Here is a 60948-nt window from a genome sequence, read left to right as displayed (position 1 = left end):
TTAACTTTCGGTTTCATTTTCGAAAGTATACAGCATTTCATAGTGGTTGTAAGTTCTATAAATATATATTCAAATCACTGGCATATGTAAATAAAGAGATTGTTTTTTTTTTGTTCAATTCTAATCAATGAATGAGGATATAATAAGGTATGTATTTTAATCCTGGTATGTATGACGAGTTTATTGATTATATCTTATGTAATTTAACTGATTATATTTTGTAATTTACACAATTTAAAATGCTGATTGGTCTCCGAAAATACATCGATCAATAAATAATCACCAAGCATAACACGTATTTTGTTATTATCATGTGACAATATGGTCATATTTCAGCAATGCGTTCTTGATGAATATTTACATTTCTTGCTACATTCTCGTTTCGTAAACAAATGACAATGCCTTGTCAGTCAGAAGGGAAAATAACTTGAAACTAGTTATTGGAAGCCTTTGACCACCAGAGTGTTACTGGCCAATGATTTTGTATCGTTATTCCTACGATATGAGGGCAATAAGAAATACAAACAATAGTTTAGGCACACAAGTATAATTCCAAACAGTTACATCATGTACGTGTACAACGTCATCAGTGTCAGTGCTAATCTATGGAGCGCATCATAAACATATACATATCGTTACAGATTTTGAGGGAAAATTGGAGTAAATGAACGTATCTATAAATAGGTTAATCTAGATAAACCCCCAAAGGTAAGGTCGAGACATTTTCTTGATTTCGTTCTTGCAAAATAACTTGATTAAAAGAAGAATAAAAGTTGAAGTTGTAATATCTAATTTTAAGTCAGTTGGCGATTGCGATTGAGTTGTCTTATCATCATTTTTGTATTACCAAATTGCAAACGGTAACATGGTTAATATGGGATTATCTCGGTACTTGTTATGATGAAGATTATAGGCTTTTTTTGAAATTGAACGTGGACTATTGTTGCTTGTCATCGATTATTCGCACGACAATATAGTTCCTTACTTGGATCAATCTTAATACCAAATTTTTATGTGATTAAATACCAAAAAGCAAAATAGATACAATGCTAAGGTATATAATTATGCTGTAATAAACTAATTTATTTCATCTAAATGTAGGACTTCGTGGACATAATGTACATTGCATAATGTATGTCACATTATGTTAATAAGGTGGCATGAGTTAACTGGAGTTAAATGGTTTACATTTTTTGGGGGTGTAACCGCAGGTACCCCTGAAATGAAAGAATCAAAAACAAAATCTCTTGGCAAATTAACCTAATTAAGGTCACCCCAAAAAAAACCATATATAAACCATTCAACTCAAGTTAACTCAGGTTACCCACACAAGTACATTACATAAGCAATACAACGTCTATAAAGTCTTACAATTAAAATGACGAAATCAATTTATTACAGCATAATCATACACGTTATGATTGTATCTTTTATTTTTCCAAGGATCTGTCACAGTGTAAATAAAAAGTAGAATAGTGCATTTTTAGTTTATTTTATTTTCAGATCATATTATTACAACGCATTGGTAACACTATTTTCCTCAGATCCTGCATTAGCGGACCTTTCTTCCACCTGATTGTTGCTTTAGGAAATGGTGTCAAACCGGGGTCAGCTTTCCGACTGATTTTGAAAGGTAACACTGCCTTTCATTATTACATTAATATATAATGTAACTGTGTATCGAATAGTAGTTAGTTCAAGTAAATGAGAAAATTGTATTGATTGTCGCTGGGAACAGTGTTGTCGTCAATATTTTCACCTTCATCATTTTTGTTATAAATTCTATTAAAGTAGATAGATAGGCCAACTCATATCACTATAATTAAATTCTATATACGCATATCAATGTTATAAATTCTATAATACTCATACCAATGTTATAAATTCTATAAATGTTATACATTCTATAAAATACTTTTTAACATCGGCATGCAGAGAAACGATTTATAATATTTTAATTATAATAGGCTCTTTTTGTGTGATTTTTTATTTGTATTTATAAATTTCATAAGCATGCGAATATGTTTTGTTAATCACATATGGAATATAAACAGAACAAGAGTCTTGAAGTTGATAATGTAGCTTCTTGTTTATGTCAAATATATATATTAAAAGAACAAGAATATATTTTTGTTTCCAAAACATGATGAAAGTTAGAGTAGATAGATTCGCCAAAAAGTTATTAACTGGTTTAAACATGAATAACTCTAGTTCAAAAAGGACAAAAAAATCTTTATAGGGAAGGCACCTAGAATTTGGCTCGATAGGATTAGCGGGTATAAAAGTTTTAGTATTAGAACGAATAGAAATGCAGCTAAAATAGTTATAAATTGTGAATCGAGCAGTGAATTATATTCGTAGGAAATTCATATTATAATTTGGAACGACCAACAGATCTGTTTTTTTATTTTTATCAAAATGAATAAGTCATATACAAATGTACTTTGGGCATAGCTTAGATCGTGATTCTATTGACTGTTCCTTTCGTTGAAGTATAAGATAGTTTAGGCAGCATTGACGAGGATATTTGATAACATCACGGTATGACATCTGGGTCAGCAAAATATTTTTTCAATATCAGTTGGAAAAATCATTCCTTGATGCTGTATTCATTTTCCATGGTTAAAATTCTTTTGACGCATGTTTATTCTATTATTTGCTCTCGAAGATATAAAAGAATAACGTCTTTTTCCTAAATTCCAATTTAATTGGACTATTTAGTTATGTTACTTTCTTATGTTTGGGTAAGTTTAAGTTGTCCTTACGTAGTATGAGCCCATCACATTCTTGTCCAACTGTCAGAAGTCAGGAACCTAGATAGTGATAATTTTACATAAAGTCACATTTTCATGTGTTCGTTTTGGAATTTCTATGTTTGTTTGTATATATTTGGTAGTCTGTAAAATATTAATTTTAAAATTGTCTCTATTCGGGTGATTAAGAGCTAAGCTGCTTGTGTATATATAATGTATCGACGTTTCTTTTATTCATAAACACAATTTGAAAATGAATTAATACATTGTATGTTCTTTTCCAGTTAAAACTCAGGATGACTGAGGAAAACAGGAATGTGAACTATAGCGTCTACTTTGATACACCAGAGGAAACCATTGATTTCCACTCTATAGTTCCTTTAACTTTACCAAAAGAAAAAGAATTCCATATTTTCATAGCGTACAATAGTGTTGAACCAGATCGTATTTTTGCGATGAAGATCGACAGAATGCTACGAAAACAAGGTTTTAAATGCTGCCTCCACGAAAGAGACTTCATTCCTGGAGATTTGATTGTAAATAATATTATCCGAAATATTGAACGATCGGTTAAAGTTGTGTTTTTGGTATCAGAAGGGTTCCTAGCTAGTGCTTGGTGCCAGTTTGAGTTCAACATTTCAGAGACTTTATACATACAAGAAAGATGCTACCAGCCAATCATCTTAAAGCTTGATGATTGTGACCTTCCTGTTACAATGACACGATATTCTTACTTTACTGTAGTCAGTCCTCCTGACAAATGGATTGGTCGATTAGCAAGAGCTATCAATGACCAAACAGGTAAACGATTTTATTATGAATGTCAGATTAAAAAAACTGAACGAAGACCAGAAACATTGCTTCTTATAGGAATGTACAAAAGAATATCTTTAAAAACAATCAATGATATAATAACATCCGTTATCGGATCTAAATGATACCACATTTATATAATAAGAGCTTGCTTACTTGTTTAACAGAACCCTCGGTCTTCGGTGATGTTTTTTGTTTAGGGTTTGGTTGAGTTTCGTTTTCTTTTTAAGAGTCTCATTTTAAATTTTGCATCTTCTCCTTCTTTTGCTTTGTTTTTTTTTAATTTCTTACTTAAATCAAGACAAAAGCACAAATTAACATCGTTTTTGTGTGTTAATAACATTTTTATATAAATAAGGCCGTTAGTTTTTTCGTTTGAATTGTTTAAAATTGTCATTTCGGGGCCTTTTATAGCTGACTATGCAGTATGGGCTTTGCTCATTGCTGATGGGCGTACAGTGACCTATAGTTGTTAATGTCTGTCTCAGTTTGGTCTCTTGTGGACAGTTGTCTCATTGGCAATCATACCACATCTTCTTTTTTTTATTATTAAATTAATTGTTTGATAAATGAATTAGTTGATAATTCACCTGGAAACTCAACACCCCCAACGACAATTACTGGATAATCATATGTCTGTTCTATGTTCTGTTGGAATTTCAACCAAAGATGAAAAACAGGATCGTCCATTACTGTATTGGATACCTAAACTACATAAATGTCCTAACAAGCAACGGTATTGTGCTACGTTAGGACGTTGCCCGGGTTACAAATGACCTATTCTGCTACACGGAACACTGTTGCATTTGATTTGTGTGACTGTTTCCTTTGAGTTTAGTATTTTGGTGATTTAAATTTTAGCGACAACTTAGTCGATGTCCTAGAAGCAACTTTACTGCTGGAAGAATATTCTCCGAGGGCATAATTAACTTGGTATCTTAATTCATGATGAATACAAATAATACAGAGAAAAAAAACAGAAGGTACCTAGGTCCTTTTTTGTTACACGGGACATATGCATTTAATTTGTGTGAATTTTTCCTCGAAGTTCAATATTTTTTGTAAATTGACGTTTTGCTGGGTCTTTCAAGTTCTCCACGTTACCTCTTTCTAAATTATTACCATCAATTATATCAGCAAGTTAACCTGGGCTTCAAAATTATTGTGAAACTACTTATTCTAGAGGTGCCTGGTGTGAATCAGATGTGGATAGTAAATTAATCCTAACTCTTAGAGTACATACAATCTAAGATTCTTTCATTTTGCAATATTATTGTGGACTAAGTCCCCTATTACAGTACACAATCATAATTTGATTATCTTGCTTAAAACATTTATCCAATGAACCCGCCTTCCAACCAACATGACCGACACGGCTTAAAATAGAACATAGGGGTAAAATGAAGTTTTCGTCTCATATTTCTGAATCTAAAGTATGTACAGCAAATCTGACAACAAGTAAAAATGATCATCATCTATCTGCCCTGAAATTTTCAAACGAATCAGACCCATTTTTGGGTTGCTGTCCCTGATTCATAGTAAGACAAATAACTTATCTTCCCTGAGCCCCTGTCGACTTGACAAACAAGATCATTTTAAATTGAAACTAGTATTATATCTGTTTGTTTTGTTCACGCATAGTTGTCAATATAATGATATTTCATGCAACTGTCATACAAGTGAGAGGTTACGCGAACTATAAAACCACTGTACCAAGTTAGTAATATGACATTTATTATCCATTCGTTTGATGTGTTTAAGCATTTGATTAAGGAATTTTCTTTTTGAATTTTCCTCGGATTTCAGTATTTTTGTGATTTTAATTTTTAACATTCGGTTGATGTGTTTCAGCTGTTGATTTTTGCCAATTATTGTTTAATTTTTTTGGTGTGTCCTCGTATTGGTATGTACTATATTTGTATAATACTGACCAATTTGAAATGTTTACCGATAAATTTAAACAAAAATTATTATATTTTTGGTTCTTTGTGTTGCTGAGTTGTTATTTCATTGACATCCACTTAGATATATTTTAGACAAAAAGTATCATGCGATTTATAATAACTATGATATTACATATACTGCTGATTTTTATTGTATGTGTCTAACAGGATTAAAATAAACATACTAAGAATGATTATTTCTGATTTTTGTTTGTCTTTTTTATTGTCTTAAACATCATTATCCACCCAACGGTACATTCCTTATCATGAATCAGTTCTGAGAACACTTTGATACTTCTTTCATAAAATAACTCTTTATCACTAGCTTATCATTTTTTTTTATTTTTCAGGGTCGAACAACTATTTCCTGGATTTTAGTATAAACGAGATCGAGCACTTTAGACAATTGGTTGAAACAGGAAAGGAGAAACGACATTATGTACGAGTTGTTGTTGTCGGAGAACAGGGGGCTGGTAAAAGTTGTTTGGTCCATAGGCTGTTAGATAAAGACATAAAAGATGTTGTATCAACGGATTGCATGGATATACAGGTTAATGCTTGTGGAATTGATTTGGATACAGCAGAGTGGTGTTTCATTAAAGGTATTTACTCCTTTATATATCCTTATATTTTTGTCGAGCCTTCGACTACAGTCGAAAAAGCGAGACGTAGCGATCCTACATTCCGTCGGCGTCGTCGGCTTCGTTCGTGGCAGCGTCCACAAATATTCACTCTGTGGTTAAAGTTTTTGAAAAATTTTTTGAACTATCCTTGATTTCTACCAAACTTAGACAGAAGCTTGTTGATGATCATGTACTAAACTTGGACTGACTGATCTAGAAGGAAATGTTGTTAAAATTTTGTACCTATTTATTTGTATTTTACTTATAAATGACCTTAGTTTTCTTCCTGTTAATATTACATAAATTCTGCAGTTTAAGTTTTTAAAACATTTATTAGATTCATAAACTATCCTGGATTTTTACCAAACTTGGACAGAAGTTTCTTAAAAACAAAAAATACTATTGAGAGGAATATTTTTATTTATTTTTTCCCCTCATTTTTGTTGAGCCTGCGATTTATAGCAAAAGTAGGCGAGACACTGGGTTCTGCGGAACCGTTACAAATTTATAATAAGTGAAATCGTTTATCGTATTAATATACGTGTTGGGTTAGCTGCTTATCCTTCTAGAGGTCCTGAAATCATCCCAATATTTTGATGGGGTTCATGTTGCTCAGTCTTTAGTTTTCTATGCTGTGTGTTGTTTACTATTATTTGACTGTTTGCCTTTTTCTTCTTTTTTTAGCCATGGTGTTGTCTATATTTTCGACTAATGACTTTGCATGTCCCTCTAGTATCATTTGTCATTTTTGCCGAAGAAGAAACTTGGAAAAATGATAATGAAGCGGTGGTCGTCAACTCCTTGTATTATGCTTCATGTGACAGACGGTTGAAGACTTAGTTGATTAATATCTTACAAATATGTGTTACGGCCAGAAATCGCCTTTAAATTGTAGCCAACAAAAGACACAAATCAATAGTAAAATTTAACAATATTTATTATACAAAAGTTTACAAGAAGTATTACACAAATATTACTGTCAACTTAACTGTCAAAATATGAGTCCAATCTTTTATCTTTATCTGTATCCGGATATCTTTCGGAATCCAATCTGAATATTACGTTCACTACTACGGTCACAATCCAGTATGATGTTGTTTGTAGAATTAAAGTGTCAATCCAAATGCGGTGAATACTAATGTCTATCGATGTCTAAGTCCAAGCTCAAGAGTAAGAGTGAGAGTTTAACTTTAGTGTCTGTATATATATATATAGTTGTCATGGAAGATTCTAGAAAAGTCTATAATGGAACATCCTAGAAAGTTACAACAGAAGTTTCTAGTAAAATGTAGAAGTTTATATAACTCATCTTTTATTAGGATTATTCTAGAAAGTTCCAATCATTCTGTAATTGTTCCAGTGATTTCTGAACTGCACAGTTCTAAGATTATTCTGTAAACAACTATCAGGCCACACAACAGTGAATCTTAGCTATATAACGAAGAAAATATTAGAGGACATACTTCAAAACACTTAGAATTTCATACCCTAACTGCACGAATTTCGTAAAATCTTTAGGAATTTTATTTCCTCAAAATAGGCCTTTTTAATCTATTGTGATTCGAACATCACTAGTGAGATTTTTGAAGATGAAACACGCTTCTTGCTTGCACAATTTTAAACCGTATCTTTGATAATTTTATTATGTAGTTAAATTTGTAATATTGTTTTTCAGAAGATTATTTCAGTGGAATAACACGTCTTGGACAAAAGCTTAAAAATGTTCAGCCTAACATTAATCCTGAGGAAGTATTGTACAGAAGAGAAGAAACATCAAACACAGATACTAATGCTTTCTGTAAACAAACACGAGCAGATACATCAGACATTATGAAATCTTCTGCAGAAGCAATATCAAGAACTGGAAATGATTTGCATTGGAAAGAGAGTCTTTCGCAGGTCAATGCTGTTCAGTCTTGCAACAGACATCTGGCTTGCGTTTCTTTTTGGGATTTCGCCGGACATACTGAGTATTATCCAACACATCAACTATTCCTGTCACGTACATGCATCGTTTTGCTCGTAACAGATATAACAAAGACAATAGGGGATATCTCAAGAAGGAATTTGAGTGGGCAGTTGATGGATGTATTGGAACAGCCAATGGAAAATGTTGCAGGTATGCAGTTAGTAAATATACAAATACAAGTCAATACTGATTTATTGAACCTTTGAATCCTTTTGTACAAAAACGTCTTTAGAATTCCATTTTTGTGACTTTCATTTGTTCACACGTGTATCTTATATGAAACATAAAATCTAAGCTATAAAGAGCCTGACATGAATGCTATGATAAATTGTTCTCTATACAAGGCTGTATGCTTTGGACATGATATTCCTCGACGAAGACTTAAAAGCAGTTGTATACAACAGTGCAAAAAGTGACATTTCTTTGATTCCGAATTTTCTATTTTATTCGCGCAAAATTATAAAAGAATCTGTACAATAAGAGACGAAATATGTATCCAACTGTCAAAAGGACTTTTTAATCAATCGGTATTCTGTATGAAGGCGGCAGCGATTATATTACCAAATTCCAGGGGTGATCTAAGTTGCTTCGAAAAGGTAAGCAGTTCCTGCTTCACATGTAGCCACCTCCGTACGGACCAGCTGATGAGGCTAATTAATTATACGACCGCAAACATTTTTGGGGGTTTGTATAATGCCATAATATCGTCGTTGTCGTCATCGTCGTCGTCGACTTGCGGAAGTTTAAGTGGATGGATTTCTATGAAAGGAGTAGGTCCAGTAAGACCCCTTTTTGGCCCCAAAATATAGCAGTTTTACAAAATTGTTAAAATGTGAAGTTTTAGTTATTCATCTGAAAGACGAATGCATCTGCTACGTATATATGGGCTGTTTTTGACAATACACTTCCCATATATCGGGTACTAGCATCATTAAGTTATGCTAAATTGCTGAAATCTTCACATTTTTTGCATTTTAATTAACTTTTAGACGGTTTCCGACTTAAATGAAAGTGGCCGCATTTGTGTTCATTCATAATATTGAAATATAAGTTGTATTTGCTGATAATACATAACATATATAAAGGTTAAAGATGAGCACGGATGCGGCCACTTTCATTTTTGACAAAAAGCATCTGAAAAGTGACATTTTTTGGCATATTTGATAGATTTTTCATATTTAAGTTGATTAGGTGCGTTTTAAATAACTCAATCAGTTAAAATCTTTCACATAAATTAATTGAATCAACTGAAATAGACACTTGAGTGTTTAAAAAGTGTCCAAAATCTTTCGTCAGATGAACCTTAAATTTGAGGCCAAAATCGGTCTTTACCGGACCTTCTCCTTATACAAGAAGGTGAAATAACACCAAAAATACTCGAGATTGATTATAGAGGTTATGGTACCTGTCAGTTAGGAATAAGGGGCTCAAAAGGGGCCAAAAACAAGCATTTTTGTAGTTTCTGGACAATAACGTATGTATTAGTATATGGATCTCTCACACATTGTACCACAAGGTTCCATTCTATAAAACGAAAGCTGGGATTCCGTTTGGGGGTATTTTCTCCAAGGAGGTTGGGACCCAAAAGTTGGGGGGAGGGGTCCAATTCTTTTAGGTGCTTTATATTTTATTTCAAAATTTTCAAAATTTCAAATCTTTTTCAAAGTTTCAGTAAGAAATCTTTAAAATCACAGTATTGCGCAATAGATTTTTAATATATTTGACCAAATTTATTTTGTGTCAGAAATCTACATATAAAATGGAAGATGTTGCATGACTGCCATTGCGACAACTCTCTACAAGAGACCAAATTATGCAGAAATTCACATCTTTCGGTCAAAATTGTATCACAATTCATATTCAAACGGTATTAAGCTTGCATATTGTGTCTTAATTTGCCCAAACTGTTAAGGGTTTATAAATCTCTGCAGTCGTATAAGCCTGCGCTCAGCGAAGCATTTTATTAAGTCTTATTCGGGGTCAATTACCGGAAAACATAGTTACCATCAGATTTTGTTCATGTTCCTTTATAAATCTAACAGATGAGAACAGTGCTGTCAAAGTTTCGTGAGTATCAGAGAAACAATGTTTTTATGTACAAAACTAGCTCAGAACAATCTTATGTCATATCAAGTATATATTTATTATGTAGAAGTGTTATCTGCCTGAAAACGTTTCAAGGGTATTTTCATCCCATTAAATTCATTTCATGTTAGAAAAGAATTTACTTGGTTCAATTCGTTTATCAAAGTTGACAGAACGAATATTTTTTTTACAGATCTTGGTACATGAAATTCATAAAAGAGGGACTAAAGATACCAAAGGGACAGTCAAACTCATAAATCGAAAAGAAACTGACAACGCCATGTCTAAAAATGAAAAAGACAAACAGACAAACAGACAAACAATAGTATATATGACACAACATAGAAAACTAAAGAATAAACAACATGAACCCCACCAAAACCTAGGGGTGATCTCAGGTGCTCCGGAAGGGTAAGCAGATCCTGCTCCACATGTGGCACCCGTCGTGTTGCTTATATGATAACAAATCTGGTAAATAGTCTAATTCGGTAGGTCACATTCATGAAAGGGAAGGGGATTGTAGTTACGACGTAAGGAATATATCCAATATCATTTGTGAAACGGTTATTCCATAACGGTCAACCAACTCGTGATGGCGTCCGTAAAATTTACGAAGGGATGATTTCAACTTCACCATTTGGAACTCTTGGTTTAATAGGTTTCTTGTAAGCAGCAGCCCTCTATCAAGAAAATCATGATAGGAAATGCAAGCACGGGAATATCGTATCAATTGGGAGATATATACCCCGTATGCAGGTGCTGCTGGAATGTTGCTACTTAGAAATGGAAAGTTCTCAATAGGAAAGCTGACATCATCTCTTTTGTTGTAAAGTTTCGTTTTCAACCGACCCTCATTGTCAATTTCTAGATGTAAGTTAAGATATTAGGCCGACTTAACTGTATCTGTTGTATCCTATATCTCTAGTTCGATGGGATAGATGCGTTCCACATAGTCACCAAATTTTGAATTATTTAGTGAAAGAACATCATCTATATTTCATAACGTTCATACCCGGATTTGTTTTTTTCTATCGATTTATGAATTTCGAACAGCGGTATACTACTGTTGCCTTTATTTATTCATCAATGATATTGTAGATGATAAAGGCGAATTTTTGTCTCATGACGATTTTAACAAAAAATATAACATGAATGATACTTTTGTAGACATTCTATCTATTAAATTTGCTATACCATGTGACTGAAAAGATTTGATATTACAACAACCCATGTCACCTAACAGCAACCTATCTGGATTCGTTTTTGAGCATGAGAATGAAACAATGCCTATCAGGAAATTATTTACTAAAGATGTATATTCACTTTTTATCGATCGGGGAAGTGTTTCGCCTAATTCACAACAAAGGTGGGAAGAAAGTTTTAATATAGAAATAAGTGACGAAAAGAGGAACAATATTTATTCACTAGCTTTTAAATGTTCTATAGAAAGCAAACTACAAGCTTTCTAATATAATATTAGTTAAATAGTGCGCTAGTGACCTAATGCGGTATATATGGGGTCAGTAAATTCCATATGGGGTGGGAGCGAAAAAGGGATGTAACACCACTACTAACCGTGTATGAAATAAGCCCCGCCTCCGTACTAACTTATATGGTACATAAAGGGACGCTACACCACTACTAACCGTGTAAGAGATAAGCCCCCTCTCCCTAACCTAATATGAAATATACACGAGGGCGCTTTTAACCAATCACATTCCTAGAAATGTATAGAGTGTAAGATAAAAAATGTTGCACAGAATATATATATATATGTTAGCGGCAATAAGTGAAATTAGGCATTAAGCTTAAATCCTAGGCAATAAGCTAACGCCTAGGCATTAAGTCTAATGCCTAAATGATGTTAGGCATTAGTCTTAAATCCTAGGATTTAAGCTTAAATCCTGAAAAATGTGTCCAGGCATTAAGCTTAATGCCTAAAGTATAAATGCGAGTAAATAAAAGACATTTATTCAATTAAATAAAAATGATACATTTGTTACATAATAAAATTACGAGAACTGAAGTTTAAAATGTCATCTACTGGAAATAAAATCACAGATAAAATATGTTTTTATATTAAAACTCATCAAATATTACTTATAAAACATGAAAACTTAATACAAATGTGTGTTAAAATCATTTGTTATCACAAGTTGTTGAACTGTGGCACCGACTATTGCACTTTCTCCCGTTTTTCTTGCATTTGCACCGGTTACTTAAACATTTAGTTTTACAAGAACATTTGAAAAATCCTTGACCTCCGGATAATGACTGATGGGTTGCTGCCTCACGTACACTTAAAGTTGTTTCACAATTAATTTCCTCTTCCAGAATTAAATTTTGTTTACATATTCCCATCTCATTTGTTCCAAATGTTCCTAGAAGTTGTCCAAATCTTGTAGCCACAACAGCATTGCCCTTATCATTGACCTGAAAAAATAAACAGATAAAATTCTTTTGCAGGCAGTTTGATTATTTTCATTAAAATATCGATAAAGAATTATTTCTGAGAGTAGAATTAATTAGGTATTTGCATTTTGCGAATTGTGAAATGAATTCGTGTTGCATATGGTGATTTTCAACTGTCTTTGTGGCATTAATCCGCATCTGATTTTCGTCAGGTGCAGATTCTGGATTTTTCATAAAGTGGGGGAGGGGCCTGGTCCCATAACCCCCTTCCTACATTAATATAAACATATTTACTTTTACTGGTTTTCTTTCTGTTTAGTATTTAATAAACATGACATATTAAATGATGCAGTCAAACTTTTGATTAAATATCTTACCTCAATGACTCGGCCGAGTAAATTTCTACTGTCACCCTTCCCTCTATCAAACATAGGTATTGGTACGGCAACTGTTTGCCCAACTTCTGCCGTCCCTAGTTCCTTTTTGCTCCTGGCTATCATAGTGTTTGCCTGCTTCAGTTGACTGTCCATGGCTCCAGAACGATGTCGAACTCTGTTGGTATCAATTTTACAATTTGGACATACCACCTTTGAACCGTATCCCTCTTCACTTACAGTAGTACCACATATAACATGAATGTGTTTGTCACATTTAATACACATATGAGTTCCAGATGTATCCTTTTCACACACATAGCACTGTAAGACATCCTGAAAAATAGTTTCCATAAATAATAAGGTAAAAAAAAAATCATTTGGTGTGGTCATACATCAGTTTTTAAAATTTAATTACAGTTTTGTGGTAATAAAGTGTTTTTGTTCATATAAGATAAGACCTATAGGTAACCATACGGCCTTCAACAAAAACTCATAGTAAGCAGACTCTTTTTTTCTTAAGCTCCGAATATCATTCCTGTGGTTTATTTGTTATATATTACATGGAAGTACTTTAGTTCAAGCTCCCGCCAGGATTAAAGAGTCGGTTTTTTTTTAATATTTTTGAGACTATTTTCAACTTACCTTTTGTGTTTCATCAGTGATTGGAGTAGAAGGTTCCACATTTGGTTCTGCAATAGATTCTGGTATATCAGAGGCATCGACAATGTTTTCTGTTTTATTTTCAGTTACAGGTTGATCATTTACAGACTCTGTCTGGAGCTTAAGAAAGTCCTCTTCCTTTTCTAAGGTCATCAATATTTCTTTCGGAATTTTGGTTTCTGATGTTAATCCAATTGTTGCACATTTACCAAATTAGGCTTCATAGGGGGACCGTCCTATACCTTTGTTTAGAGCTGAATTCTTTTGAATCTGGACGAACTTGATACCAATTGACCACTTTGTTGATTCATTGTCCCTCAGCCATGCAGTTAGCATGTCATGGATATCTCCATTTGATCGCTCAATGCTACCCTGTGATTGAGGATGTCTCGGTTTCCCATGAACGATAACAAGTTCTGGCCACATTAATTTTAACTCGGATATGACCAAAGCTGTGAATTCCCGACCATTGTCACTTTGCAGTATATGGGGCGCACCAAAAATTGTAAAAATATCAATTAGATTAAAAGCCACCTCTGATGCACATTTTGAGGTAAGGGCTTTAATGTTACAAAATTTTGTAAGGTGGTCTTGAAATACCATAATAAATTTAAAGTTTCCATCTGGGTTTGATTGAAAATCCATCAAATCAACTTGTCCTCTACTGTTAAAGTCTTTAGATAACATGGGTTTCACTACTACTCCTTTCCCTATATGTTTTTTTTTCATATTGCAATTTTCACAAAGTGACAGAAATAATTCAATTGCATCACGTGAAATGTTAGCATATCCATTATTTAGTTGTTTTATCATGCGATCTCTGCCGCCATGACCTGTTTCTTTATGTGCCTTTTCCAAAATACCTCTAGTTCCTCTAGGAAGACATAAATTTTGAAATTTCCCTCGTCATTCTCGCTGACTTTAGTTATCAACCTCTCAAAACCACCAATGTTAAAAATGTCATACCTTCTTAAATTGTAGTAATCTTTTGTCAATTTCTTTTCTGATGATTCCAAAAGTTTAATCTTTGCCAAAAGATCATGGTACTTTACTCTAGGGTATATGCTCCTTGTTTTCCCCGATTCGAATTTAGACCTCAAAGATTCAAGGAATTTTTCCTCAATAGACATGGTGTCACTTAATGCCAATAATCCAGATAAAGAAGTGAAAAAGACAAGATGGCCTGAGGGCATTTAAGAAATATTTTAACAAAGAAAATTTACTTATCCAATGAAATGGTATGAGCAAAAATTCATATCTTAATTTTGTCTACTTTTGACCAGTTCAAACCAGCTTGACCAGTGAAGTGTAAACATTTTCAAATAATTATTATAAGGATTATATAGAATCTCCCCTTTTTTATGGGATACAATCACTTTTTTAAATCTTGTTTATTTTTTATACTTCCACAAAAAAGTATGAGTTAATTCTGTTTTAAATAAGAAAAGTACTAAAATTTGAAGATTTGTCAGATAAACGTATATTAATATTAGGAATATAATTAAGAAAATACTTTATTTCAAGAAAAATCACTAAACATGCTAAAAACACCTAAATTCTAAAATTTCACTTATTGCCTAAAATCATGTTCGGCAATAGGATGAATAATCATCACCAAATTTCAGGTAATAAGCTTAATGCCTGGAATTTCAGGCAATAACTTAATGCTTAGGCGTTTACTTAGCTTATTGCCTAGGATTTAAGCTTAATGCCTAATTTCACTTATTGCCGCTAACATATATATAGTCTCACATAATTATCTCCTTGAAAAATATAAACTGTCCTTAACTAATGAATGTGCCAGTTATAAAAGAATATAAACTATAGAGCCTAATTTTTTTGAATGTACAGAAATAAAACAATTTTGGGGAGAATTTTCTTATTGGTGGTATTTAGTTTTTGGAGTAAAAATATTTTAAATAAAGACAGTGACATTTTTGGTGTATTGAATTCTGATAACATTGTTGTAAATTATTGTATTCTACAGGCAAAGTATTACATCAATCATGTAAAGATTACACAATTAGACAGACTGTTAATATATGTGCAAGATTTTCTTCAATTTTTTAAAAGAAGTCTGGAGATATTAGAATATTTATATATTTCTAAAGACAAATACGAGTCATTTGTTGACAGATGGGGGAATTTATGGAAGTTATGTAATTAAATTTATTTTTGATATGATCATATGTATTTAACGTATTCCGAAGTATCTTCAGACGTATCATATACTGAGTATTAACATCATTTACTTGTAAATTTTTACTATGTCGTAAAATATCAAAAGTATATCAATGCCATAAATATCATGTCATTCACTTATTATTGTAAAAATGTATGTATGCACTGTAGTTTGAACACCAAAAAGATTAATAAAAAATAAAAAATAAAAGTATACATCAAAGGTTCTTATAATTGAAACTAAATCAGCAAATTAAAGAGAGTATCATTCGGACGTTGATATATAATGTGTCTTTACAAACAAAATTAAATATTTGGGTCTTCCAAGTGCTTCACTAGACCTCATTCTTAATCAAATTATCAACATAAATATTATCAAGAATTAAGCCTGAGCTTCATAGTTCTTGTGAAACTACCTATTGTAGAGGTGGTGTTAATTAGATGTAGATATTGAAGATCTTTTAGAGTAAAAATATAAAATCTAAGACTCTAATAATAGTATCAATACATTGACTTTTCAACACTTTTCACAAGCATTCCCCATTTTAAACTAAACGACAAATTGAAAGAGTGGGTCTTTGTTCTTAAACATGAACGTTGATACTACTACCTTATCTTAGGAAGGGATGAATCATACTTTGTAAAAAGGACTCTGATTCAAACAAAAAACTACCTGAAACTGAATATATCAAAAATGCTCGATTTCTTGACAATATATTTGTTATGTTCGGAGGACGTGTTTTCGACAAATAGTCGGCTCTTCCGTTGTAAGCAACTGTCCTATTCTTTTTGTCGACTTGTTCCATTTTTAATATGAGACTAAATTCATGCAAGAACTTCTTAGAAAGGAAGAAAAGACGTAAGCAGTATCCTTTAACTTAACTTTCTGCTATATCGATGAGGTTTTAATAATTAAAAATTTGGTGACTATGTTGAAGGCATCTATCCCATTGAACCAGAGATAAAGGATACACCAGATACAATTAAGTCTGCCTCATATCCGGACTAACATTTTGAAATTGACAATGAAAACGAAACTTTACAAAAAGGAAAGATAATTTAAGCTTCACTATTGTGAACTTTCCATTTCTATGTAGTAACATCCCAGCAACGGCTGTAAACGAGGTATTCTATATTATTATTTACAATATTTATATAGCACATTATCTTATTAAAATTAAGCGCTTAACATAAAGCACTAAATGCAGTTAAAAGAAGTGTTAGACATTAAAACAATCAATGCAATAAGAATGAAATAAAATTTTGAATACGTATAAAAAGGACATAATTATACTATAACGAACAGAACAAAGATAAAAAGTCACTGTCAGTATAAAAAAGTTAAATATAATCACTGAAAGCGAGTCTTAAATGATCGGTTTTCAATTTATTTTTAAAAGTTCAATTGACTATTCATGTCTTATATGGCTAGGAAGTGTGTTCCAGAGGCTCGCAGTAACTTTATCGAAACGTTTTCCTGTGTAGATTTTAGTGCGTACACGAGGATGTATTAGTCGCATTGCATTTTCTAAGAGAAGTTGATGGTCGAGAGGCGCTAATGGGTTCCTCAAAAGAGACAGGCGCTAGGCAATTTATGACTTTGAAAGTTTACAAAAGCAGGGTTTTTTTGTATTCGGTACTGCTCCGGGATACAATAAAGAGACTCAAGAACTGATGTTATATGATGGTGCTCTTGGTACGTGAAACGTGCCTAGCTGTCGTATTCTGTATTTTTTGTAACTTGTTGACTAAGCTAGCATTTACATTATATAGCAGAGGGTTTCCGTAGTTTAGACGGACGTGACATGCGAACAGACTAAAGTTTTACAGGAATCACCGGTGATATAATGCCGAATTCGACCAATGTGGCGAATTTGGAAGAATCACGACTGTAACGTCATTGCACTCCTTTACATGCTCAATGTCCTATCAAAATACAAACCAAGGTTTTTAATAACAGCTGCGTCGTTAACTATTGATCCATCAAATGACAGATGACAATAATTCCTTCACACATGTTTTGGTGGACATATCAGTTCTGTTTTGTCTTGGTTCAGTTCCAGCACGTTTAAGCGCGTTCCATTTACTTGTGTCAGCTAAACATGTCACTTAACTTGAAGATATGTTGTCCCAATTATCAAGTGGTTTGATAACTATATAGACTTGAGTGTCATCAGCATATCGATGATAGCTTAAGTTATGACGCCGACATCTTTCACTGATCGGTTTTGCAAAAATACAATAAAATAGGGGTCCTAATACCGAACCTTGCGGAATGCCATATTTAATGTTTATTACATCTAACAATTGCAATACGTTGACTATCAAGATATGAAATCATCGACAAGAGAGCTAAGAGTCAGGATGGGATGGTCGATAGTGTCGAATGCAGCGGATAGATCGAACATAACAAAAACTGCACAACAGTTATTATCAAGTGCCAATACTATATCATGGTAAATCTCTTAGTAGAGCCGTTTGTGTTGAATGACAAGCACGATATGCTGACTGCATGTTGTCGCTAAGGGATTTTGCCTCAAGATGCTGTTCGAACCGAGTTTCACTCACCTTTTTCAAGATCTTTCACGTAAAAGGCAAGTTCGAAACGGTACGATAGTTTTTTTAACTCATCAACGTCAAGACCGGGGTTTTCATCAAAGATCTTAAAACTTCTCCCATGTAAAATGCTAATACATGCAGTTCTGCCATTGAAGTGTTTGTGTATCTTGGTTATGATATGTAGTAAGCTATCGCGGCATGATTTTAAGACAGTAGGAAAAAGCTTGAGTTCGCATGACTTTACCGGAACCTATCTTGATTGTCTTCCGACCTTCTTCAGTTGACGCTCGTGAAAGCGAAGTAATTTTTCTTTTAATGAGTTGTTCGAATTACTCAAGTTGTTCCGAATTGTGATTATTTTCCCAACGACGAATTCAACAAATCTTTTGGATAGTGCATGTTTGTTCTGATGTGATGGACCTACAGTTTCTGCTTTATGTCCAATGAGATTGTTCGTAAGTTTATGCAGCTGTTTCTAAGATTTTTTTAGAAAAATACATTTCAAGAGAGATATGTTGATTGTAAACTTTTGTCCCTTTTAAATCTGCTGGTGCACCTATAAATTTTGTTGAAGCATTTGTCTCTCAGCTTTTCGGGGCTCTCTTTGTGCAGCATGCAATTCATCGCTATATATCACTGCGTGTTAGGTCCTAGCAATCATTATTGGTTTGTTATGGAGCATCTTTATCGATGATAGTTTGAATTTCAAAGTTATATACTTTCACAAGTTCATATGATGATCCCTCCGGATAACATAGAACGGCGGAATTATTCAAGCCAGTGATGCGATATTTGACTACTTTATCGCTATATATCCGAAATGCCACTGTTTTTTTACTTTATCTACCTGTTGGTGCAAAATATCTGGCTTGTGTTTGCTATCGTGTTATCCTTAATAGAGGGTTTCTGATAAAAGAGGGACGAAAGATACCAAAGGGACAGTCAAACTCATAAATCTAAAACAAACTGACAACGCCATGGCTAAAAATGAAAAAGACAAATAGAAAATCAATAGTACACATGACACAACATAGAAAACTAAAGAATAAACAACACGAATCCCACCAAAAACTAACAGTGACGCTCTTAAACCAAGAGAGTTCAAATTAATGATTTTTTTATTTTCTTAGATGAACATTGATATGTTGTTTTTGTTGTAGCCCTAACCCTAACTTTGTTTCTTTTTCATACAAATTTTCTCCAGACTTTTGTATGCTATGCTTCTGTATTTTTTTTTTAAACTTACTACTTGACCTTGTCAGAGCATCCAGTTCTCTGCTTTACATGTATGTGATTCCTTCAGATCTTATTTTGTCTTGGTTTGTATTTTGATATTTGATATTGAACCATTGATTAATATATATTCTTATTTAACTATTTAATTACAGGATATATAGACTTTTGGAGCAGTTGCATTCATACATTTGGTTACACATGCCCTGGCAGGGAGCTTAACCCTCCGATTATAGTAGTAACTACACACACTGATGAAATACAAGTAGGTATATTTAGTGAAAAAGAAAATGTAACAATTATTACAAAAATATTGAAAGATATATATCGAAGGTTTTACCGACCTAGACTGGCTATACATCCCTTAAACGGTCGGTACTAATAACATTTTAACTTATAATTATAATTTAAAAAAAGTGTTGTGATTGCCAAAGAGAAAACTCTCAATCAGAGACCAAATGACATAGAACTAAGTAACTAAATGTTCCGTACGGTTTTGTGTTAAGATAGAAAAAAGTAAAATAAAATCGAACGCCGAGGAAATTTCTAAACGGAAAGTCCATAAGACAATGGCAAAATCAAGGTCTCAAATACATCAAACAAATGGATAACAACTGTCCTGACTTGGTACGTGCATTTTCAAATGTAAAAAATGGTGATCTAAATCTGTTTTTGTCGCAGAAAGCTCGACATAGGGATAGTGATCCGGCTACGGCGGCGGCGTTAGCTAACTTCTTAAAATCTTTATATTTTAGAAGGCTGAAGACCTGGATGCTTCACACTTTGTATATGGATGCCTCATGTAAAGAAGTTTCAGTCTGTCACATGCCCAATGTCCTTGACCTCATATTCATGGTTGAACTCATTTTCATGGTTAAGTGACTACTTGAAAATAAGTTATTATTTTTTGTAATGCTAAACTCTCTCCTATTATAAGTAATCGGATAACTATATTTGGTATGTACGTACCTTGCAAGCTCCTCATGCTCGTCAGTCAGTTTTCACTTAACCTTTGAAATTTTTGTGTTTTGGTCTGTTTTTCTTATACTGTTTATAATAGATCTACTATATTTGGTGTATGGAATGATTGTAAGGTGTACATGTCTAGCTGGCAGGTGTCATCTGACCTTGACCTCATTTTCATGGTTCAGTGGTCAAAGTTAAGTTTTTGAGTTGTTTTTTTTTCTTTCTTTCTTATACTATATGCAATAAGTCAACTGTATTTGGTGTATTGAAATATTTTATGATCTATATGTCAGTCGCACTGGTTTTATTTGACCTAGACCTCATTTTAGCTGTTCATTGTTTAGTGTTAAGTTTGTGTGTTTTTGTCTGTTTTTAAACTATAACCAATAGGTCAACTTTATTTGTTGTATGGAAGAATTGTCAGCTGTACATACATGCCTGGCATTGTTTATCTGACCTTGACCTCATTTTCATGGTTCAAAGGTCAATGTTTATTTTTCATGGTTTATGTTAAGTATATGACAGTTGTAAAAAGTATGACAGTTTATATTTATGACTATCAACATAACATGAATGATTTTTAAAGAAAGCGAGACATTTCAGAGTGTGCACTCTTGTATTTCTATTGTATCGTATTTACATTGTATTGTATCTATATCTTGTGGTATATTGTTTCCATAGCAGAAATTATCACTCATTCTGTGACAGTGGCGCAACAGGACAGGGCAAGAACTATACAAAGCAATAAGCAAACAAAACATATGATCAACAGCAACAAACAACAATCACTCAATTACAGGATCCTGACTTCAGACAGTCAAATATAGAAAACAAAGCAGAAAAAATCTACCGGACGCTGCATGATATTTATACATCCAAAACATTCAAAAATCCTTAAGTTGGTACCTAACACTTCAGGGAGATAACTCTGTAAAATCAGCTAAACGTTTTAATAACGTTGTGATGTAAAGGGAATATTAAGCTTCTCAATGATCAAAATAAGTGTGTGTCAAACTGCTATATAACCAGTGTAATTTTCTTATAAAACCGTTGGTTTTAATGTTTTGAAATTTTTATATTTTTGCCAAAGTGTCAAAGTAAAAAAAAATTTTATGAAAATTAAACGAGCCAAATTAATTTTAGTAAAGGTGTTGGGTACCACCATAAATACAGAACTGAAAGAACTCGCAGTCACTGACAGCTAGTTAAAAGCCATTAACACCTAATTCAAATACTATTTTTTTTATTTGTCTCCTCTTACACATTAATGTTTCTGATCGTTTCTTTATGATTAACCTTGTAAAATTCTTGATTATTCCGTCTTTTTAATTTCAAGGATAACTTAGATGATGCAAAATCAAAATACCAGGAAGATCTAAACAACGTAATACAGAGGGATGAAAAGAGAGGACATTTCCGGAGACATTTCTTTCTATCTAACACTGATGAGCGGAATTACAGTAAAATTATTCCAAACATCAGAAGGTACATCTACGATATTTCAACACAACAGGAAAACTGGGGCGTAGAAATGCCTTTGAAATGGATCCCTTTAGAAGATCAACTAATCAAGCATAGAAAAATGGGCAAAAATATATTACCGTTTCATACCATTAAGGAAATAAATGACGAAAGTCATTGTCTTATCGCAGATGAAGGTGAACTCAAAATGTTCTTGAAATTTCACCATGATCTTGGAACTGTCATTTATTTTGACGATGTACCTGATTTTATAATCATCAATCCTAACTGGTTTGTCAAAGCCCTACGATGTATTGTTTCGGCAAGAGACTTTATTTCTGAAAATTTACAACTGAATTGGAAGGATTATGAAGAAACTGGATGCATAGGTATTAAAATGATACAAACAATATTCCAGCAAAAGGACCCAGAATTAGCACACAATCAAGAACATATCATGCACTTATTAGAAAAGTACGATATTGTCGTGGAAATGCCAAATGTTGTTCGTCAGAAAGAAAATGAGAAACTGTATTGTGTTCCTTGCATAGTAAAATCATCTGCTATTGAAAGTATTACCAATAACTTTGTTGGGCAAGAAAAAACCTCTTTTCTTTGTTTCGAATTTGAGTTTTTACCACCTGTGTTTTTTTGTCACCTTGTTGTTTATTTACTTCGAAGGTACAATTTAAGCAACGAAAGTTCGTCATCATCCAGGAAAGCGTTATACCGAGGCGCATGCGTGTTTGACATCGATTTCACCGGCTGCGAAAAGTTATTCCTTTGCAAATACCAAAATACTATCCAGGTGCAAATTTGGAGATGGAACACAACTATAACCTGTTCAGGACAACGAATACGCCTTGATATCGAAGATGACTTAACGTACATACAAAGAAAATACAGATTAGACTCCTTGAAAAATTACATACTGAAAGTGAAATGCCAATTTAGTGAAAGTACAAGTCTGGAAGGCATGGTTGAACTAGGTCCCTTAGTCAACACCGAGAAAAAATTCTATTGTAATGTTCATGGGTACACTCATTCCACAGAAAACATCCGAAAAACATGGGCCTTCAACCGAGGAGAGGTAATGTCTTTAATAAGAATTTACATTTCAATTGTTTCGAACTTCTGAGGTTGTTCATGATTATTATCTATATTCAGTGGACCATTTAAAAACATTTTAAAATTGTTACATTGATTACACCATTTTCAGTAACTTTAAATGAACATCATATGTTGTATACATTTTTCAAAATCAACTTTAAAAACAAAGGTCTGTATTACAAGTTTTCAGCGGATTTGTTGCTGTAGTCTTAGTTTTTTAATGAATCGTTCACATTTAAAATCTAAACCATGAGTAGCTGTACCAAAAGTGTGAGATGCATCTCTTTTAAGAGGTTTTTTTTCTAACAGTTGATGTGTTACCCTCGCATTTGGTTTGTGACCCGGATTTGTCTCAATTAAATCGATTTATGACTATTGAGCAGCTGCACACTACTGTTGCCTTGGTCTATATTCAGATATGAATCCCATTAGCTCACCGATGTTCCAACTATAAAATCCATAATAAATAAACCAATCAATTCCAAGGTACGAAAATGAAGGGATCGAACCCTGTATTTAGGTTTAGTTACTTGAACAATATATAATTATATTCACAGTTTTTGATGGATAACAATCTACACTTTATAGATAAACAGTTTGTCGAGTCATATCAAAACCCGTAATTTGTTTTTTAATGATCACAACCATAGAGGATCAAGATACTAATAAAGTTCTATTATGTTATGCCTAATCTTTGAATATTTTAGGACAAAATATCAAAGTTAACAGACGAAAGTATGAACTTAATACGGATTCAAAAAATTTCGACAGAATTGATGTGCGATATTTTATATGAATTGTTACTTCATGATAACTATGTAGGACTAAAACCAAGAGATGAAAGTAATATTACCGATTTATATAGCAAGATAAGGGGACAAAATCTGAGAGTACCATCTAATGGATGGGGAGGTCAGCGATTTCCAAACGAATCAATTCAAACAAACACTGGAGACGATGTCGAGAGAATACGGTTGATCAGAAATAAACTACAGCATTCCAGTCAGTTTCAAATGTCTGACAGTGAGTACAACGAAAGGATTCAACAACTTACTAGGCTGACGGAACGGTTTGAGTTTTTGTTACAACCAAGGGAATCTTACATTGCTAGGCTAAACAAAATACGAACAGCTGAATTAGGGGAGATAGATTTAGCCACGTGTATAAACGTTCTGATCAAAGGTAGGTTTTTCGAAATGAAAAATGCTACAACTAAAAAACGTTCATTAGAGAAACACTAAGAAATCGTTATGAATATATAAATGTTATATGTTGCATACAACATCAGTCTGTTCATCTACACGATGTCGCATAGTTGAGATATAAGTGTATCTTCAACAACATGTTTATACATGTTGTTGAAGATACGTAGCAGTTAAAATCGTGCCCTTTCCCTTTAATGTGTCCTTTAAATGTTAAGTTTAACCATTGATCGATATATGTTGGTACGTTTGTGCATCTGTACATCCTTACATTCCGCATGTTTGCTAAAAAATATATTTCGTAATGATATAAATTACACAATTATCTTCCCAATAAAATTTCAAGTGTTCGATTAATCTATTTATATTTACATTGATGTTAATATTGCTAACATGACCTTCGAAGGTCAACTCGATAGTTAATTAGATGGCGTCTAGACTAAAATACAGACGAAAATTAGATTTACATTATAGAGTCTATGCCCTGTTAAATGTTTATTTTAGACTTTTTATAGTGTGGATAAATGTTTTTTATTGTTATTAAATAAATATGAGTATTTGAGTCAAATCGGTAAACATAAATGTTGACAGCTAGTGCTCCTTTAACCCAATTGTCACATACATTTCTTGAGCTACTTTTCTAACCGACTTGTTCTTTTATTTTGTATGTCACATACGTCATCTATTGCGAATAAAAAGAAAAATATAAAGAATCAGACATTGCTCTTTAATTTCAAGTTACACTATATAGATAATATATGTCAATCCCTGAACCTTTCAAAGTAAAGCAACTTTGCTGATATCATCTATCGCATTGAAAGTAAAATAATGGACACCACAGTTACAGAGATTTTTATGATTTTTTTATTGCACATGAAATTACCGCCAATTGGGAACATGTTGTTCAGACTTTACTTTTCTAGGTGGAAGTTTGTTTTATTATTTGTCTGCGCTTCGTCTTCCTATTTGTGTAATGGCGTTGTCAGTTTTCCTTTGACTTTAAAGTTTTGAATGTGTACATCGTATCTTCCGCGTCTTAAACTGTATATTATGTTGCCCTTAAAATCTCCAGAACGCATATTCGTCACGCTTTTGTCATATAGTTTTGTAGAAAACGAAAACATATTTCTAACTATCGATCACTATAACCGTTACTTAGTAGAAGACATTAAATCAAAATGTATGTATACTTTGAAAAAGGCTGCAAAATTTTCCACGTTTGCTCTTTCGTTTTGTATACTCATCATAACCTTATATTTTAAATAATGCATTTCTTAAGGTCAAGGATCAGTAAATAAACTAGTACATAATTTTTTTTAAAACTTAGAACTCAATTAGATATTGAAAATTTACATTAGAAAATGTAAAAAAAAGTATATGTCACCGACTTCGTTTTCAAGAAAAATCCATTTTTAAAATGGTCCGAGAGGGTACTAAATTACATTGAATATATAGAGTAAATCTATATTTTCGGTTTCTAGCATAAATCACGAGAAGCGCTCCATAGAATTTTTTTTTAAATTAATATTTTTTTCCTCTTTGTCTTACGAATTAGATTATATTAAAAAAAAATATGGTCACCGACATCTTTTTTTCCTGTAGAAGCGACGCACACCCAACATTTTGACAAAAAAAAACAACATAAAAATTCGTGACGTCGTAATTTTTATTATATATCATGCTAATAATTTCCAACGTTCTTCGTGTTGATTATGCACGATGATTATGTGTTTCGTATTGATAGATTCTTTTTATCATAAGAGTCTGGATAATTATCATAAATTTTTATTTAGTATTACCAATATTCTTTATCCTTTATATTTTAGCACCTCATTATACACTTTTTCTTTTTTTTCTTTTTTTGCATTTTATTCTGCAATTTTTGCCCATTATTCTGTATTCCGTAAACCCCAATCAGACCCTCTTTTATGGCACATTTTAAAAAGAAATTATACGTTGTAAAAATGTGATACAAGTATGTTCATTATCAATATACATATCTAAAACAATTACTAATTCCGACAAAAATACGTTGTAAGTACATGAACGCAAAAATGGTAAAATCTTAAAAATAGAAATCATCAGGGTTACTGTATACAAGTTGACGCAATAAAAGATGTAATTGAAGCTATATTTTTTATGCCCCCTCAACTACCCCTGTACATCTGTCCGTCCGTCATTCCGTCTGACCGCCCGTCCTTCCGTCCGTCCGTCGTCCTTTATAGTTTATAGTTTTTCCGCAAAACATCTAGTTTGAATCCTAGAACGTACTTTGCTGTCTGCATGTGGTCAGGGTTTTGATCTTTATTAATATTTACTCTAATGAGAGATAGTTGAACTTTGTCATTTTTGGGTAACCAATTTCAGTAATCTCTTAGACTATCTTGTAAGTCATCTGTTTACAATTTAACTCCATTCCGATATATGATTTGGCCACTTTTGAAAAAAAAACGGGTTTTTTAGCAGCGGAACATGTAAAAGCCTGTTTTGGTACTATATCACGACAGAACGTGTTCTGTCCATATATTGCTGCTTAACACCGCATATATAAACAAACATTATATCAATGATTCTACAAATTCTTGAAAGAGTGTCGTGTGTTTTTTTATGCATCTTCAGGTTAACAAGTAAAACACGCAGACAAACTGACATCTTTGTTAACATCTTATTTGTTCTGTATAAAATTAATTGTATACAAGTCTACATAAACGTTTTAAAAAGTTTACTAAATGGTTATTGTTTCATAAGTGTACATATGTATGATCGAAGTATATATAGAATCAGTACATGATACACAACAATTTTAACATTGCAAAATCTGGTCAAAGGGACGTAATTCGTACAAAACGTCGCAATATTTCGCGGAATCCGATAGACGGCGTTCATTTACTGTTACTTGACCTTAAGGTTTTTGTTTTCGTTTAACATTCCGCAGTGTCATGATTGATCAAATAAAAGACCGTATGAAGGTCTGTTTGGCTATTGTTAAAAACTCATTGTCATGATTTGTAGAAGAAAGAAAACACGGCATTGTAACATAAAAATCGACTACTTGGTAATAGTTTCTCTTATTTTATTTTTGCCTAGAACCACATTTCATCGAAACTTTGTATCTTCAAAAGAGTGGCATGTCGTTCTGAAAGAAATAATTTCATAAAGGTATATAAATACAAGTAATGTTAAATGTATATTTTGTTTACATGTACCTAAATTTATAATATCTGATACACTTTTCAGAGGTACCGAGATTTGTTGCATGGCTGCATGGTCGACAGCCAAATTTATCAAAGAAAAGAAATTTCTGGTAAAATATGATATTTATTTTTCAAAACACATATTTTTATTAGCAATGGTGAACATTAAAATCAAGTAGTCATGAGTTTTAAAATTAAAAAAATACAAAGAATTTAACAAGATAATAACCAATTACAATTCATATAGTTCAGTTTTAAGAAAAGGATTGTATTCTCTTTTTAATGTCAATTTAAATAAGAAATTAAATCAAGTTTTATATGGAAACTTATAAGAATGTTTTAAAACATTTAATAAGTGTTGCAAAAAGTGATCTGTTTGTTTATTGCAGGCGGCAGAGATGGATATGGAAGATAGGACTTGGAGTTTTGGACATTATGTTACAACCAGAACGTTCAATATTTTCTTGGTTTATTGACTGATATTCTATATAAATTTTCATAGCGGATATTTCGTACGAGTAGAAAATACTTCAATGCTTGTGGAATAAATCCAAAATTTTGAATTCAGACGGCCATAATAAAATATCACATAATGAGCAAGTTACATGTTCGCTCTTAACATTGGCTTAGTGATAACATTTTAGCTCGCAAAAATAAATTTATTATTTGGAGGTTTTGCTGCATTACATTCAAATTTTCCGACATTTGTATAATTTCTTAAATAGGATCCGCTGTAATCACATGATGTCATGAGATATCATTTTATAACTATAGAATCTGGGAGGAATCATGGTTTATCACATTTTATTTTTTATAGAATAGCGGTATACTACTGTTGTCTTTATTCAGGAATTTCCTTAAGTAGAAAATGGTGGATTAATTCCGGTTTTATAGCTAGCTAAAAGAGGGACGAAAGATACCAGAGGGATAGTCAAACTCATAAATCGAAAATAAACTGACAACGCCATGGCTTAAAATGAAAAGAGCAAACAAACAAACAATAGTACACATGACACAAAACTAAAGAATAAACAACACAAACCCCACCAAAAACCAGGCGTAATCTCAGGCGCTCCGGAAGTGTAAGCAGTTTCTCCTCCACATGTGGCAGCCGTCGTGTTGCTTATGAGATAACAAATCCAGTAAATAGTCTAATTCGGTAGCTAAACCTCTGATTAAATTTGCTATTGTGACGTCACAAAAAAAATGCCCGATAGCGTCGAATACAAGGAAAACTTTTTTTGAGGGGAGATCATTGATCCCATGGTGTAAAATCATTTAAAAACAGATTCCATCATCAAATGGAACAATGTAAATTGAATCAATGACGTGAATGTGTTTCCTTTCTGCGATAGGAGCAATGAAAATGACTCACAGACCTTTATATTATGAAATAGTCGATTGCATATGTTCTTTGTTAAGCGAGGTAGGAATAATATTAAAACATTAACTATTTACACTTTTCGTATTCGTCTATTGAGAATTATGAGCTTTGTATTGATAATACATGTATTGTCCATTGGTACAACCTGTTCACTTAACAAACAAAAATAATTTCTGAACGTTGACATGCTGATCTACGTGTCCTTAACCTATGATGAGTATACACTCTAACATTTGCACATATAAATTTTGTTGTAGTTATAAAATGTAATTTTGAAGAAATCTATTGATGTATCTATGATGAGTTTATTTGCAACCACTGGGTCGATGCCACTGCTGGTGGAGATTTATTTCCCCGAGGGTATCACCAGCCTAGTTGTTAGCACTCCTGTGTTGACTTGAGTTATCATTGATATGTTCATAATTATAAATTAACTGTTAACAAAACTTCGAATTTTTGAAATTCTAAGACTTTTCTACCTCAAGATTAGATTACCTTAGCTGTATTTGGCAAAACTTTTAGGAATTTTCGGGCCTCAATGCTCTTCAACTTTATTTGGCCTTTTAAACATTTTTGATTCGAGCGTCACTGATGAGTCTTTTGTAGACGAAACGCGTATCTAGCGTAAAATTAAAATTTGAATCCATGTATCTATGATAAGTTTATTGGATGTATAAATTGTATGATTTATTTTATAAAACATGTCATGTTTTATTCAAGTAAATACAGCACCACACCATTTACAATAATTGTTATCTACGATTTGCAATTACTTTGAATAATGAGGCAAACGTCAAAGATAAAAAAGAAGAAACAATTGTCTCATTTTTCTTTTGTTTGATCAGTCTCAATTAGATTCTAGATCCATATGTTTAGTTTATAGAAAAGTATATTAATAAAAAAAAAAAGCTCTCATTCACTATCAATTATATAGTAAGACAATGTAATGTCATTGATCTTTATATAAACCTTGTTAATAGAACTTAGGATTTACTCCGGAAACGGTGCTGAGTATACCATTATATTATAATATAACTTGTGTTTTTCTTATTGAATTTAAATGTTTTTCTTTCAAGGACGCTTAATTAACACATCTTTACCTCCAATTATTCCACAACCACTTTATAGTAAACTATAACAATTTTGTTTTGAAAATATGTTTTCGACTTTGGATTCTCACACAGGTTTTCATCAGCTGAATGTTGGTTATGATCCTGATGTATAATGACTGTTGTCTTGTTGAAAGTTAGGAACCATAGCAGCATTTGATGATTTCTAGCATTTTGGTATTACATTTTAAACTGTTGAATGATAAGGTAAATCAAATATACCACCGTTTTCTCAGATTTCATCAATAAGTTCACCCATCAAACGCTCAACACTCTTACCCCATGTAGCTTAACACACTTATCCCATATAGCTCAACAATACTCTTACCTCAGACTCTAACAATCGAAGAAATTAAATATGAGCATTGATGTATCAAACATTTTGTAATTAAAATTGTATGTAAACATTTCAGACGTATGTGAACCTACCGAGAAAAAGGTCAAAAATCAGGGGTGAATCATAGATTTTTGATAGGAGGGTGTAATTCCAAAAAAAGGCTAAATATATAAAAGTGTTTGACCATTTCATGACAAATTGATATTTTGTTACCTTTCAACGAGATGGCAATCATGAAAATTAATTAAAAGGCAATGGTTATATTTCCTATATCCTTACTAAAAGTTACACTACTACGAAATAAAATTGAGAAAGGAAATGGGGAATGTGTCAAAGCGACAACAACCCGACCATAGAGCAGACAACAGCCGAAGGCCACAAATGGGTCTTCAATGAAGCGAGAAACTCCCGCACCCGTAGGCGTCCTTCAGCTGGCCCCTTAAAAATATATATACTAGTACAGTGATAATGGACGTCCTACTAAACTCCGGATTATACACAAGAAACTAAAATTAAAAATCATACAGGACTAACAAAGGCCAGAGGCTCCTGACATGGGACAGGCGCAAAATTGCGGCGGGGTTAAACATGTTTATGAGAACTCAACCTTCCCCCTATACCTCTTTCCAATGTAGAAAAGTAAACGCATAACAATACGCACATTAAAATTCAGTTCAAGAGAAGTCAGAGTCCGATGTCAGAAGATGTAACAAAAGAAAATAAATAAAATGACAATAATACATAAATAACAACGACTACTAGCAGTTAACTGACATGCCAGCTCCAGACCTCAATTAAACTGATTGAAAGATTATGTCCTCAGCATATGAATATCAGGCACAATCCCTCCCGTTAGGGGTTTAGTATCATACTTTCATAAAAATATATGAGAAGAACATAACCCGTGTCATGCCAACAACTGTTTTTTTCTTAAATAAATGTGTTTAGTTCCGAAAGACTATTCAATATAATATCACAGCGGATTAAAGAGTTTCCTTTTCAACTGATTCCATGGCAACGTTTATTAAAAATGTGTCATATTATTAATCACATGACTGACATAAAGTAAGTGTTAATGTGTCGCTGTTTCTAAATGATTTATAATTAATGTGTGTGTCAGGGAAATAAAATCATCTGTAGTGAATCTTTAACAATATATCTATAACCATCGCAATTTTGTGTCATCAATAATTGCAAAACAATAATCCTTCGTTTACAAAATTTCGGATCAAGTAAGGAATTAGTAAAACACAAATAGCGCAAATAAATAGAAGCCCAGTGTAGGTTATCACGAATTTAATCGTGGTTATGGAAACGTACTTTTTACTGTAACAGTTATATGTATATGTTATATTTCCTATTTTGTAAATTCGGAATTTCAAAATATATAGATGTTATAGATATATTTTGAAATTCCGAAATAGGAAATATAACATATATATTATATTCTAGATCAAACTTAATGGCCAAGACGATCTAATCTGACAGATTCATAGATCGCAAAACGGTTTGACGGGTATTTTCACCAATTGATGCCATCGGAGCTTAAAATACAATAAAGCTATCTCCATTCTAATGAAACTGACAGAAAACAACGTTAAAATATACATTTAAAAAGATCAGTGACGCTCAGATAAAAAAAGTTATAAAGCCAAACAAGTACAAAGTTGAAGAGCATTGAGGACCCAAAATTCCAAAATGTTGTGCCAAATACGGCTAAGGTAATCTATTCCTGGGATAAGAAAATCCTTAGTTTTTCGAAAAATTCAAAGTTTTGTAAACAGGAAATTTATAAGAAATGACCATATAATTGATATTCATGTCAACACCGACGTGCTGACTACAGGGCTGGTGATACCCTCGGTGACGAAACGTCCACCCGCAGTGGCATCTACCCAGTGGTGTAAAAAGTTATCAAAGGTACCAGGTTTATAATTTAATACGCCAGACGCGCGTTTCGTCTTCATAGGACTCATATTTAAAATATGTCATACGTTGTCTGCGATTGCGCGTACGTTTTCATAGTGTCAAATGTGAATTGATGCCATGAAAATTGGTGACGTTATCCAATCAAATTGAACGTTACAAACGATGTTGTATTACAATTTTCGATAGACGACTTTCACGAAACTACTTTTTGTAACCAATGTAAACAAGAACACAAAGCGGTTCCACGTTAAAACTGTTTATTTTCACTTCGCGTTCATCGTTCAATGAAATAAGAAAACAAAAGGGTTATAATTTTTTTTTATAGTTTATGTTTTATAAGTTAGCAAATAGAGTATAGATTTTAGTTTTAACCAAACATATCTTTATGTACCAGGCCAAGTAAATGACTCAAATAAACAATTTTAGTATGAAAGAGCTTACGACTGGGAAAACTATAAATTCCTACTATTTTAAGGAATAATAAAAAAAAGCAGGAAACACATTTTCAAATCATGTAATTGGTGTTTAAACTGACCCACAATAATATCTTTTTCGTAAGAAGTAAAAAAAGAAGAGCTATACGTTGACGACTGTGTGTCGGTTTTTTTTTTTTTTTATTTTCTTATTTGATTACTGTGCAGTTGGCGTTTATCGTAAATATATATTAAAGATTTCAACGATTAATTCAGTCGAAAGATTTATTGCACAAATTTTGTCTTTGGACCAACCTACGAAAACGTCAACAATGAGACTGGGGATGACGTAATTACGTCAAAAATGTTAATAAGAATTAATATTTATGTATGTGCCTGTCCCAAGTCAGGAGCCTGTAATTCAGTGGTTGTCGTTTGTTTATGTGTTACATATTTGTTTTTCGTTCATTTTTTAACATAAATAAGGCCGTTAGTTTTCTCGTTTGAATTGTTTTACATTTTCTTATCGGGGCCTTTTATAGCTCACTATGCGGTATGGGCTTTGCTCATTGTTGAAGGTCGTATGGTGACCCAAAGTTGTTAATGTTTGTGTCATTTTGGTCTTTTGTTGATAGTTGTCTCATTGGCAATCATACCACATCTTCTTTTTTTATAACTATCAACTCTTTCACTTTCAAAAACTGTGTGATCCACTATAATAAACGATAATATCATTACTATTTACTAGTATCAACGTAGTATGAAAAATGTGGTATGATGGGCAATGAGACAACTGTATCTGAAAAAAGACAAAAGATGAGGATGTAATGAAACTATAGGGCTCCATGTTAAATAAAGGCAACAACAGTATATTGCTGTTCGAAAGTCATTAATCGATTGAGAGAAAACAAATCCGGGTTACAAACTAAAGCTGATATAAATAATGAACAAAACCCATACTGTATGAATATTAGGTTAAATAGTATATAGTATGATTGCCAATGAGACAACTTTCCACCAAACACAGAATAACTTTGATGTAAGCAAAACCTTCTTCTGATAAGAAAAAAGGTAAACTTTCTAGAAATCTGATGAAATGATAAGGGCTGATTAAAATATCGATTTTCTCTTTCGTAAGATAATGGTGTATGTTTCAGCAATTCAAATGTAACGACAAATTGAATGTAATCTAATTTATAAAAATACGAAGAGGTGGGACAGACATTGACAATTGAAGGTCACTGTACGGCCTTCAACATTAAGCAAAGCCCAAATCAATAGTATATAGCAAAATATCAATAGGTGTCCAGTTATTGACACAAATGGTGATATTTATCTTTCGTCATTGCATAAATTTCTTATTATGTTATGGTGTGACATCACTGTCCCGAGTTATGGAATTGTATAGCGTTCACAGTCATATCTCACAGTCATATATGACTGCGTTGTCGTAAATACTCGTAAATTTCTACTTAATTGGATAGTTGTCTCGTTGGAAATCATACCACATCACCTTATTTATAGAAAACCTCAGTGGCATAATGGAAGCGTGCTCTTCTCAAGTTCGCGAGTCGTGGGTTTAAACTCGGCCTAATTAAACCAAAGACTTTAAAATTGGTATTTTTTGCACACGGCATTAAGACCAAAGACTGGTCGGCTCGGAGTCAGAATAAGATGTCGAGATAAGAGAATAGGCTTTTCTGATAATTGTTACCTTGTGAACTAGCACATTTAAATACCGATCGTGCAAGGGCTGTGTAGCCAGTCACGATCGTTAAAAACTTGCATTTGTTTGTTGTAATACATTTAAAATCAGACTCGGCATGTAAGTCTTGTTCAAATGCATATCTCATTAACATGTTCTGGTATTGAATTTGCATTTAATTTGCCACTGGACATTACACAGCGTTAAACAGCCTTTCATTCGTCAATATCATCAATAAGGGAAGAATATTTTGATATTAATTTTTAAGGTTACTGTGTTAATTAATTAAATGTAGTCTTATCTGATTGGTCAATAGAATGCTCATGTAGGCCTATGAAGTTGCAATATTTTTCTCTTATATTAATATCTGTAATAGAACTGTTGATTTTGTCGCTAACACTACTGATAAAAATCTAAATATAATATAATAATCTGTTAACGGAAAGGCAAACATTTTGCAAAATCAATGGCATTTCAGTGAAAGTATGTTGGTAGCTATAGTTTATCTTATCTTCTCTACGACGAAGCTCACCAGATGAACTTTGAGGATTTGTCTACTTTAAAGGTAATCCTTACAATACTGTCTTTATATAAATGTGTTATTTAGTAAGTTATTATTTTTCGAACAAACTGTTATATAGAATAAAACATTTATTGAATTCGATTAAAGGGCCCTTTTCCGAGGATAAATATATAATATTATTTATACAGTAATTCTAAAGATTTATTACATTAAATATAATTATTAAATAACTTTATTCCCCCATACTAGATGCTGTTTGAAATTATTTTGTATCTCTAATACATAAAAAATAATAAAAAATAAAAAATAAAATAAAGAAATAAAAATAAAAACAAAAATAAACTACATCACTATTACATATTTATAAATATTATACAATTATGTCCTAATTTTGTTTTACAAATGTTTAAAAAAAAAGGGGGGTGATCAAATTGAATGCAGCGTTATTCAATAAGTATTCTTCACCTTTTATTTGTTGCTTTATATTTCAAATAAAACTAAGGTTGTTTTTTTTCAAATTAATTGCAGTGAAATCAGTATTGAATGGATTTTTGTGTACTTGGGGTAAGCAGTATTGTCTGGAATATATATGGTAATTTGGTTATATCATTTTTGTTAAAAATTTTCATTATATTAAATAAATAAGGAAAGAGCTTTTTAAGACTGGTTTTTATATTTTGTTTTACACCACTGTCTCCGGGAAGGTGGAGAGTTTGGCTCCGGAAAATATGTTTAACCCCGCAACATTCTCGGCTTTATGATTCAGTGCATGTCGTTTGTTGTTCATTTATATTATATTTGTTTTTCTTTCCTATGATCAGAACCGTACGCGTTAATTTAGAGCTAAAAATATAATTTTGTCAGAAAAAATATGAAGCACCAATGGTAGTAGTTTCCTACCTGTAAATTATACAAGTCTAAATTGAAAACAACGTTCAAACCTATGATTGCCTTGGATAAAAACTGCAATTGTTATACGTGTGCATGCAAATAAGGACAAGGTACGATAAGGACTGCTTTTGCTGGTTTTCAAGTTCATTTAAAGAAACAACCCCAAACCTAAGGGAATAGTTTAACGTAAAAAGTAGATTTCCAAAACAAAATTTGAAAAATGATAAAATAGGGGGCCTAAAAAGGGCCTTGTCGTACCTTGGTAGAGGGGTCTTAATACAGCGCAAACAACATTTTCCAAAAGATCAAAAATGTGAAAAGTATATTTTAACAAAACGCATTTGACTAGCAGGTCGAACAACCGATGTTTTTAAACCCTGCTGACTGCCATTATATAAATAACACATAGCTGAGAGGGTGATAGAGCAGATTGTTACCCCGAGAAAACATTGTCAATCGCGGCGAAGTCAAGGTTGACAATGCTTTTTCGAGGTGTACCAATCTGCTCTATCACCCTCTCAGCTATGTGTTATTTAATTTATTATACTGAATGTCCTATCATTATGGTCTTTTTACATCTTAATTTTATTTTAAAAGTATTTTCTATGACGTCATGTACATAACAACGTTACGGGTATTAGAAACTATCAACAAACGATGTTTTATTGTCTTATTTTGACAGTCAAATAATAAATCTGAGCCACAATGTAGAACTTAAGCATTGTATTTAATTACTTGATGCAAACTCTATTCATTGTCCTTTGAATTGTCAATTTTGATAGGTCTGGACGAGAGGGTAACATTAAAAAAGAGTGTCACCCGCGCAGCCATGTGATAGATAGAGAATATCATATGGCTTATTATATATCGCATTAGTATCAACCCGAGACACCAATAAAATCCCAAGAGCTCTGCTCGAGGGATTATATTGGTTGAGGGTTGATACGGTGTGTGATATTGAAAAATCCATATCATATGCACTTTATTATATACATATACCTCAAGTAGATGTCTTTTTATGTGACATGATGTCATACAGATTATAGGTTTAACATGACGTCAGACAGATTAGGGATTAAAGGTGTGATAAAGCTTTTGTAACCGTGCTGATATCGATTTCATCACGGGTGGCTAATACAGCAAGCTTGCCAATGATTGTAATACACATACAATTTATCTGTATTTACTACTAAGTATATTTACACCCTTGTATTAGCCAATCAAAATATGGCGTTTTAACGTGAATTATAATAATAGCAATTGTCAAATAAACGGATCACTAGATCTGAATATTATTAATTTATTACCAAACAGAAAACAATAAACTTGCGAGAAAGATGGTATACCGCAAACATGAGGTGCACAAATTTGTACACCTTATCCGAATTTCGACAATCAATGTCTCTTCAGTGATATACGGAATCAAAACGGTATTTGGAGGGCCATGTCATTTACCTCAATTTAGTATAGACTCTTGAATTATGTATTTATATTTAAAGATTTAAAATATTAAAGTAACTAAAAAAAATATTGTGACTTTATTTCATGTGACGTTTTTTTCTGATTTAAAATTTCAATGAGTACATATATAATGGACAAAGTAAGTCATACACAGTCCGGAGAAAGCATGGTCGTGTGCAATGCAACACACCAACGACAGGATGCAAGATCATAAGACTTAATGTATGGAAAAATGTCACTCATTGTTAGTAATAAATTTATGTATTTGATAGGAAATTATTAAAATAATTGTTGCTCACAGCGACTTACAGTAGTTTCTATCGTGATTTTATTATGTCAGACGTTTCACAATTCTAATTAAGTGGGAATGACTTTGTCCATTTGAATATAAAACTAATAAAACATCTGAAAAAGGGTCTTATAAAGCTCCAAGACTGACGATGCTAAAGACGTTCGATTAACTGATAAAAACGTAATCGATTAATCCAACAAATTCGTCACCAAATGATACTTGACTTAAACAACTATTATTTCATCGCTAAATCCGACTCCTTTAAAATCTTCGGTCAAACTTCTGTCATACACGGGGATATAATCGATTTTATATATTTTCTTCAATTTGCAGGTAATATAACGGTGAACAAAAGACAGATTAACGGAAGTTAACAGGTGTCTCCCGTTATCAGCAATAATAAGGTTCTAAATGGTGAACACAGTTGTACAGAATAACATGAATTACCTGTAGGTGAAAAAGAGAAAACTTGTGTGAAAGGACTTCATTAGTTAATTGGTACATGTGCTACAGAGTGGAGAGACAAATCAGTCCAACAATTACAATAACGGATATTTAATTAAAATTCAGGAAATAATTATTACGGGATAATAAACAGATTCATCAGTATTTAGTTTAATTGATTCCAGAATGATCATGAAATTGTAGCGCTAGACATTTTCCATTAAGATGTAGTTATTTGTTTTAATAGTATCAATTTTCAGAAAATGAAAAGCATTGTGGGCGACCCGACGTCCTTATAGAGTTACAAGTCCAATAAAGTTCATATTTTATTTATATGTGATAGTTTCATTACTAATACTATGGAATATATTTCACACAATATAAAATAACAGACTTGACAGAATTTAAAATCTCTATAAAACATGGCGAAGATAGAAACTATACAAAATAACAAAATCTCTATTTAAAAATGACAGAGAACGAGGCACGGATACAATTCCTTATCTAATTCACAGATGTCTGATAACAACCTTTGACGACAGCCATTCAGGTCTATTAATTTAAATTTGACAACAACCCTGGAAAAACTCTACACTTTGTTTGCTGCCATTTGATAACAATGTAGAAAGTGTTATATTCTCTGTCGTTTGATGACAATGTTAGAAAGTGCAACATCACAAGTTGTTATATTCTCGGTGATTTGATGACAATGTGGAATAGATAGGAGTCACGATTGTTTCATTGTCTGCCATTTGATAACAAGGTGGTAATTATAAGTGCGTTTGTTGACCGTTTAAGGAAACCCTTGGACGTTCTATATAATTGTTGGCCAATTAATTATATTCGAGGATGTTAAGTGCAAGAGTTTTTCTTTTTCACGTTTTGACGACAAACAGAGAACGTTGCAACAAGCCTGTTTTTCACTGATAACTACACTTTGTTTATTGAACATAGCGTTATATACAATTAAATTCCAGTGTATCCTAGTACTTCTAGACAGCTGTAATGATTCTTCGCCATTTAATGACAGACGCTGAAACAAATTGTAACAACTCGGATCCAACCTCATCAATATGTGGGGAAGATGTGCATTCTGTAGGACTGTCACTAAAAGCACTTTCTCTTGGAATAATATTTATTGTCTCCATGGTGATGAATGGAACAGTATGTTTGGTATTCTATAAAAAGACCCAGCTACTAAGTGTGTCTAACACATTCGTTCTCAATCTTATATGTTGTCAACTCGGTAAGTTTATCTTTAACACATTTGTTATCAATCTAATATGTTGTCAGCTTGGTAAGTTTATCTTTAACACATTTGTTCTCAATCTAATATGTTGTCAGCTTGGTAAGTTTATCTCTAACACATTCGTTCTCAACCTGATGTGTTGTCAACTCGGTATGTTTATCTCCAACACAAACGCTCTCAATCTGATATGTTGTCAACTCGGAATTTTAATCTCTTACATATTCTTTCTCAAATAATCTGACATAGTTTAACCCTTGCTCTATATGTTTATCTCATACATATTAATTTCCAATCAAAATTATGTTTTAACTCGGTATGTTTATCTCATACACTTAGACTATTTACCGAATTTGTTATAACTTAAGCAACACGACGGGTGCCACATGTGGAGCAGGATCTGCTTACCCTTCCGGAGCACCTGAGATCACCCCAAGTTTTCGGTGGGGTTCGTGTTGCTTATTCTTTAGTTTTCTATATTGTGTCATGTGTCTGTTTGTCTTTTTCATTTTTAGCCATGGGTTTTTCAGTTTATTTTCGATTTATGAGTTTGACTGTCCCTCTGGTATCTTTCGTTCCTCTTTTATAACCACTGGGTCGATGTCTCTGCTGGTGGAAGTTTTGTCCCCGAGGACATCATCCCCCAGTAGTAAAATTACAATTGCATGAAATTACGAAGATCAAACAGGATACTCGCTCGGACGTCGCCCAGTATAAAAAGGTCCAAAACAGACGTCGCCATGGACATCGTGTCGTCTGATACGGCAGGTGTCCCCTCATAACCAAACATGACTAATATCTCAAACATGTCTCATTCAGATCATCATACTATTGACAATGGCAATATTTCACATATACAGCCATGTTCATTTCTCCTTAAAGACACTGTAGCATTTCATTGTGTGAGACCAAAGGCTGCAAAACTTGTGAAATTTTAATAACAGATGCTGAATTCACTAGCAATTTAACCAAGAAGTCATATTTTACTAGAAGTTACGATGATCTCAATTGTAAATCGATAAATGTCGTCTACGGATTAGAGTGCAACCTTTGCGGATTGGTATACGTCGGTGAAACGAAAGGAAGGCTAAACAAACGTATGTGCGGTCATAGATCAGACATTAACCTCAATGCAAACGACATTTTTTACCAGCATTTTAATCAGCCCGATCATTCAATCGCTTCTATGACAGTTCGTATTATCGAAAAAATATACCATAGCTCTAACTATCCTAATCTTGCAACTCCTCTCCGTAGACAAAAAGAGGACTAGTGGATTAGACAATTGGGAACTGCGACACCATATGGTTGCAATGACAAAATTGATGGTATAGGTATTCTATCTAGTCCTTTGTGTAGCTCGGTGAATGTGATGAATATTTTCAACTGTACTCCTCGACGTAGACGCAGTCATGGTCATCGTCATTATACATCACCTACTATGCACGATGTCTCTATTAATGACTTGCTGCCATTTATACAAAAACCGTTAGGTATTGATCACATTCGCACGAATCTTTATTCATTACCCCTTTCTAAACTTCATTCTCTGTTCAATTTAAGTTTGGAAACCACTGTTACAAACCCTCATTCAAACCAATACAAACCTAGAGCTATAATTTCGGATATTGCAAGTCACAGATTTTTCAACCCAGTCCGCATTGGAAAAGATGAAAAAGAGAAAAGATCTTTCCCTAATCTTTCCTTTATCCTTCATCATAAATTTGTTTAATCGAAAATACCTCCTTATTTCAAAAATCAGTCTGTACCAATCAGTTCTTATACCTATACCAAACCTATTGCAACTAAAATTTTCAATTACAAACAGGTTTTGCAGGATCTCAATATTGACGACTTGAAGTCTAAACCTCCTGATTGCACTTGTACTAGTTCCCAGTTCACATATAATCCGACTGACCACGTTATTATCGGTGACCTCAAAATTGTTAATAACACTTTTCTGCGAAATGTGTTATCAAAAGGTCCGAAATATCGTGAGCCTAAATCCATCAATTGGAAATACAACTTTAAAATTTTGATGGATTTAGTCGAGGATTATACCAGGCAATGGAATAAGCGCGAGAACAAAGACGTAGACACTATTTCAGAATGGATTAAGGCAGTGAGGTCGTTCATACAAATCGATTAAGAAACTGAATCGGTCTATCAATGCCCATGCTACGTCAATCTGTAAAGACCCAAATGTTGCAAAACACTTATCCTACCTCCATGACAAATATGTTACTGTCCCCGCAGATAAAGCCCCAAATAACATCATTTTTGTGTGTTAAACTCATTACATTAACTGTTTGATAAACGAATTAGGTATTGACAATTCACTTGGAAACTCAACATAAGCTCCCACGACACTTACCAAAGAAGAAATCCTGGATAACCATAGGTCTGTTCTATGTTCCTTTTGGAATTTCAACCAAAGATGAAGAACTGGATCTTCCATCACTGTATTGGACTGACATTATCAAGATGCTTGATTTCTTGATTGACAACATATTTGTTACGTTCGGAAGAAGTGTTTTTCAACAGACTGTCGGCATTCCAATGGGAACAAATTGTGCACCTCTTCTTGCCGACTTGTTTTTTTATATTATTATGAGGCTGATTTCATACAGAAACTTCTTAGGAAGAAAGATCAGAAGTTAGCAATATCCTTTAACTCCTCATTCCGCTATATAGTTGATGTTCTTTCACTAAATAATTCAAAATTTGGTGACTATGTTGAACGCATCTATCCCATCGAACTAAAGATAAAGGCTACTACAGATACAGTCAAGTCGGCCTCATATCTTGACTTACATCTAGAAATTGACAATAAGGGTCGGTTGAAAACAAAATTTTACGATAAAAGAGATGGTTTCAGCTTTCCAATTGTGAACTTTCCATTTTTAAGTAGCAACAATCCAGCAGCACCTGCATACGGTGTATATATCTCCCAATGGATACGGAATTCCCGTGCTTGTATTTCTTATCATGATTTTCTTGATAGAGGGTTGCTGCTCACAAAGAAGCTATTAAACCAGGAGTTTCAAATGGTGAAGTTGAAATCATCCCTTCGTACATTTTACGGACGACATCACGAGTTGGATGACCGTTATGGTATAATCGTTTCGCAAATAATATCGGATTTGTTCCTTACGTCGTAACTACCATCCCTTCCCTTTCATGAATATGACCTACCGAATTAGGCTATTTACCGAATGTGCTATCACTTAAGCAACACGACGGGTGTCTTATTGAGTTATGAGTTTTACTGTCCCTCTGGTATCTTTCGTCCCTCTTTCATTCCCAAATCGATATGTTTTTCACTCGGTTTGATTTTCTTTTGTTCCCAATTTCAGAACAATGTTCACAACCTGATATGTTGTCAGATCGTTATGCATTTCTCATACACGTTCGTTCTCAATCTCATATGTTTTTAACTCGGTATTTTTATGTCGTTTTCATTTTGTTGTAGTTTGCTATTTCTGTTGTTATGTAGTTTTCCTTTTATTGTTGATGTGTTTCCCTCAGTTTAGGTTTGTGTAAATAAACTCATCGCAGATACCAGGACTAAATTTTGTATATACACCGACGCGCGTTTGGATTTGTTTTTGCTTAATTGATTTATGACTATTGAACAGCGGTAAACTACTTTTGCCTTAATTTGTCATGTTGATTTTAATGGTTTAGGCACGTTTATTTCAATGGCAGGTATTTTCTGCTCCACAAATGAGGTCAGTCCTGTTAGTCGTTTGACTCAAATGGTAAGTAGTTTCCTGTGACACATGACTAAGCAATCTCTGGATAAGGTTTTTTTTATGAGTTCATGTATTAATACTGACACATGACTTCGTAATCTTGTGGTAAAGTCTCGTGGTGAGTAGTTCCTGTGTTATAACTGACACCTGACTTAATAATCTTGTGGTAAAGTCTCATGGTGAGTGTTTTTTTGAGTGAATACTGACACCTCACTCAGTTATCTCGTGGTAAAGTCAAATTGCGAGTAGATCTTGCGTTAATACTGACACCTGACAGTAATCTCGTAGTAAAGTTTAATGGTGAGTAGTTCATGCGTTAATACCGACACCTGACTTAGTAATCACGTAGTAAAGTCTGATGGTGAGTAGTTCCTGTGTTAATACTGACACCTGACTTAGTAATATCGCAGTAAAGTCTACTGGTGAGTAGTTCCTGTGTTAATACCGACACCTGACTTAGTAATCTCGTAGCAAATTCTAATGGTGAGTAGTTCCTGTGTTAATACTGACGCCTAACTTAGTAATATCGTAGTAAATTTTAATGGTGAGTAGTTCCTTTGTTAATACTGACACCTGACTTAGTAACATCGTAGTAAATTCTAATGGTGAGTAGTTCGTGTGTTAATACCGACACCTGACTTAGTAATCTCGTATTAAAGTCTAATGGTGAGTAGTTCCTGTGTTAATACTGACACCTGACTAAGTAATATCGCAGTAAAGTCTAATAGTGAGTAGTTCCTGTGTTAATACCGACACCTGACTTAGTAATCTCGTAGTAAAGTCTAATGGTGAGTAGTTCCTGCGTTAATACTGACACCTGATTTAATTATATCGCAGTAAAGTCTAATAGTGAGTAGTTCCTATGTTAATACCGACACCTGACTTAGTAATATCGTAGTAAATTATAATGGTGAGTAGTTCCTGTGTTAATACGACACCTGACTTAGTAATATCGTAGTAAAGTCTAATGGTGAGTAGTTCCTGTGTTAATACTGACACCTGATTTAGTAACATCGTGATAAAGTCTAAAGGTGAGAAGTTCCTGTATTAATACTGACACCTGACTAAATAATCTCGTGGTGAATGCTAATGTGGGAAGTAGTCAGTTGTTATTGGCTGAGAAAGCCAAAGTACACGGGGAGAACCGCCGATCTTCGGATGGAAAACTGAAAATCACAATTAATATTAAAAATAATGAGCCGAATGCACCTGCCGTGTGCAGGATTCAAATTCACAACATCAATGTTGACTAACTAGTAGCTCGACTACTTAGAAAAAAGGAAAATCACAAAAATACTGAACTCGGAGGAAAATCCAATCGGAAAGTCCATAATCACATGGCAAAATCAAATGACAAAACACATAAAAAACGAATGGACAAGAACTGTCATATTCCTGACTTAGTACAGGCATTTTCAAATGTAGAAATGGCGGATTAAACCTGGTTTTATAGGGTGCTATAAACAGTTTCGTATAAAAAAAAATAGCGGTTATTCCCCGACTAAAAATAGACATGGAGGGAAGTCCCTTTTTATCAACATAATTGGTGAAAAAGTATCATGTTTTTGTATTTGGTTGTAAAATTAAGTTAATTAACGTCAATTAAAACAGATTGATTGATTAAAATAATTTAAAAAAAATATATTTGATATACATGTTTTGAGGGGAGACAACACTGTAAACAACCTGTTTTTTTGGCAGTGAAAATTGAAAACTTATTTGCAGCCACTGTAGCTCTTTTCGGAGCAGGCGAACGTACCCTTAAGCATGAATTTTTTTGAAAGACCAGGTAAAAATCTATGAAATTCATACAGTATTGATTATGAAAAATGTGCAGGTATCATGTCTTCATAAGTGTGCACATGACCTGATTTTTTATGCTTAAATTAGGCAATGTTTTTCCAATTTTCTCTGGGTAAAACTTTTTTGTACTTTTAAAAGTACAATTTATTTTTATTTCATTATAAACTAAAGAAATTCTGATTCTAGTGATATCTAGTTTTATACAAGTATCTTTATTAATCAGTCCACAACTAAGGGTCAATTACACATGGTCCCTCAAAATATGACGTCATAGAAAGAAACTGTTGATTGCACCCATAGCGCGAAACCTCTTCCTTTGATGACAGTCTCATCAAATTCCGTTATAGATGCGAGAACTAAACAGACATAATAAATAAAATGGTCACAAAGTTACCTTCTTTTTAGATAGACATACATACATCTTCTCCGATTTAGTTATGCATGTTTGTTGGCCAAAAACCCATGTTCGCAGTTCACAACCAATTGATTTTTTAAACAATAGACACGTTTTTTACAAATATAACATATTTCCAATAGGATAAGTAAACAGTATTTTAGCTCTTCATCATAGAATTCGTTTTAGTACACCAATAGACTCCTCAGCATTAAAACTTTTGTACTAAAGGTGGATTGGTTGTCTATGAATAGTTAAACGATAAAATATGACATATGTTCAAGTTGTAAAAGATAACCGTTCAATTAAGTTTGTTTTTTATTGACTGTTGATGTTTTTCTTACTTTTTGGAGAGGGCAAAAGATATCAGAGGGACATTCAAACTGTTAGATTGCAAAAAAACTTATGAAAATTAATTCATAAATGAAAATGTTCTCTAATAAAGTTGTAATCACTTGCATGTGTCATACACTGAAGCGACAAAGTTTTGAAGAGAAGTATATTTTTTTAACAAAATGTATCATCCATTCCCTTGCCTGTCAATAAATTCACATATTATCCGTTGTTCCCACAAATTTGAATTTTCATTATTTTTTTTTTCAATTAAAATCGATTTTCTTTTTCAGCTATATGTGTCATTGTCTTGCCGTTTAGTCTTGCGTCCATATTCTCATCCAAGTGGATCTTTAATGACATTTGGTGCCACATTGAAGGTTTTATCTTAACATTCTGCATTGCAGAAACACAATTTTCTCTGACTATTATAGCAGTAGACAGGAACTATGCCATCATAAACTCTCTTAGATACCCGTATGTGTTCACTATAAAAAGAGGTCACATTGCTATTGCTGTTTCTTGGGCAACGAGTGTAGCTATCAGTATTCCTCCGCTTGCCGGCCTCAGTGCATACAGCTATTCTCCTGATGAAAATACTTGCACACTCGATTGGAATTGTTCACTGGAATTCTCAGTAATGTTTTTAAGCATTTGTTTTATATTTCCGTTGCTCATTCAATCATGGTGTTATCTGACTATATTCCACGCGGCAATGAACCATACCAAACGAAATCATCGAGTATTTCCCTCCATCTCTACTACAGTTGGGACAAGAGACGCGCCTAGTGACTCGTCAGAAAGTGTCGAAATGTCAACACATGTTATACAAGTTAGTTATAAAAGTATGGAATGTAAAGCTATGCGTACGATTCTATTTATAGCATGTTCATACGCAATATGTTGGGTGCCGTATATTGTATGCGCAGTTTATAGACTTGTAGGTCTGAGTATAACCTACGATCTTGGTAGCTTTACCATTGTTATGATCTTCTTTAATACGGCTGTAGATCCATTAATATACGCATTCATGAACAGAATCATGCGTTTTGAAATCTATAAATTTTATTGTGATTCCTTGAGTAAGGTAGCGGGTAAGACGTCATCTTATGACGAAAGTGATGACGGAGTTTCTTCAACGAATATGTCTCAAACACATTCTACCTCGCGCATGAGTCGCACGAGTTCGATTAAATCACGCAGTACGAAAGGAAGTGCGCCAGGAAGAGTAGAAATGAACCCAATTAAAGAGGAAATTGAACCATTATCAGAATCCCAAAAAGCAAATAGTACTGTAGGTTTAACCAGAAAAGAATTAGTTCTGACTCCAGTAGACATTCACCGAGAGAGTTCAGTGTCTTGTATGCCGTCATCCTCGAGAAGGAAAAAGGCAACGACAGAAATACAGTCGAAAGATGAAGACTCGATTCAATCATCGCAAATACATTCTTCAAAACCAAAAAGGTCACGTTCAGAAGTATGGACTAAAAGTGATAAGACTTTGGTTTCAGAACAAGAATCTTTTTTGTTCTTTAAACTCGGAGATGATAAGAAAACTAATCATCAATATAACAGATTAAGATGTTCCATATCTAACAGTAGTACAAATCAAACGCGTATCAAAACAGTTTGTGGTAAAACGACCTTGACCTCGTCAACTTTTATTCAAAATGAATCCGACTTGGATCTTCAGGACCTTGATATAGTTGCAGAACTTTCAATAGATGTTCGCCGAAAAAGAAAAGCGATGAAAGATAAAAATGTTTCTGGATCTCGTGAAGGACGGAACTGTTTGTCGGCTTAATTTGTTGTAAAAGAACCAGTGGCGGATCCAGAATGGGGGTTCCAGGGGTTGGAACCAATTTTTTTGTTTAAAATATAAATGCATTTAAATAGGGACATATAGTTGGACCCCGCTTTATCCTGGGTTGGGAACCCCTTTAACAAATGACTGGATCCTCCCCGGAGAACACATGTGTTACTGTTGAAATATATCAATACTGTTTGGTTTTTTTTAGTCAAGTAATATGTTTTATGTCCACGAAACCATTTAATTGCATAACATTAACAATTCCATTTTTTCTTCACTAGATGACGAATTTAACAATATATGTCTATTCAGTGATGCTCAAGGCAAAAACTTAGATAATCCTAAATCTTATGACAAAACTAAAGATCTCATAAATCATAATGCCCAAAAAGTATAGTTAAAGCCGGTAAGGCTTTGTTTAAGGGAGATATGCTCCCTTATTGAAAGTAATTTCCAAAATGTTGAACGTAGATTTTTTTTATACTGTGTTCACAATATCCCTTTTTTATTCCAGTACTTTCATTGGTATTTACTGAGGGGGGGGACAAGGGGTTTAACTGTTATGCTGTTATGGGGCAATTTAATTCTTTGTTATCTGTTATTTTGAAAATATATTTGCTGTTAGCTGTTATTGTCTTATTCTTTGTTAGCTGTTATTGGGCTTTTAGTTTTTTTGTTATCTGTTATTGTGATAATGTATTTGCTGTTAACTGTTATTGAAAATTGGAATGTTAGCATTTTTTTGACAGTCAATATTCGGTATAAATTGAAGATCATTGGCCATTGGGGTCTACCACTACTAATACGTTTGTCCCGTATTCAGAGAAGGATTCCATTAACATATACCCATCACAGAAGTGAGGTCCAGGACAATTCAAGTATATCTTATGATTATCCTTTGTAATAAATTCCATTTTTTTTATGAATGTGTATTTAGAATTATCTTAATTTTTTGTATGAGAATAATGTTCCTTGTTTTCCGTACGAACATATTAAATTAAAACAATTCTTAATATGACAAAAAGGAAAACATATGGCCAGGAATATCTGACAAGGATCTCAATTAAGGACTAGGTCCTAACAACCACTTAACCTTTTATATAATATGGTACATAGACTCAGCTCTGTGATTCTTTTCAAAGCAGAACCAAATGCATTGTACAATGAAAGTTCCAACCATGTACTTGGGTCCGAAGCTGTACATAACTCATTACAAACAAAGATTTATTTCGTTTCAAGCCATTGTTTCCCTACTAAACTATTTATTCGACTTACTAGTACACTTGGTACAATCAAAAACCTCAGCTGATAAAAAATTGTTCAAATAAGGCCTTTGAAAATAGTGAAATAAATTGCTTTTAGAGTGTCAAAATTCGTTCGAAGTACTTGATAAATTGCATGCTTATAATTGGTGCTTTTGATTTTTCTACCCTATATACCACTTTGTCTCATAGTTTTATTAAGAAAAATTCACACACCTCATTAAATGGTCATTTAGAAAAAGTCAGAATATTCAAACTCTTTTAAGTCACTTTTTAGCTCACCTGGCCCAAAGGGCCAAGTGAGCTTTTCCCATCACTTGGCGTCCGTCGTCCGTCGTCCGTCGTCTGTCGTCCGTCGTCGTCCGGCGTCGTTAACTTTTACAAAAATCTTCTCCTCTGAAACTACTAGGCCAAATTACACCAAACTTGGCCAAAATCATCATTGGGGTATCTAGTTTAAAAAATGTGTCCGGTGACCCGGCCAACCATCCAAGATGGCCGCCATGGCTAAAAATAGAACATAGGGGTAAAATGCAGTTTTGGGCTTATAACTCAAAAACTAAAGCATTTAGAGTAAATCTGACATCAGGTAAATTTGTTTATCAGGTCAAGATCTACCTGCCCTGAAATTTTCAGATGAATTGGACAACCCGGTTTTGGGTTGCTGCCCCAGAATAAGTAATTTTAATGAAATTTTGCTGTTTTTGGTTATTATCTTGAATATTATTATAGATAGAGATAAACTGTAAACAGCAATAATGTTCAGCAAAAAAAAAGATTTACGAATAAGTCAACATGACCGAAATGGTCAGTTGACCCCTTTAGGAGTTATTGCCCTTAATAGTCAATTTTTAACCATTTTTCGTAAATCTTAGTAATCTTTTACATCTTCTCCTCTGAAAATACTTGGCCAAATTACACCAAACTTGGCCAAAATCATCATTGGGGTATCTTGTTTAAAAAATGTGTCCGGTGACCCGGCCAACCATCCAAGATGGCCGCCATGGCTAAAAATAGAACATAGGGGTAAAATGCAGTTTTGGGCTTATAACTCAAAAACCAAAGCATTTAGAGCAAATCTGACAAGGGGTAAAATTGTGTAACAGGTCAAGATCTATCTGCCTTAAAATTTTCAGATAAATCGGATAACCTGTTGTTGGGTTGCTGCCCCTGAATTAGTAATTTTAAGGAAATTTTGCTGTTTTTGGTTATTATCTTGAATATTGTTATAGGTAGAGATAACTTTTAAACAGCAATAATGTTCAGCTAAATAAGATCTAGAAATAAGTCAACATGACAAAAATCGTCAGTTGACCCCTTAAGGAGTTGTTGCCCATTTTATTCAATTTTTAACAATTTTCACTAATTTGGTAAATTTTTGTAAATTTTTACAAAATATTTTTCACTGTATCTAAAGGTCCAAGTTTATTATAGATAGAGAAAATTCTAAGTACCAAGAATGTTCAGTAAAGTAAGATCTACAAACACATCACTATCAGCAAAACACAATTTTGTCATGAATCCATCTGTGTCCTTTGTTTAATATGCACATAGACCAAGGTGAGCGACACAGGCTCTTTAGAGCCTCTAGTTTGATTAGCAACAAAGGGAGCTTCAGTCAATATATATATAAACAATACACTAACGTTTAATGAGAACTGCTGAAAACATTTTTGTGTTAATGTCTGAAAACTGGAAAATCACCCCTTTTTGATTAATAAAACCAGTTAACTTGGAAACGTAAAATCTAAAATTTATAAAAATTGAAAGTTACCTCATGTTAATAGATATAAACAATTCACCAAAAGTCCTTGCTTTGTGAAAGCATTTTTGAGATATTATCAGAAAACTGAAAAAAAAAACATCAATTTTATTGAATAAAAACCCATTACCCAGAAACTTGCTCACGTCAATGGATGTTAACAATTTCCCAAAGTTTAATGCAAATGCTTAAAGAGTTTTTGAGTTAATGTCCGACATGTTGACAACAAACGGACAACAGTATACCATAATACGTTCCGTAAACGACCGTATAAAAAATATTATAATATATTGAGTAGTAATTTAAACACATTCTAGATACATAAATTAATACTAAAAACATAGTCATAAAAAATGGAATGCATTACAAAGGATTATATCCGTAATAAGAAATACTGATTTGTCAAAGACCGAATTATTTTAATATTTCATTTACTGTTATCTGTTTTTGTCCATTTTAATTCCTTGTTATCGGTTATGAGCCAAATCAATTTGCTGTTTTGCTGTTATTGGGACCCCCCTTGCCCCCCTTTACTGACTACTGGGCTTGTGATACCTTTACTTTAAGGACTAACACTTTAATAGCAGAGGTATCGACCAATGGTAATAATAACATAAACAGTACATAGTTTTCCTGAGTCAGGTGCGTATTTCAATTAACGTTTCTTCAGTGATCCTCGAACAGGGTCAAGTTATTTGAAAATCCGAAAAAAAATAATTTAAAACTTAATTCAGTTACTGCTCAAATTTAAAAAAAAACGATCTATATTTAAGTATCGAAAATACTGTATAATACTTATACAATTCCCAACTAATTAAAACAGAGTGAAAGAACACATACAAGCTAAGATAATGTATAAAATTCAGAATGGAAAATGGGAATATGTCACAGAGATAACAACCCGACCAAAGAGCAGATAATAGCCGAAGGCCACCAATAAGTGGTCCGTTGCTGGCCCCTAAATAAAGTTGTTTAGTAGTTCAGTGAAAATGGACGTCACACTAAACATTGTACACACTCGTAAACTGACAAAAATTGAACCTAGTATGAAATGAATTCAAAAGAAATAGACCTGAAAGACCTGCTATCTACACCTATTTCTTGGAAGGACAATATAATAATATAAAAACATTATGAAAAAAAACCTCTTATAGGTTTTCTGACTTGAAACACACTAACTACCATTTTGGCAAAGTTCTATTGGCCATTTGTGCACACTACTACGGCTTCCTTCTTTTAATCTAGCCCAGTGAAATAATAAAAGGTTAGTGAGGCATGTGGAGTGATCGTCTCTTATCCAGCATTGCTTAAATAATGCAGATTGCTTTAATTGAATAAGAATAAGAATATTTATTGTTCCAATTAAGGGCCCTTGAGATGTTTACTACATGACACTAATACACAAAACATTACACTCTGATTTCTAAGAATAATTCAACATTGAAATTAGATATCAATGTTCAAATAATCATTAAACTACGTATATTTCTATGTATAAATCATGTATATATATATTTATTCCAGACAGGATCAGAAATATAAACTCAGTTACAATAATTATCGTTATTAAGTATATTAATTCCCATTTCATCTAGCATCTAGACATTTAATAATAAATTCATTTAACTTCTGAGTGAAAAATATCTTAATATCTTTGTTTATTTGGTTGAATGTCCTTTGAGACTCTGCCCTTGGTGAATGCTGCATTACCTATTATGTCTGTTTGTTTTGTTCACGCATCGTTGTCGATATAATGGAATTTATTTCGACTGTCATACAAGTGAGAGGTTTAGCTAGTTATCAAACCCGTTTCAATCTACCATTTTCTGTACCACATCAGGAATATGACAGTTGTTATCCATTCGTTTGATGTGTTTGAGCTTTTGATTTTGTCATTTGATTAGGAACTTTCCTTTTTGAATTTTCCTCGGAGTTCAGTATTTTTGTGATTTTACTCTTTGAATAAGTATGATATTTATCCACCAGCATCACCCACGATGAGCGGACTTCGCTCTTAAATCTTATTTCATAATGGATATGATACTGCTTCTGGTGCATTGTCAACGAACACTTACCATGATGGTCTATAATTATCTATATTGTAAATGTTAAATGTACCAATCATTGTACTGATTTCGCCCCCTAATAGATTCTATCAAATTGGAAATAAAATCTATCTGATCTTATACAACTGTACTAAACCAGAATGTTAACGAGAAGAGAAAGATACTAAACAGTAAAATCACAAAAATACTGAACTCCGAGAAAAATGGTGAAACGTTCGGGTCTAACACTTTACTAGCAGATGTAATGACCCAGTGGTAATAATAACATTACCAGTACATTATTTTTCTGATCCAGATGCGTATTTCAACAATTGACGTTTCTTCAGTGAATCTTGTTGTCATGTTATTTGAAAATCCGAAAAAATTATTAAAACTTAATTCAGTGACCGCTCGACAAACTTAAAGACTTCATACATTGTAAGAATCGGAAATATTGTTTATAAAGATAGAATAAAAGACTAATACAATTCCCAAAACTAATCAAAAAGTAAATCACAAAAATACTGAACTCTGAGGAAAATTAAAACAGGGAAGTTCAATATCAAATGGCAAAATCAAAAGCTCAAACATATCAAACGAATGTATAACAACTGTCATATGCCTGACTTGGTACAGGCATTTGTTATGTAGAAAATGGTGGATTGAACCTGGTTTTATAGCTAGACTAAACCTCTCACTTGTATGACAGTCGCATCAAGTTCCATTATATTGACAACTCATTGGTCGGATTGTTGTCTCTTAACACATTCCCCATTTCCATTCTCAATTTAATACAAATCTTAAAAGTTATTAAGACAGAGTGAAAAAAAAAAACATATAAGCTTAGATACTGTAGATTCTTGTAAACTGACGAAAAATGGACCTACTATGAAATTAATCCAGATAAAATAGACCTAGAAGATCTGCTCTCGAAGTCAAATTTAAGCACTAATGGTCAATAAGAGATGTTCAAACTCATTAGTCGTAAACAAACTAGCAATGTCGTGACGAAAAACGAAATGATAAACTACAGTACACAAAATACAACATTGAAAAGATGAGGAAACAAACGGCTGTTTTGCCAGACAAGCTGGGGCCGTAAGATGTCAGAGCTCGTCCCATATCAAAAAGTGGATATTTGCCCACCCAAAATAGATGCGCTGCTTCGTCGCTTCTGGTGCCGACTGACGGCCTTGGAATTATATAAATCGGGCATCAATCTGTTCATTTTTCATTTATCTCTTCATTTATGTAAGTTTCACCTACCTGCCAACCTTTATTTTGCCATATTTTAACAGTTTTCACAGAGACCCACCGATTTCGGCATTTTGACGTTCCCTTTCAAATGGACGTCAAGTTACGAGAGAGTTCGTGGTCTCGAGACTCAAAATATGCAAATATTTATATTTTTTCACCTCCTTTATTGGAGATCGATCTTTAACATTTAGTAGCCAACCACGATTTTTCACCTCCTTTACAGGAGATCGGTATGAAGCATTTAGTTCCTACCACGTTACAATCGGAAGCTCTTGGACATTTAGATAACTTGCATCGTAAATGAACGAGGTGTTACATTATGGTCATTTGCATAAATCATCACTGTTTTCTCGTGGTCACGTGATAATCTTTGAAAATAAAAGGCAAAATGCTGAAATCGATGGGTCTCTGTGAAAACTGTTAAAATATGGAAAAATAAAGGTTGGTAGGTAGGTGAAACTTAAATAAATGAAGAGATAAATGAAAAATGAACAGATTGATGCCCGATTTATATAATTCCAAGGCCGTCAATCGGCACCAGAAGCGACGAAGCAGCGCATCTATTTTGGGTGGGCAAATATCCACTTTTTGATATGGGACGAGCTCTGACGTCCCACGGCCCAGCTTGTCTGGCAAAACAGCCGTTGGACGTCAGAGTAATCTCGGACTAATATTCAGATGCAGTTGAACGAGTTCTAAATCCTGTTTAATATGCCGAGTATGAGAGTTTTAACTATGTGTGTTAGAAGAGCCTCATTGCCAAATTGTCAAGAATAAAACATACAAATATAAAACTTTTGTCAACTTTGCCTGGGAAAGTTGCGAATAATCCCGCGGTTTTATAACAATTTCGATATATGAATTTTGAACAGCGGTATACTACTGTTGTCTTTTATTATTTATTTATGTATTATTTTATACGAAATAAATCTTTTAGAGATATAAACACTCAATTGAAAATAAACGTATAGAATGTACGTAAAACCGACGAAAACTATATCATGTCACATAAAATTGCGAAAAAATTGTGGGGATTTTTCACAGCTGTTAGACAGGAAGTAAAATAGCAAAAATACCAAACTCCCAAGAAAAACGAAAAGTTCTGATCAAAATGGCAAAATCAAAGGCTCACACTCTAGTGCTCTTAGGGACGACATCAATAGTTCAATGAAGGATAAAAAACTTAATTCACATAGTTTTTTTCACTGACCCCCACACCCCCCTCTTAACTTAATTTGGGAAAAATTGATTGATCAATAGGGATATATGTAAAATCGATTTTAGATTAATAAAACTTGCAGCAATGTTGACCCCCTCCCCCCCCCCACCCCCAAACTATTTGATTTAAGTTTTTTATCCTACATCGATCTTTTGATGTCGTCCATTACTGAATGGGAAACAAATGTTGTATTACGGCCTTGGTATCGGAATTTTCTTATGAAAAAGGCTGGATTTAACCTCTCACTTGTATGACAGTCACATAAAACATCATTTGTAGTGTCGAAACAAACAGAAATTGAAGGTAAAAATGTCAATCATTGGGGAACAGCAGTCAAAATTGTGTTATAAGCTTATTTACTATAAAAGCATGTCATACAAACAATAAAAAAAAAAAGCAAACGAATGAAAGACAAGAATACCAAAAATTGCAAAAGAACAATATCCCAAATGATGGGCTGTATAAATAAAGAACCACGCAACGAGGATATTACAAAAAAAAATGGACTAAACAGTAAAGGTTAATATGATGCAAAGGCAGATAAAATAGCAATATTACACGTAATTAAGACGATAAATAACCGGTTAGTTCCGAGAATCTATACTTCAAGACTATCATGTATAATTTTAAATTGATACTGAATATTTATCATCAATATACTTGTGTTTTCCTAATAACTTTTTAGAAAAAGGAGGAGACGTTCTTTGGAATAACCCTTGTTCATCAACTTTCTACTTAGACACTGGTTACTTTTTCTCAAGTTTGAGCAGCACCGGTAACATCTTGTGTACCGAATGAGTTGAGAAATGTATATCTCATATGCAGGTGAAGCTGGTATATTGCTGCTTAGATGGTGGAAATTGATAATTTCAAAATTAAAATCGTCTCGTTTGTCCCAAACTGCGGTACTGTGAGGACTGCTTATATTAAATTTGAGGCATAAGTTTAAAAATGAGGCGTAAGAAGCTGTGTGACAAAAAGAAGAAAACATCCGCTACTATGCTTGTGATAATCAATTTAAATCTTTTAACTAAAATTAAGTTATCGCCCGTTGTACAGTTACCCAGATGACGAGGCAATACACGAAGTTTTATTCTAATTAGTTAATTCAAAAAATTAATTCAAATGCCACATTTTTAATGCTATAACGATTTAACAATTGATACGCTTGAAACTGAGTCTTTTTCGTCTACATTCTGGTTCAATAAAGTTTTTTTTTTTATCTTACCTCCTATACATTTCTAGGAATATGATTGGTTAAAAGCGTCCACGCGAATACCGTGTATATTCAATATTAGGTTAGTAGTGGATACCAAATGGACATTTAAAATCAAAGTCAAAAATAAACTGACAACACCATGGCAAAAATAGAAAAAGACAATTAGACAAACAATATTTTACAAAACACAAGATAGAAAACTAAAGACTAGGCGACATTAACCCAATCAAAACCACAAGATGATCTCAGGCGCTCTGGAAGGGTAAGCAAATCCTGCTCCACATGTGGCACCCGTCATGTTGCTCATCATAGATAAAACCTGGTAATAAGTCCAATGAGGTAGGTAACATTCGGGTAAAAGGAAACAGGATTGTAGTTACGACATTTGGAACATATCCGCTTTCATGAGTTAAACGGATATTCCATAACGGTCAACCAATTCGCGTCGGTAAAGAATTCAAGGGAACTTTTCAACTTCACCACTTGGAATTCTTGATTTTATAGCTTGCTTGTAAGCAGCAACCCTCGATCAAGGAAATCATGATAGGAAATACAAATCCAGGAATATCATATCAATTGGGAGATATAAACTCCGCATTCAGGTGCTGATGAAATGTTACTACATAGAAAGGGAAATTTCACAATTGGGAAGCTGAAACCATCTATTTTGTCGGTACGTTTTCTTTTTAAACGATCCTCATTGTCAATTTCTAGGTGTACGTCAAGATATTAGGTAGACTTTTAAAACTGTATCTGCTATATCCTTGATTTCAAGTTCGATGGGATAGATGCGTTCAACAGTCACCAACTGTTGAAATTTATTGTGAGAGAAGATCTATATTGCGTAAAAGTTAAGCTAAATGATACTGATAACTTTTTTCTTCTTCCTAAGCTGTTCCTGTATAAAATCAGCCTCATATGAAATTAGGAAATCGGAAAGAAGAGGAGCCCAGTTAGTTCCCATTGGATAAGATAAGATAAAAATGATTTCAAAGAAAAAATCTAGTATGTGCAAAATAAGTAAATTGACATCTATAGTAGATATATAATACAAAAGAAGAAAAAATCAAATATAGGGTATAGCATGAGTTAAAATTAAAACCATATCACGGAACTATTGTGTCCAGTGTTCGTTGACAATGCACCGACACCAGCATCATAAAATTGAAAATGGAAATGGGGAATGTGTCAAAGCGACAACAACCCGACCATAGAGTAGACAACAGCCGATGGCCACCAATGGGTCTTCAATGTAGCGAGAAAGTCCCGCACCCGGACACGTTCTTCAGCTGGCCCCTAAACAATTATCAGTCATTCCCAAAAAATGGGTACAATTACAAAATCTCAGTGTCGCCGGCAAATAACCACAAAATGCAAGCTTAACATATGTCACAGATAATCTTTTTCGTGTTCTAAGTGATTAATATGTATACTAAAATAAAATTGTATTCTTTTGTGATGTATATCGTAAATATATTTGTGTGATTTTCTATTCAATATACGGAAATCACACGAATTCCGAATGTCGCCAAGAAAAACTCCAAATATCGGTGTGAATTAAAATACTTTATTTCATCTAAATCATGATTAGATTTGCTTTTTTTATTTGACACTATATTGATTTTTATCCACAAAAATATTTTAGAATCAAAAGTTATAATATACACTTTGATTTACCCATTAAACCAATGTCGCCGATAAACGTATAACCTACCGTAACGTATCTTTAGGTACAGTCAAAACATATTTATATGATTGGAAATCATGCCCAAAGTGACTTTAAGCAAAGTTGATACATCAAATTTTAAAATCCTGCCTTTAACTTTTATTGCAATGAAACGAAAAATAAAAAAAAATCTTCTCTTTATCTTTTTTTTCGAATGTCGCATATAAGAATCCAACCTACGTAACGCGTATTTTGGAACGCACTAACCAAGAACAAATCAAAATGATGATTATTTCATTGAAAGCACCCATAAAGCTTCTCAATAATCAGTTTTGAGAAAGCAACTCAACAATATTGTTACATATTTCCATGTATAATGTAAATAAAACTAACCTCCGTTTATATAACCTCCGTGACGCAGTTATTTACAGTTAAGTTGTCAGACTTTTTTTATCAGTATCAGCGGCTGCCGACACTGCCGAAAGTCATTTTTGTAGCAGACATCATTTATTTTAAAGAAAACAGACAAACAAAATACAGATTTTGAGAAAAAAAATGTTGTTTTGAGAAAGGTAGGTTAACTTGTTTTTTCCCTATTATGTGAGCAACATTATACGTTTAATAAACGTTATATCAGCCATTTTCATAGATTTAAAATAGTCTACAACATAACTTGTGTAATTACGACGACAATCATAACTTTAACAGCGGTTTATGGCAAACATTTTCAAGATTATTTAGGACTCATCAATGTAACGGAGGTTATGCAAATAAAAATAATCTAAAGATGCATGTAAACACGATCATACCAATTGAAATTCTTGTACATTGTTATAGATACCAAATCAGTTCATCAATTATCACTAATAAAAATCAAAAAGTGATGTCAATCATAGACGACATCATTGATTTACGTTACGGAGGATAGAAATTTAAGGAAAAAAAGTTTTTTTTCTCTAACAGAACTATACTCTTTTTAGATAACGATTTACTAAGAAAAATGTTTAATTCTGTTGTCTTGTTTGTCATTTAATTCCAATATTTACATTCATTTATATGTTTGCTGTTGGTAAGAACTGGAATTGTCCGTTATGGAGGTTTTAAATGTCGTTACGGAGGATAGAAATTTTCGAAATGAAACTGTTTTGACTCCAAAACTTCATAGTTGAGTATAATACATACATTATGGTGTGAAGGAAGATGACATTATCTGTATAGAGCTAATAAAATTAAGTTGAACAGTATTCGGTTTAGGTAAAACATATTTTTGAGTGAAAGTTCATGAATCGTTACGGAGATTTTGACAAGAACAAGTCCATTTGACTAAAAGAAACATATAACTTGATGGAAAACAGTTTTTTAGTTTGTAATGTCAATAAATTGTTTAGAAAAGCTAGCATTAAAGAGTTAAGTGTTACTATGTATCAGCATTCAGATACTGGTTTGATATCAACCTCCGTAACAAAGATGGGGGTGTGGATAAATACAAGCATAAAAAATACATACAAGTGATTCAAAACATAAATAATAGGGTTTTTCCTGGAAAGCTGTATTATGAAACTAAAATATTATACAGCATAACATTTCATTAGTTTAAATTTATTACTAAATAAGTTGTGAAAACTACTTATTTGAATTATTTTTTAAACACTATATTAATTCAGACCTTAAAATTGGTATTTGCTTTCAATATATACAGAATAATACGTATAAATCAGTTTGCTATGGTGGTAAATGTAACCCATTTCGCATGAGCCTGGATTTAAATCTTGTGTTTTTCTCTAGTGCAATTTTTAAGATGACTTTATACAACACTAACCTCTGATACGTTCATACTTACCTTGTCTTACAAAAAATGCTAAAACTAGTAAACAACTAAAATGGTGTAAGTAAAAATTAAAAAATTGACAGACTAGATATAGACACAGAAGAAAACAACACTCTCTCTCTGCTCAGTTGAAATTTATTTTTTAACAGTGTCTACATTCGAATTGTACCCATTTTTTGGGAATGACTGTTGAAATGTAAACTAGTTAAGTGATAATGGACGTCATACTAAACTCCGAATTATACACAAGAAACTAAAATTTAAAATCATACAAGACTAACAAAGGCCAGAGGCTTCTGACTTGGGACAAAATTGCAAGGGTTTTTTTTTTTGGTGGTCTCAACCCTCCCCCTATACCTTTATACAATACAATACAATACAATATTTTTATTTTCCAAATTAAAGGGCCCATTAAGAGCATAACATTAATTACAACATGACATAAACATTACAGAGTGATTAAAGAAACATAAAATAATAATTCAAATGCATGAAGAAAGGATCAGTGGTCAAGGGGAGATAATTTTGATATATTTTAGAGTATTTAACTAATTTTCTGATTTTCTTAGTTTTAGCCAATGTAGAAAAAACAAACGCACAACAATATGCATAGTAAAACTCAGTTAAGAGAAGTCCGATATCCATTATGAACAAATTGTCCAAATTCACGGGTCACAAAGAGTAGGTGCTAAAAGACACTCAAGCAAATAAACATAAAAAAAACCAATATTCAAGCACTTTACAATACATGTTTAAACAAATTTAATCTACTCATCCGTGTAGCTATAATTCACATTGTTAAGGAAACTTTACTTGCAGATATATTCAATGGGGACAGGTGCTCAAAGAACGTTTTAATATCTATTGTTATAAGTTAGTGCAAACATTATTTGGATATGGAGACACCCCCACAATAAATAACATGTCCAAAGTTCAGAGAAAAATATAACCAAAAGAGTTAAAGACAATGGAAAATATATAAAATATCTAGTGAGATACAATCAAGAAGAAAAACATTTTATCTTCAACTTCGGAGCTTCATCATGTGGGACAGTACAAAAAAAAACATATTTTTAACTGTCAGCATGAATTTAACTTGATCTTCCCATTCTTGTCAACTTCAGTACATAATAATTTTCCTACTTAAAAAAAGAACCATGTCATAAAAAAAATAGAACGGTTTTGGTAAGTTTAAGCAAGAGGAGTCTTGACCACTGACATCTTTATACTTTTGCAGTATATTTATAAACTTTAGAAAAGATAAGATGATAATAAATATAAACAAAATTGAGAAAGGAAATGGGGAATCTGTCAAAACGA

The 60948-nt window shown here is 33.1% G+C and overlaps 3 protein-coding genes across 8 annotated transcripts; 2 read left to right on the top strand and 1 right to left on the bottom strand.

The window, feature by feature from the left end:
• The first annotated feature begins 346 nt into the window (after positions 1-346).
• Positions 347-28212, top strand: LOC143057781 (uncharacterized). 2 transcript variants are annotated; one of them, XM_076231175.1, is made up of 10 exons: positions 347-708; positions 1504-1633; positions 3038-3554; positions 5860-6111; positions 7808-8251; positions 19764-19873; positions 21911-23125; positions 23853-24327; positions 27585-27651; positions 27931-28212. In XM_076231175.1, exons 3-10 carry the CDS (start codon positions 3050-3052, stop codon positions 28019-28021), a joined length of 3159 nt encoding a protein of 1052 aa, XP_076087290.1. In that variant the 5' UTR covers positions 347-708; positions 1504-1633; positions 3038-3049; the 3' UTR covers positions 28022-28212. The 2 variants fall into 2 exon arrangements, with proteins under 2 accessions (XP_076087290.1, XP_076087291.1); XM_076231176.1 differs by lacking the exons at positions 19764-19873; positions 21911-23125; positions 23853-24327; positions 27585-27651; positions 27931-28212 and adding an exon at positions 10380-10710.
• On the bottom strand, positions 12142-15478 carry LOC143057782 (uncharacterized). Of its 3 annotated transcripts, none has more exons than XR_012972819.1 (2): positions 14602-15478; positions 12142-12619 (listed from the first exon to the last, which is right to left on the bottom strand). XR_012972819.1 is itself a non-coding variant. In XM_076231177.1 (2 exons), exons 1-2 carry the CDS (start codon positions 13786-13788, stop codon positions 12326-12328), a joined length of 465 nt encoding a protein of 154 aa, XP_076087292.1. In that variant the 5' UTR covers positions 13789-14493; the 3' UTR covers positions 12142-12325. The 3 variants fall into 3 exon arrangements, 1 of the variants encoding a protein (XP_076087292.1); XR_012972818.1 differs by lacking the exon at positions 14602-15478 and adding an exon at positions 12976-13582; XM_076231177.1 differs by lacking the exon at positions 14602-15478 and adding an exon at positions 13618-14493.
• Positions 28213-34866: 6654 nt separating the features above from the next.
• LOC143057919 (G-protein coupled receptor 161-like) lies at positions 34867-47998 on the top strand. 3 transcript variants are annotated; one of them, XM_076231378.1, is made up of 4 exons: positions 34867-34983; positions 35470-35505; positions 37919-39275; positions 45854-47998. In XM_076231378.1, the coding sequence occupies exons 3-4, from the start codon at positions 39035-39037 to the stop codon at positions 47362-47364; spliced, it is 1752 nt and encodes a 583-aa protein (XP_076087493.1). In that variant the 5' UTR covers positions 34867-34983; positions 35470-35505; positions 37919-39034; the 3' UTR covers positions 47365-47998. The 3 variants fall into 3 exon arrangements, with proteins under 3 accessions (XP_076087493.1, XP_076087491.1, XP_076087492.1); XM_076231376.1 differs by having other exon boundaries at positions 35470-35533; XM_076231377.1 differs by lacking the exon at positions 35470-35505 and having other exon boundaries at positions 34870-34983.
• Positions 47999-60948: the final 12950 nt, after the last annotated feature.

This window comes from Mytilus galloprovincialis, chromosome 13, assembly GCF_965363235.1.
Source record: "Mytilus galloprovincialis chromosome 13, xbMytGall1.hap1.1, whole genome shotgun sequence".
NCBI lineage: Eukaryota > Metazoa > Mollusca > Bivalvia > Mytilida > Mytilidae > Mytilus > Mytilus galloprovincialis.
This window is presented reverse-complemented; position numbering and strand designations above follow the sequence as displayed.

Excerpts from the sequence above, each read along its gene's own strand:
- LOC143057781 (XM_076231175.1), top strand. The coding sequence starts at position 3,050 with ATGACTGAGGAAAACAGGAATGTGAACTATAGCGTCTACTTTGATACA. Across the intron at positions 3,555-5,859 it reads AGCTATCAATGACCAAACAG|GGTCGAACAACTATTTCCTG; the intron begins GTAAACGATTTT and ends TTTATTTTTCAG. Across the intron at positions 24,328-27,584 it reads TATAAACGTTCTGATCAAAG|AGGTACCGAGATTTGTTGCA; the intron begins GTAGGTTTTTCG and ends TACACTTTTCAG.
- LOC143057782 (XM_076231177.1), bottom strand. The coding sequence starts at position 13,788 with ATGACCTTAGAAAAGGAAGAGGACTTTCTTAAGCTCCAGACAGAGTCT. Across the intron at positions 12,620-13,617 it reads TCACTGATGAAACACAAAAG|GTCAATGATAAGGGCAATGC; the intron begins GTAAGTTGAAAA and ends TTATTTTTTCAG.
- LOC143057919 (XM_076231378.1), top strand. The coding sequence starts at position 39,035 with ATGATTCTTCGCCATTTAATGACAGACGCTGAAACAAATTGTAACAAC. Across the intron at positions 39,276-45,853 it reads TCTTATATGTTGTCAACTCG|CTATATGTGTCATTGTCTTG; the intron begins GTAAGTTTATCT and ends TTTCTTTTTCAG.